Source organism: Trachemys scripta, chromosome 5, assembly GCF_013100865.1.
Source record: "Trachemys scripta elegans isolate TJP31775 chromosome 5, CAS_Tse_1.0, whole genome shotgun sequence".
NCBI lineage: Eukaryota > Metazoa > Chordata > Testudines > Emydidae > Trachemys > Trachemys scripta.
In genome coordinates this window covers 135,384,596-135,456,250 of record NC_048302.1, presented here as the reverse complement: position 1 = coordinate 135,456,250, position 71,655 = coordinate 135,384,596, and the positions used below count along the sequence as shown (strand labels likewise).

The 71,655-nt window shown below is 48.9% G+C and overlaps 1 protein-coding gene across 1 annotated transcript; it reads left to right on the top strand.

Moving 5' to 3' along the window:
• Nucleotides 1–46,115: 46,115 nt before the first annotated feature.
• On the top strand, nucleotides 46,116–68,671 carry LOC117878099 (homeobox protein EMX1). Its single transcript, XM_034772049.1, has 3 exons — nucleotides 46,116–46,524; nucleotides 52,835–53,019; nucleotides 67,995–68,671. Exons 1-3 carry the CDS (start codon nucleotides 46,170–46,172, stop codon nucleotides 68,160–68,162), a joined length of 708 nt encoding a protein of 235 aa, XP_034627940.1. The 5' UTR covers nucleotides 46,116–46,169; the 3' UTR covers nucleotides 68,163–68,671.
• The last annotated feature ends 2,984 nt before the right edge of the window (nucleotides 68,672–71,655 follow it).

The window sequence follows — 71,655 nt, the reverse complement described above, 5'->3', positions numbered from 1 at the left end:
AGTTGGCACCTCTCTTGGGCACAGACCCATGTCTCTTAACCTCCTGCCCAGAGATTTGAAAGCGGCACATCCCCATCAAGACAGACTGCCTATAATAGGCTGGTAGCTGCGCTTCGCTTTCTCACCGAGGGCTATGACCAGTGTATTGCAAGCAATACAAGTTACCACCCAGCTCCTTCTAACGCTCTCCAAGGCACGCATTCCTGAGGCACACTGACAGACACTGCTCCCAACTGGTTCCAGCCAACTCTGTCCCTCAGGTTCCATGAGGAAAACAGAGTTTTGGCAGGAAAATGCCATGAAGAAAGGGTACCAAGATGGAGGTCAAACCCTTCCTATCATATGCACCATCTTGAATTTCTAAACTCTATTTTGAATTGCAACAACATTCATAACAGAATATGACCATGTACCAAAATCCCCTTACAAAAGAATGCAGTGGATGTAGAAATGTGGGGAGGGAGGTGGGGGGAGAAGCAAGGTGGTTATCAGTGTTCATGGTGAGACAAATACTAGAATTCTGGCACCCAAATTTTGAAGAGGATTTTGCAATATTGGAGAGGAGGAAGAAGAAAAAGACGAGAGATAAAAAAAAAGAAGAAAACTGAGGGGCAGAAAAATGCCGTACAGTGAGAGACTGAAAGAGCTCTCTCTGTTTAAGCTTAGAAAAAATAAGAACAAAACGTGTACTAAAGGGCTCATTAATCTAGCAGATAAAGGCAGAACAAGAGCCAGTGGCTGGGAGTTCTAGTCAGGCCAAGTGAAATTAGAAATGAGCACAAACGTTTAACCATGAGGCTGATTGAGCATTAGAACAAACTACCAAAATGGTAGTTGTGATGGGTTCTCTTGAGGACTTCAAATCCGGACTGGAAGGGATCTGAAAATGTTGGATCTATCAAAAAGAAAGGCATCCATTCCCAGACTTCACTACCAGAGAAAAATTGGATGAGAGGGGAACACAAATCTTTTCAATAAACTATTGAAACCATTCATTTCAATTGCCTCATTTTGATGTTACCCTTTCAAATTGTATATGAATTAGACTATAGCTGATAATATAATGTATCAGTCTTATAAAATATATATTCAAAGTATATATAAGTTAATACAATAAAATTCTATTACATTAATATATGTACATTAAAAATATTGTTATAAATTATAATATAATATCAAAGTCAACATGAAAAGTTGAAACAAAGCACTTCAATTTTATCAAAATAAAATGTTGTTTGGATATTTCCATAATGAAATTTCAGAAATTCTTTTTAACGGAAAAAAGACTTTTCATTCAGATTCTGGGCAGAATCTCTATTTTATAGCAGGGGTCTCAAACTTCCTAGGAGCTGCTTCCTGGAGCATCTGGAGTGGGGCATGACCCCGACCCCGCTCCCCAGCTGGAGCACCGGAGTGGGCGAGCCCCAGACCCCGCTTCCCGGAGAGAGCCTGAGGGCCAGATTAAAATGTCTGGAGGGCCGGATGTGGCCCCTGGGCCGTAGTTTGCCCACCTCTGCTCTAAAGCCTGGGGCTTCTGCTCTATTCATTCTCCTGCATGCTTTGCCATGTGAGTGCTGGGAAGGGCTCTCCTATCGACCTTTACCAAGGGAATGTCTTCTGTGCAGTAGTGCTGCCACCTTGTGGTGATTTCAATAGCACACCCCCATAACATTTCCAGGGCTACATAGGGACCACGGTTATCATCCAGTCTGACTTCCTGAATAACACAGGCCAAAATAGGCTAATTTATTCCCCCAAAATAATTCCTAGAGTAGATCGTTTAGAAACCATCCAATCTTGATGGAAAAATTGTCAATGATGGAGAATCCACCACATCCCTTAGTAGATTGTATCACTTGTTACCCTCATCAAAATGTACCATTTATTTCCAGTCTGAATTTATCTAGCTTCAACTTCAAGCCATTGGATCATGTTAGATCTTTGTCTGCCAGAGTGAAGAGCCCATGGTTAAGTATTTGTTCCTCAGGTAGGTACTGTGATCAAGTTACACTTCAACTGTCTCTTTGTTGAGCTGACTAGATTGAGCTCCTTGAGTCTATTACTATCTATAGGACATGTTTTCTAATCCTTTAATCAGTCTCGTGGCTCTTCTCTGACCCCTCTCCAATTTATCAACCTCCTCCTTGAATTGTGGGCACCAGAACTAGACACAGGATTCCAGCAGCATTCACACCAGTGCCAAATACAGAGGTAAAATAACCTCTCTGCTCCTACTTGAGATCCCCTGTTTATGCATCCAAGGACCTCATTAGCCCTTTTGGCACCAGGTTACACTGGGATCTCATGTTTAGCTGATTCTCCACCACCACCTTCTAATCTTTTTTAGAGTCACTGCTTCCCAGGGTAGAGTCCACAACCCTGCAAGTATGGCCTGCATACTTACACATTTACATTTAGCCATATTTTAAAAGCTTAGGGTTTGCTTACCAAGCAATCCAGTGTCCTGTCAGTATCCCGTCCTCTTCATTATTTACCACTCCCTCAATCTTTCCCCCATTGCCATCCTGTTCAAAAGCTACACAGATGAGCCCCAGTGGGCCATGCTAGTCTACATTGTTGTTTAATAGGTGGAGTTGGTAGTGACACCTACAGTTAACATTGTCAGATACACTTCCCATTATAAGACCCTGTTTTCCGTTGCTTATAACTTTGCCAAACTTTAATCATTCAGGTTGAAAATTTCTAAGCCAAGTGTCTGCTTCAGGCTGACTTTTGGGGGGAAAGTTGCAGCAAAAATGGATCCTCTCTCTCAGAAGAAGATGGGGGGGGAGATAAACATAGGCAAATAGTGTAAAAAAATTATCACAATTGTTACTTTGAGACACTCTAAGGCCCCCATTCTGTGCAGCAGGGACTGGAAATATGGTATTTGAGTGGGGCAGGGGGGTCACCCTTGTGTCAGGGATGTGCCTTTTGCTGTTCACAGGGGGGGAAACCCAAATGTAACCAAGTTATAAGCATTTGGCGGGGGAGGGAAATCTCAATTTGCACATGCTCAGCTGAGAATGGTTAGAGTTTGGCTGCTAAATTCTCTGAAGATGCTATCTGAGGCTGGAGCATGCTCAGTGAACACAGCCCTAACATGTGACCAGACAGCGCATGCTCCATCTCAGATATGTAGAAGCCAAGCAGGACTTTCCCTGAAACTGCTCCTCCCCAGCTGCTGGTGTAAAACACAGGAACGGAGCAAAGAGATGCTCTGTCTTGTGCTCTGAATGATCTCCCAATCCCAGCTAATGCCCAGGCAGCATGGAGGAGAGGGAGGTGGGAGAGGGGGCACAAGCAGAACCTGCTGGTGGTGATGGGGAGCTAGAGTGGAACTGAGTGGGATAAGGAGCCTGGGAAGGTGGGAGCCTGGGATTAGGAGCTGGGGTGGAGAAAGAGGAAGGGATCTGAGAGCCAGTGGGGTGGTGGCGGCGATAGGACAAGGTGTTGGGAGGTATAGGGGAGACTGGGACTTTCTGAGCAAGGCATCAGGGAGGGACTCTGGGATGTAGCCCAGGGAGGGAGACATAAGAAATGCTCTGCCCTCAACTCCAGAGAGTTTCGCCCTGGGCTGTGTTGGAATAACTTCCTTGTCTATCATTATACCCTTGGTGTGGTACCCAGAGCAAGCATGTCGTCAGTGTGACATATTCTCAGGGAAGAAAAGTGGCCATGGGAGTCAGGGCACCTGGGTTCAATTCCCAATTCCGCTACAGACTTCCCGTGTGACCTTGGGCCAGTCACTTCATCTCTCTCTGCCTGTTTCCCACACCTGAGAAATGAGGCTGTAACGGGGCACCTGGCTTCGGAGGGTTTGTATATGCCCCAGTGAGACTGGGAGCTGTAATTGCGGGTCACATGCTTTCTCCTAGCCATGTGCCCTACAGGCAATTGCCTGTAAGGTTTCCTGCATCCTATGCAGATTGGAAGGGCTTGGTGCTCTGCACTAGATAGGTGGAAGATCTTGGGGGAGTGTGGCAATCCACACCCCCAAGGGTACGGCGTGAACTATCCACCACCGTCTGTAAAATACCCTTTCATTCAGGGCAGTGTGGCCTAACGGCCAGAGTCTATGGTGTCCCCTTTAATGCAGGGTGGCGTGGCCTCACGGGCAGAGTCTCTAATACGGCCCTTGGCTACAGGGCAGTGGGGCCTACCGGCCAGAGTCCAGGACATGACCCTTGGTGGAGGGTAGCATGGCCTAGCAGCCAGAGTCTTTATCGTTGGGGTGTGACAGCCCCAGTAGGGGGGTCCTGACCCAGAGCCCTTACAGTGTCATAGTGGCTTGCCACCAACTCAGCAGGGGGTTCCAACCAAAACACGCTGAGTTTCCCCAGGGGAGGTCAGGGGTGAAAGGTACCACTCAGTCACCCTCACAGGGTCACTTCCTACCAGGCTCTCCATTGGGATCTCCCAGGAGTCATCAGGTCCTCAGTACTCTGCGGATCCAGTCGTCTCCCAGGTCTCCTCCACTCACCGAGGTGCAGGTGGGCCATGGACGGTGTCACTTCCCAGTGCAGTCAGTGGCTATAGCTGGCCCTCCACAGGCACTCCCCCAGCAGATCCTTCTCCTACAGACTCCAGCCCAGAATGAGCTGGTCTCCCTCCCTTTATACTCCTGTAGCACTTGGAGCATGCCCAGTCTGCCCAGGGAGGCGGGACTTCCACTGCCAGTCCCTGGGGCTTAACTCCTTCCGGGTTAAGGCGGGATGGTCTGACCCCGCCACACGGAGACATTCATAAGGCGCAGACCAAGAGGGAGCTGTCCCTGGAGAGGGCTCTGAACCAGTGCTGTAACAAGGGCGAGGCGAATGAAACACTTGCCTCAGGCACGCAACGCTGAGGGGTGCAGAAAAAGACAAATTACGTTTTTTAATTCTTATTATTTTATGAAAAATTATAATCACATAATATGCACATTGAGTCATGACAAATGAACAATGTAAATGGAAAATAAATAGAATACACTCTACAGTAATTATAAAGCATTGGTTCTGGGTCACGACCCGGTTATGTGAGGGGTAGCGAGCCCTGACCCCGGCACGTGGCTGCAAGTTGCGAGCCCCGACCCTTGCGCCAGGCTGTGAGCCCCGACCGCGACGCATGGCTGCGAGCCCCGACCCCTGTGTGGAGCTGCGGGGCTACGAGCCCCAACCCAGGTGCGCGGCTGTGAGCTGCGAACCCCGACCCCTGTGTGGAGCTGCAGGGCTACGAGCCCCAACCCAGGAGCGCTGCTGTGAGCTGCGAACCCCGACCCCTGTGTGGAGCTGCGGGGCTACAAGCCCCGACCGCTGTGCCGGGCTGTGAGCTCCAACTCCGACAGGGACGTGTGGCTGTGAGCCCCGACCCCGATCCCTGTACCGGGCTGTGAGCCTCGACCCTAGTGCGTGACTGCGAGCCCCGACCCCGGGCTGTGGGCCCTGACCCCGACCCCCACAGTTCATGATGCACTATGATGCACACCTTATATGTATTAGTTGATTTTGTATGTGGATCTTATGATTAAAATAAATGTTCTATTATCATTATTATTCTTGTTATTTATGTATTTTTTTTTTTTTTTTTTTTACAAAGTAACTACAGTACTATGAAATTATGTGGAGGGGGGAGGGCGCAATTTTATATTCTTGCTTCGAGCGCAAAAATAGCTAGTTACGGCTCTGCTGTGAACTCCCTGAAGACAAGGGCTCAACCAGACCCAAGGGGCAGTGAGACTGTGGAGCTGGGTTGTTTTGTTTTGAATCTTTGTCAGTGAAGTCCTGAGAAGACAGGCAGAGCCCGTGCTGCCGTTTGGAGATTGCACTCAGCTGTTGGAAGTAATACTTCTCTGCTTCACAGAGATGTGGCCGGACTAGATCCAATTAATGTGGTTGCTCAGATACTGTAGTGATAGCGGTGGAACAGAGACCTGCACTCAACAGAATTCTCGCTGACCTGGCCCAGTTAGGCAGTGGATGGGTTGGCTGGGCCTCTTGTCTGGCCTTCATCTTCAGTCCTCAGTAGAGGCCAGTAGATAATCATGGAGGTGATCATAGTCTAGTCTGGAAGTGACCAAGGCAAAGTAGATCACTGTGCTAAGATTGTGTCAGAGAGAAGGGGAGAAACAGCTTTGTTGGCCATGGGCGGGAAAGGGTGTTTCTGGCCACTGATGGGACATAGGTGTCCCCGCTTTGGAAATGAGTCTCATGGTATTCGGCTGCTCTGAAATACATCAAGCAAAATCAGCAAGGGAGCGGGCAGAAGCTGCCAGCATCTCCTCAGTGCAGGTTCTGAATGCGTAAGCCCAACGTTCATTTGCTTCTCTTCAGATACAGATTTCTTGTGGACATGGATTTCAGGATGTTACATGGAAATGGGTTGAGCAAAGCCTCAGCATCTATGTAGCCAGTTGAGAATCACAAAGAACATGCACTGCCTCCCTGCAGCTATGCACTGACTCCACTCTGGATGAAAAGGTCTAGAGGAGAGAATTCTGGATCACTCCCCTACATTAACACTCATCTGCACCAACATTTCAGATGGTCCAGGTTGGGATCAATATCTTTGGTGCCAAGCCTCTATTTGTCTGGGATAAAGGAGTGGTTATCATAGCCAATAGCTCATGCATCTGCTTCTTATGTTTGTGAAGCACTTTGAGTTGAAAGGTGCATTAGAAAAGGCAAAACACAGTATTATTGCATTTTCATCCCTTGTTCAGCAATTCAACGTCGTGCCAGTAGAGGGCACCTCAAGACCAGGTAACAACACCAGCCGCCCTGTGGTTTGAAGCGGCGGCCCTGTGGAAAGTGTGACAGCTGTTCTGAGTGACTCAAAAAGTAGCCCGACATCAATGAAAGCGAACCCCAGAATAATGACCAGCGAGACTGGGAAACATCAGCTGTCAAGTCTCAATGGAAATTTCACAGTCTGCTCCCACGAGTGGCTGACAAATGTGATACACTGGACAGAACAGGAGGAAATGTACCTCAGGGACCCCTAGGGCGCTAAAGTCCTTCTTTGTTGTATGGCAAGAGGGGGGTGCGCCTGGCAGACAAATAGAAATATCAGCTTCAGGCAGCCTCCTGTCCCGGCACGCTGGCCCACGAACAGCTCTGTGGTAAGGGCCTTACCCATCTGTCACTGAGTGAGAGCACAGAGGTCGTAGGTAAACCATATCTGTCCTTCAATGTGTTTACACGGCAGCCAGCACAAAACGGCCCTGACCTTGTCCAGGGCCCTGGGTGCTACTGAAATAGAAATGTTATTAGGGGTTATATTGATTCTCACCGAGTTCCCCCACACCTGCACTCCCACCTGCAATCTGTGCAAGCAGCAGGTGCCAATACACGGCTGTTGCTGGCCGTTCCTTGATTCAGCTTCAGTAAATATGGAGCTTTCTAAGAGTGGACGGCTGTTTCTCAGACAGACTGTAAATAGATAAACACACTGTCAGCATTCATAGAGCCCAGCTAAGCTCAGCCCAGGCCTTTCCAACTTGCTGTCTCACTGAAGAACTGCTGTCTAGTGGTTAGCGCACAGGACTGGGAATCAGGAGATCTGGGTTTTCTTCTGGCTTCTATCACAGACTTACCTTGGGCAAATCACATCCCATTATTATTGGCATTACTGCAGTACCTAGAATTCTCTCCTGAGATTGGAGCCCCCTCATGCATCTTAGCTGGAAAACTGAGCAAGTAAAATGCTCCTGTTTTTTATGACCACCTGTAAACAGGGTCGCCAACTCTTGCCTTGCAGTTTCATCATAAGTCTCACAGTATTTTTTTCTTAAAGCGCCAGCTCCTGGAGTCAGGTGATTATGTGAGAATCTCAGCTTGTATTTTTTTTAAGAGTTTTTAGGCCTCCTGGTTGCATAGTAAGCTGGAAAATGTAACAACCCCCTACCCTTAAAGGCTCAAAACCCAGAAGGCAAATAAAATGATTTTAAAATTGTGATTTTTTTTTGAATGCTTGGGGTTGGCAAGAGAAAGGATGCAGACTGCACTGAAAGGCAGTACCTGGTCCAGGGATCATGCAGGCTGCCTACTGGTCAATTTCCTTCCCTGCTCTCCACCACTGACACGGTCTGCGTGCTGGTGTGGTCTGGCTCCACTTCACTGTCTCTTGTGGAGTGTCGCCTTATGGGTCTGCCGTGGAATTTGCTCTTTGTGCAAACAGGAGGGAGATATGGGAGGAAGGTGGCCAGTGGGGTGGGAGCTAGAAGGAAATGTGCAGTGCAGGCATCGGAAGAAAGCACAAGTAACTAACGGTCTAGCGTAACCACAGTGCGCATGTCACGGCTTGAGGGTGTTACAAAGGCTTCCACGGTACCTGGAGAGGCTTCTGTGCCCCAGGACTCCTGGCAGACTTATTCCTCTCTCTAAATCTTCCCTTGGCAGCTGTGGATTCTGCAGGTTATTGGCAAGGCATGCGGCTGGGGCATATTAAAGCAGGATAGCGGGCAGCTGGGCTTTGCAGTCAGCTGCAGCAGTGGATCAGAGCCGCAGGTGGCGCTATAGAGCACAGCTGGATGCAGGTGGCTGAGTGTGGCTAGCCTGTCTCAAGGAATCAAGAATGAAGATACTTGGGGGAGCTGGGAGGATGCAGGCACAAGGCCTGACCAAGAGCCTTTCCCAGGCCTTAATTGGTCATGAAAGAGGTGCTGGGGCTCAAGCAATTTTTTACATTCATAACGGAGGCAGCAAGCCCAGCGGTGCCGGGGCTATGAACTGCTAAGCCCAGAGGTGCTAAGGCTTAGCCCTGGCAAAATGAAGCCTTGGTCTTTCCAAGCATTGCTGGCTGCATTTAGCTGGGGTAAATCCTATGCCTGGGTGAATAATGGAGGTGGGCCAGAAGGTTCCCCTCCTGATCCACACTTTCTCAAAGCTTGGATCCTGGGCTAGGTTCAGGCCCATCTCTAGTCGATGGTGATGTGCATGCTACGCCGGGAGGATTTTGGGATGGATGTTAAATAAAGTCTAAAGCAGAGCCAGTAGATAGTAAAAGCAGGGAGGACTTTGTGACAAAGGGTCCCTCTGTCTGTCTGTCCCCACCCAGTTATGATAGCTAGCCAGCATCTGATCTTAGGGATGTCCTGGGAGGGGCTAGTGCCTTGCTGTATTTTCTAGGAATTGAGGCGTATCCCTTTAAATCGTTTGTGAGCTCTCTAGTGGTCCTCACCATTTCCTATGTTTCCGAAGCCACCAGAGCCCCAACAGAGCAACCGTTTGTACAGGTAGCCAGGCCTGGCATGTTCTATATGTTTAGTGAGCATGGTTATTTGGGCCTCACTGTTCATGTGTCCTATAAAGAGCAAAAGACCCAACTTCCTGTTCCATCTACCACCCTGACTCCCGCTCTTCCAAACCCGGCTTTCAGAGGTTGTTTGTCCAGCCTCGCTCTGAACTCTCTGCTCAGCTGCCTAGGCGAGTGTGTCAGGTTTCCTGCGAGGAACACAGACCTCGCCCGTTATCGTAGGAGACCCGCTAGGGACACAGCAGCGCCTGGGCCCAACTGGAGATCAGCTGTCCATTGTAGAGAGCTGCGCAGGCCTGCCTCTCATTCCATCGGAGTGAGGCGATCTTATCTGCCAGGGGCTCTAATTCTTGTCCAAGCCCTGCTCTTGTTTGTGTTTCGGAGGCCCCCATGTTGGCTCTCGGGCTTTGCTTCTTTGCACGGCTATGAGATTCGGTTTCTCCTCTCCCCTATGAGAGCTCTGCAGGGAGGGGCCTGTGCGCCCCCCCGCTTAACCCAGAAAGTTGGGTCATGCCGCTCACGGGTCAGATGGGATTACTGCCACGCTAATCGTGCTATTATCAAATGTAAATGATGCTAAATAGTCTGACACTGTCAATCAAATTAAACAGCAGCCTCTTGTTCAGGGGTGGGTTTTTTTTTTAGAACTGTCATGTCAACCGGCCAAAGGAGGAGGCGAGGTCTGTGCTGTGGGCAGGCACACAGGGAGAACTCACTGCAGCTCGCGGGGCTAGCCCAGCATGGCACGCAACACGCAGCTTGTGCATTCGCTGCAAGCCACAGGCCCCCCTGCTCTGGGCAGTGGCCCTGACTCCTCTCTGGCATCCCCCTGCCCTATATTCTCAGCTCTGTCTTCCTCCTGCTTCTTCCGTACCAGAGCAAAACCAGGAAGAGGGAATACAGGCCCTTTGGGTTTTCTCTCTGTCTCCCTTTTCTGATTTTCCCTTCTTTCTTTTCCTCTTCTCCCCACTGTGATAGAGCGGGAGCTGCCTAAGAGGTGCACACTTGTATAAAATATTGCTAAAGAAAGCACCCGGGGCTGAACCTATGCAGGAGCATGTGTGAGGGATCCCTGCCCTAGGACCCCCCCACCCCTGCATTGTTTTACTTGAACTGAGTGATGACTCAGTGCCTAACCTGACCCTCAGCAGCAGCCAATCCCCCCTTCAATTCCACCCAGTGCAGCCAGGATAAAGAGGAATGGTTTGTGTTTCTCTCTTTCCCCTGGGCCTGCAGTAGCAGGGTAAAAGCTGCTCCGACCTGTTCTCTGTGCCTAAGGCAGTTCACCTCCATTGGTTCTACCCGACTGTCCACTGGGGATCCGTAGGCCCCTTGGGACTCCATCATGCCCATATAATTTAGCCCATCCAGACAAGATCATTTAAAAGGATCTAAACCAAATGAATATAATATCTGAGGCAATGCAGCAGAACTGACATCCTGCCCATGCCCTCCCCCGTTCCTCTCTCCTCTCCCTTCTGATCACTGATAGACTGGATTGGAGAAGATGGACAGCGCCAGGCCCTTGAGATTGCCAATTACAGAGCAATCTCCTCCCTTTGTGCTGCAGCTTTGGATTCCCTTCTCAAAGGCGTGGGTTTCCAAGAGACCCGACTGGGAGAGGGAAGGGAGCCAGCTCACAGCCTGCGTTGAAATGGTGCCTGAAGTTTGACTGAAGTGAAGCCAGGAGAATTCCCCTTGGACCGTGACCATCCAAACCTTTATCTCTTTCCATACGTTCCCCACATTTTCCCCCTCCTCCTATCTGGACAGCTGCTATGAAGAACTGTTCCTTCTAAGGCAGGGGGAAGAGTTGAGTGGGGAGGAGAAGTGGTGCTTGTTTACTTGCAGTGTATTATTCAGCCTGTAGATGTTGCTGTGTACCATATAGAGGACCAGCTGGGGTGTGGTCACTGGTGAACAGTGAAGACAAAACTGGAACTCAAACTGGGTGGATGCCTGTTGTTTGTTTCTAGTTTGTAGTTGCTTTCTTGTTTAAGGCTGACTGATTCCCTGTAGCATGAAAGTGCTAACTAGGCCTTTCACATGAACATAGGAATTGCCAATCTGGTCCATCTAGTGCAGTATCTCATCTCTGACAAGAGCCAGCAGGGAGGATGTTGTAAGAAGTCCTGCAGCAGGCAGTTATGCGTTAAACTGCTGCTAGGGGATGTTAGAACTTGGCTCTGGGGTCTCCTTCCCTTGTTGGTCTCCATGTTCTCTTTGCTCCAGCTCCCGGGTGAATCTCACTGTGACGCAGACTGGCGTTCAAAGGAGGTGGTCTGTCACAACGGAAGATGGGACGTCAGAACTGAAGGGTGGGAAGTTTGAAATCTGACCCCGTCTCTGATCCCAGGGGGGAACTCTCCTCATGTACGTTAGTCACCCACCTTTTCCCAGGAGTACCTCCCCGTTATTTCTCTCACACTCTCTCTCTTTGGGCCCCAGGATGGGGAGTCTGTCTCAGACTTTTCCAACCTGCATCTCTTTGACTTTAGCTTGAGGACTCCGGTCAGTTGCCTCTCGTGGCAATGGAGCCTGACTGCAGCATTGCTCATGACAATGGGCAGAGTTCCGAATAAGAACACAAGATGGAGCCATTCACGACAGGCACTGCAGAATGCATTTTAATTGGCAGTGCTGATGCAAACGTAAGGGCTTGATTCTGCCTCTTAGTCACGTCAGAAATCCCATTGAGGTCAGTGAGGACTCAGCACTTCTGAAAACCGTTTGGCCTACACACCTTGCCCAGGTGCCCTGACCTCCTACCCCCCTGCTCTAACCAGTAGAAAACACAGCCTCTTCTATGCTTCCTATGCAGTGATGTGTCCCACACTGACAACACAGCCCTCTAAGAGCTTTAGACTGAAGCATGCAGAGGGTTTGTTTTTTAAAGGCATTGAATTCACTTCTGGGATCTCTGAACCTGAGTCCCTGCTAGAGGCTGGGCTGGTGCCTCTGCCAGAAATCCCCGCCAAATCCTTGTGACCACAATGCAAAACCTTCCAAATTAAAAAGGGAGCATATGCGGCGACCTTCCCAAGCTTGGACGCTGACCCCATGCTGCTCTGGGGTCAGTCCGTCACCAGGGCCTCAACTGCTCAGTATATTAAATGTTTCTTAGAAAGGCGCTGAAGCGCCATCTCACCACACCAAAAACAAACCAGAAGAATTTTCTCTGCCCTTCACACTAAGTACGCAGGTATTTCACCTGGGTCCTGGGAGCATCTTTGTGGGGTGAGTGAATCTCATTTGAAGACCTGATTTTTCACAGGTGCAGGTCCCATTCCATTCAGTGTGACTTCTGGGTGATCAGGCCAACGGCAAAGGAGGTATTGCCCAATTCATGGGACATTGACAAGTGAAAAGTCCCAGGCCATGTTCTCAGCTGCTGTAGACGGCTGTCCTTCCCTTGACGTTGAGAGTTGATAGAGCTCCAGGGGATTGACACCAGCTGAGAAACTTCTCTCTTATGCTCATGAGAGCCCTTTACAAGTGGGACTGATAATGCCTCAGGTTCCTGGTGGAGAAGATGGATGGCCCACTGGCTACATTGCTGGGCTGGGATTCAGTAGGTTCAAGGCACTGGTTTGCCATGGGCTTCCTGCGTGATATTAGGTGAGTCACTTAGGCCTAGATCTACAGTGGTATGTGGGCTCCTAGCTTCTGTGGATTTCAAATTGAACCTTTGGGCCTTAGTTTCTCTGAGTGGGAACCACAAAGGTACATAGGCACCTGAGTCCTGCTTTTAGGCACCACTGCAATCCATAAAATCCCCCTCAGCTGCTGACTAACCGTGTAGGCACCTAAATACACGTGGCACCTGAAATGTAGTCCCTTCCCCACTGGGCTATGGGATATGATGAAGGAGTCTCCTCCAATCTCTCCTGCTGAAACCGTTTCACTTTAATAGACTCTGTAGCCCGGTGGGCAGGGTGCTCACCTGAGAGGTGACAGATCCCTGTGCAGATCCCTTCTCAGCAGGCCGAGAGGACTTGAACGGGGGCTCTCCCACATGCTGAGTACCCTAACCGCTGGGCTAAAGGTTATAAGGGGCCGCCACATGGGGTTAGGTGATCTCTGAGTGCACTTACGGGATTGGGCCCCACATGTGACTCAGGCAGAGGGGCACCTGTCTTCCCTGGGGTTGTGGATTGCTGATGGAGAAATGCGCCTCCCAGCAGCCTGGACTTCAGTGCCAAACTCTGAGAGCGGGCCAGGACTTAGCCCACACCCCTCTCACCAGCATCTCCCCCGGGCTGGCTTAGACGGCTCCCTGCCTTGCCCACTGGCTTCTGTGGATCACAACCTAAGGTACCCAGTTCTCCCCACTCACTGTGTAGGGAGCCCAGGTGCCTAGCTCACGCTATGTGGATTGCAGTGTTGTTCCTGTGTTTTTTCTAGCTTTTAGGCACCACCACCAAGGGTGGGGGAAGCTTCCTAACAGTGGGACCCACCCCCACCCCACCCCTTACCCTGAGGCTCCACCCCTCACCTCTGAGCTTCTGCCCTTTCCCCCCAAGACCCCACCCCTCCTCCCGTTGCTTGTCCTTATGGATGGTAAAAAGTGGGAGGGCATAGCCCTCCTACTTTTAAAACTGGACCCCCTGACCACCATGTTGAGTGTCACCACGCCTAAGTCTGTTTTGTGGCTCTAGGCTGCTGTCTCATTTCCCCCACTGTAAAATGGGATAACAATACTGCCTGACCTCGCAGGGAAAGTGAAGATAAATATATTGAAGACTGTGGAAGACACAGGCAACATGGCCCATATAAAGTATATAGATTACATATTTTATTTAAATCTGTTACTTACATAATCCATAACTTTTCATCATTTGTGGTTTTGCTTTCTACATTCTATTGGACTCCGACAGTGAATCTAGACTGATCAGTTTCACTTGTGGTCGCTTGTCAGTTTCACTCTCTGGTTCTCATTAAAGGCTGTTGTGTTGGAGATCTCGTCTTACAGGGACTGTGTAAATCTCAAACACTTCTCTCACACAGCTCCTCCCCTGGGGTGCCTGAATGGACGCCGGACACCTGGCACATTCTTTTCTGCACTACTCAAGGATCCCAACCAACAATTTCCAGCCATTAGATCCTGATAGTCCTGCAAAGTGTGTGTTTAATACCAGGCCCCTTCTCCCAATACCAATGTCCCACTGTTGACATCAACATCGGCCCTCTGCCGAGCAGTGGCAGGTATCCAAGGCTGGCTTCCCAGTGGAAGAGGAATCGATGACGGGGAGTCTGGGTATATTTTAAGTGTAACTTGTTTTATTTGCATGGACGCACCAGTCCTGGACCAGAGGTGGTCACACTGCGTGCAGGGCAATCCCTTCTTGCAGGAATCACACCCAACACCAACACCTAGTTCCCAAACCCCTGCTGCGCCTGCAGCTCCTTCACTAGAAGCTGTCTCTACACAGAACCTTGCATAGCCCCAAACTAACGACTAACTGTGTCTTTCCAAGACTGAACACTAGTTTGCACCCTAAGAACTTGGAAGACTCTCTGTAAACAGCGCCAGCTGGTGACACCTGCCATAAAAATATGACCCTTCTGAGTCAGTAGCATTTTGTTGTCTGCCCTGGTGTAAGTAACTGCACGAGGGGCTGGGAAGCAGAGAATCAGACCCCCTAATGTAGACACATTGCCTCAGTATAAGAAAGGGTTTCAAAATGGGGTAAGTCACATGGGTGCAAGTAATTTTTTACACCCGGCAATGCATCTGCACAAGGGGTTTGCACGGATGCAGCAACCAGCCCAGCAAAAAGAGAGACCAGAAAGAAAGGCCTCCCTGGGTCTGAGCTTGGGTGGCTAGTCTGGTGCTGCGACATCCACACAGCTATTGGTAGTGCACTAGTGCAAGCCAGCTCACACGGGTCTGTCTACTCAGGCGGGAAGCGTGCTCCCCGCTGCGGTGTAAACATACCCTCTGAGTTTTTCTCGGCCCGGATCCTGAACTCTCTTTTTCCTCCCCACATTCCCTTGATCCATTTGTCAGTGTCTCAGCATTAAATAAAACGCTACCCAACAGCTGCACATCAGCTTTGCCCCCAGGAGATTCTGCCCTCTAACACGTACCATTTGGTTGGTCAGTAAAGCGGAGACAGATAACAGATTAACCCAGTTTAGAGCGATGGAGCAATCAGTTAGCTGGTAAACTGTGCTGTTCCCCAGGGCTTCAAGTGCCTTTAATGAGTTATTATTTAGTAGGCTATATTGTGGTTAATGGAGGGACATTTCAGAAATGATCTGTTATTAATTAAACCATCCCAGGGCAAAGCTACCAAGTTCTTCTTCCAGGCTGAATTGGGTTGATTCACATCACTTAGTATGGAAAGATACTGGAGGGTGGACTTCAGACAGGAAGGAAAGATGAGGTTGCCATTGTACAAACTGTATTTGTTTTGATTCTCCCTTTTGTTTGTATTTTTGATCCTTCTTTCCAGCTTGACTAGCTCTAGCTCCACTAGGAGTTCTGGGGTTCGGTGCAGGAATCACTGGGAGAGGTTCTCTGGCCCGTGCCATGCAGGAGGTCAGACTAGATGATCACAGTGGTCCCTTCTGGCCTTAAAAATCTATGAATACAGCCTGAGTCCATTTTATTTATTTATTCTGCATTGCCACAGCACGTCCAGAGCTCCAGGCGTCCGCAAACCTCTGACAGCCAGAGGCTGGGAGTGGGCAACAGGGGATGGATTGCTCGATAGTTGCCCTGTTCTGTTCATTTCCTATGAAGCATCTGGCATTGGCCACTGTCAGAGACAGGATATGAACCGTTGATCGGACCCAGTCTGGGTCCCCTCCCTGTTGTGCTAGGCAGTGCACAAACATATAACAAAGAGATGGTCCCAAAGACTCCAAGTGATGAGTGAAAGCTATTACCAGTCTTGCATCTGAAGAAGTGAGGTTCTTACCCACGAAAGCTTATGCTCCCAATACTTCTGTTAGTCTTAAAGGTGCCACAGGACCCGCTGTTGCTTATTACCAGCCGGTGGCTGCTTGGTCACCCATGTGAAGCTTTTCAGTCTAGTTCCCAGTCTCCACCCATCCACTGATCACCTCATAGAACATGCCGCAGCTAACTGGCCCCCACTGCTGGCAGACTCAGCACAGAGACAGAGGGCAGGGTTGGATGGATGAGGCCTGGTTCCTTCCAGCTGGGGGCTGTGCAGATGAAGATTGTCCTGCTATTGTCTGTGCTATGGATGGACAGATGCCATCAGTTTCCAGGGCAGTCAAGCCAACACCTTTTGTAAGAACCCCTCACCTTGGGTCATCAGCAGTGCTTGAACCCAGGGCATTAAGCACCAAAACGTGGACTGTTACCACTTATGAAAAAGGAGTAAATCCACTCGCTGCTAGCAGTAGTAGGCTCTCGTCTTCTGCATGCTACTGGAGGAGGATGTGACACACATTTTATGCCTTTGGCCATCACTACACTCACACAAAGAGCCAGTTAAAAGCAACCAAAGCATTGCCCAGAACCTGAACCGCATCACATCACCGAAACTTGGGCCAGATCCCAGCATGAAGTCATTGGAGCTATGTTGATTTATACCAGCTGAGGATCTGGCACCTTGTATGTGGCTCAAATATGTGCGGTTAACTTATTCCATATCACGCCCCTCTGAATGGCGTGGGCTTCGGCAGGCCTTGGGGGGACAGGTTGCCGCTAAAAGAATCTGTTCTCCTGTTCCTCCTCCCAGCCCCGTCTTTCAGAGCCAAAGGATCAAGTAAGGATCTGAACTTTCCGCACCAGGTCTCTGACATTTGCCCGTCACTGTGTAACCAGCCAAACAATAAATAAAGGAGAAGGGTAGCTGCAAAAACGGAGCCAAGCGGAAAAAGCACATTATGGGGGCGGTGGGAAGAAATCACTAACGAGCCAGCCTGTGCATGTGGATCATGCATTTGGTCTTCACTGCTCTGGACTTTCCACTCTCACCTGCTTCCTGTTAATCAGAACCCACATTACAAAACATTGCAGTTAATAGCTGGCAGCCAGATCTATGCCTCTCCCTCTTGGTTCCCTGCCCCCCCTCAGTGATAACAGGCAGCCTGGCCCCTGGTAGATGAGCTTGCTGAAGGGAAGAACTCCACGGGGGTTGTTCAGACAGGAAATGGGCTAAGCTGGGCAGGTCGTTGTTGGTGAAGGGGGGAAATGGGCCAAACTCACCTAGCTGGGTGACCAACTCAGAACTTGGGTGCTGTCCCCCTAGATGTCCCTTACTAATATACAGCATCTTCAGGTAACACCCTAGTGAATTGTGCGTCACATTCCCTCTTCCCCTCTCCCTCCAGGGGCTAGTCCATATAGCAGATAACAACCTACTCCTGCTGCCTGCCAACAGAGTTCCTCCGTTAGCTCAGATTGCCTGAGCTTTGGTGCAGAATGTCTTGGTTTGATCCCCAGCTGGTGACCGATGCTGGGGGGTCTTATACTGGCTCAGCATGTTTGGTGGGGGGGGGCTGGAGGAAAGAGAGTGTGCAGGAATCGACTGCTCTGTGCAGTGATACATTATTGTTATGAGTCCTTAGAGTCACAGAAACTTCCCGTGTCCCTCGTTGGCCGAAGTTCAGCAGTGCATTAGACAATGGCTTTTTGGGGGCATCTGTGTACCTCAAGCCACCCATGAGCATGGCGTTGGTTGTGCCTCTCTGTGGTCCCCCACCACCTCACACAAACAAACCTCCCCATAGGCCTGCAGTGATCAGGCCAAAAGGGAAGGGAAATATTCTGCCTCCTTCAAAGGGCTGATGCAAGTGAGTGTGTCAGTGGGAGCTGTAAATAACATCGGCAACAGAGCCACATTGGTCATTTCTGCCGCGAGTAAACCCAGCGTCATCTGCGAAAACAGGAACCAAGCGCCGACAGCGAGTTCTGAGCACCGAGCGAGCAAGAGAGCAGCGCCAACACCCTCCTCCTCCTCCCCCACTCCCAGTTCACAGCAACAATATTTTAAACACCGACGACAGTGCCTGTGACAAGGACAATTTACAGCTGCTCTGCTCTCCGGTTACTTTCCAGGGTCTGCTGGTTGGCGGGGGGAGGGACACGGGTGTTGCACAATATGCTTTGGTAATTGCAGGCAATACACCTCTACCCCGATATAACGCTGTCCTCAGGAGCCAAAAAATCTTACCGCGTTATAGGTGAAACCGCGTTATATCAAACTTGCTTTGATCCGCCGGAGCGCGCAGCCCCGCCCCCCTGGAGCGCTGCTTTACCACGTGATATCCGAATTCGTGTTCTATCGGGTCACGTTATATCGGGGTAGAGATGTAAATGTGGTTTTCAAGATCTGCATTGGCCATAGTGACATCCCTGCAAAAATGATACTTTGCATCCTCTGGGTGAACCCAGACAAACGAACCCAATTGGTTCTGCCGGTGCGGCTTTATATTCCAGATTGTAATGATTTTACTAGCGCCTAGCACAGTGGTTCTTAACCTGCAGCCCACATGTGGTTCAATTAGTGCACAACTATGTCCCAGCTCAGCTGTGTGCTAAAGGCTGCGGGCTTTGAGCTCCCACTTGCCCTCCCATGTGGTGGGATCCTGGATACCAGCTGCTGCCCTGCTGCGCAGTGGGCTCCGGGGTTACGGCGGGGTCCAGGGTCAAGGTCCTTGCTGCCTCCCAACCTCAGCAGCGGGTTCTGGGCAGTTGGCTGCTGCCTGCCCCGCACCGCAGGGTCCCAGCGGGGTCCGGGGTCGGGATCCCTGCCCCACGCCCAGCTCTCCGCTCCTGGCCCCATTCTGTGGGGGGGTGGAGGACGCTGGGTTTGTGGGCGGAAGGTTAGGTGGGGGCCCTGTGGTTCTCAACCTGCAGCCCAGGTAACACTTTGGGGGCCACATATGCGGCCCACAATGATAAATAGGTTGAGAACCACTGGCCTATAAGCACCAGCTGAGATCAGGGGCCCATTCTGCTGGGTGTGTTCAAAACAGTAAAAGACAGTCTCTGTCCCCAAAGAGCTAACAGTCTAGCCAGATGGGACAAAGAGTGGGAGGGGAAGCAGGCGCAGAGAGGGGAAGTCACTTGCCTAAATTCACATAGCAGATCAGTGGCAGAACTGGGAATAGACCAGAGGCCTCCTGACTCCCACCCCGGTGTTCTCTCCATTACATCACACTGCCTCTTATAGGTGGAATTGGTAGCACCCTTTAGCGTTAAGGTTGCCCAACACTTCCCATTCTAAGCCCCTGCTTTCAGATACTTATAACTTAGCCAAACTTTAATCGTTTTCCACCTCATGTGTCTGCCTCAGGCTGAATTTTTCTAGAAAATGTTGAGCCTAAATTGCTCAGCTATTTCCAAGAAAGAGGCTATGGATAAATACATTGTTTTGCCCATGTAAAAAGATTCTGACAACCTTTTCCTTGAGAAGCTCTAGCATCCCCATGCTTTGGAGCTGGAGCTTGAAATCTGGCAGTGGGGGAGTGGCCTTTGAGTCAGGGACGTGCCCTTTACTCTCCCCCTGGAAATCGGCCCAAATTTGGCCAATTTATAAGCCTTTTCAAAATTGCACTTTGCACATGCTCAGTAGAGCTTTGCTAGAGCGTCACAGATAAATGCCCCACAGATTCCATCCGTGCTGGACATTCTCCAGCCCAGGGCTGAGCAGGACTTCCTCTGCATTTGCAGCATGGGTGATGGAGCCTGTCTCTCCTGCACTCTCCATGACCCGCTGCTGGGCCCAGGCACTGTGGAGGAGGAATTTGAATGCCAAGGGGGAAAGAGCCAGATCTGGGCATGATGGGGGGAGTTGACTGGGAGGGACACGGAGCCTGTGGGGTAGCGAGACTGGGACTAGAGGCTGGTGGGGTAGGGAGGAGACAGACTGGGAGTCTGGGGCTGCCTAATACGTCCCATTAAAAATATGTATCTAGGTTGCCCATAGGGGCTGGCGTGGTAAGAGGCCTGTGCTTATGGAGATGGCGATTCTTTCCCTGTTGCTGCCATGGAGATACAAGCAAGGACCGAGCGCAGCACAGTGGCTGCTGGGAGATCTGAGGTAGCCACAGATTTGTCACGGCATTTGGCCTTAATGTTGTGCCTTTCATCCCAAAGTGCTTTACGGACTAGGGGGCTCCGGTCCAGCATGGAGACGAGCCACTCCTGAGAGGTGCTGAGTCCCCACATCCCCCACTGAAGTCAATGGAGGTTTACACGTGCTCAGCTGAAGGGCTGAACACTGACGATAGGCAGGACCACCTGTGGGATAAGAGGGGAGCTCCATTTCTTTGGCCTACTCAGCCCTTGGCCATGCTGCGGAGGCTGCCAGCAATGGGGCACTGACCAACACTAGTTGTGATAGTTGCCTGGGCTGAGGCCACCAACGCGCTTGACACAGGCCACCAGACAGCCTTGAGACCACAGCAGCTTTGGGCCACCTGGATCTCTCTTATGAAGTGTGGCTTGTGGATTCTTTCTGGCAAACGAACACTGCTTAGACAGGATAGCTGGGGGCCACCCTGCAGAGCTAAAAATGGGTGGGGAAAGTCTTCCTCCTCTGAGACAACTCCTTGGGTTGGGGATATTTAAGGACTATAGTTCTCATCCACAGATCTCAGAGCTCCTCTGAAAGGTGGGCAAGTCAAACTATAATAGAATCATAGAAAGGTAGGGCTAGAAGGGAGCGCAAAAGGGCACATACTCCAGTCCCGTAGCACTGAGGCAGGACCACAGAAACCTGGGTTGTCCCTGACAGGTGATTATTGAACCAGGGATCAGACAATGAAATTAATAGGCAGCAGGTTTAAAACCGTCAAAAGGAAGTACTTCTTCACACAGAGCACGGCCAACCTGTGGAACTCATTGCCAGGGGATGTTGGGAGAAGGCCAAAAGCATAACGGGGTTAAAAAAGAGTTAGATAAGTTCCTAGAGGATGGATCACTCAATACTTGTCCTGTTTTGTTCATTCCCTCAGCAGCACTGGCCAGTGTTAGAAGACAGGATACTGGGCTAGACGGACCATTGGTCTGACCCAGTATGGCTGTTCTTACCTGTCCTTAAAAGCTCCAAGGACAAGGATTATCCCATCTCCCCCTTATAAAAGGGGTTCAGAGAGATTAAGCAACTTGCAGGCCTCACACAGCAAGTCAGCAGCAGAACCAAGTGTAGAAGTGAGTCTACTGGTTCCCAGGCCATTGTGTTAGACACTGCACCATGGCTTATTAGCGTTACTCGGGGGGAGGGAGGGAGAGAAAGAGAGAGATCATGCAAATATCTGTCCCTGGTGTCCTCTCGGTCTTATTGCTGGAGATACGTAGGGGACAAATTTATTTTTCTCTCTTTCTTTCTATCTAAAGACAGATCTCTGCTCATCACCATGGTATCTGCCCTCAGTATTGTACTCAGTGTGGCTGCACGGGTGGGCAGAATTTGGCATGTAGAGTGTTGTATGAAATGTCACACTCATTTGGCTAATAGATATTGTGCCCATTTGAAATTCCTCTCCTTCCCCTCCCCCACTTCACATATGTTTGGGCGTTCAGAGAAACTTCAAGAGATGATCCAAAGTTACGGAGACTGAGGATATTAATAACCCCAGCTGGGACATAGTATCTCCATTTCAGGGATGGGGGTACCAGTAATAATCACCTATTTTCCAGGGGTGTTTTATAAAAGTTTGTTTCCAGAGAATGTATCTTCTGAGCCACATTGAAGTTGTTAGTGGCCCCTTAGTTTATACGGAATTTTGTGCTGTTAAAGGGAAGGGAAGGATTTTCAGTATTATATTTGCTTCAGTTAATTACCAAGTTAGTTTTGTAAACTATCACTGTGTGAACAGGGGCCTTTCCCAACCTACTCCAAATCAAAGTCCACAGGCTGTGGCCCCTACCTGAGGTTTGTCTTTGTTAATAAAGAAATTAACAATCAGACATCTTAAAATTCACCTTCAGATGTGTCCCCAAGTCCTCGCTGCTCCCGAGGCTCCTCCCTCAGAACAGCTCTGCCCATACCCTAGGTCTTCTTTCCCCACATAGCCACTCCCACTTCTTTTAACTCCAGATGGAGTAATGAGTCACCTGCCTTGTGAGACACTGATTCACATGTGGTTTCAGGGGTCCTCACGAGACGAGCCTCTAGTAGGATCTGTCCCTAAATCCAGCAGATCCCACTTAACCCTTTCCCAACAGGATCAGCGCCTATCAGGCAGGAGATGTTCAGGCAAACATTGCTGGCCTGTTACATGCTACTAAGAAAAAAACCCTCTGTCTGGGACTTCACTGCAACTTTAAGTACTGCAGCTCTCAAGATAAAACGGATACAGATAAGTTAGAATAAATGCCTTCTTATTAGTATTATTATTACTATGACTTAGAACTCTTAAAAGCCCGAGCCCCACATATAGCAAAGAGACAGTCCCTCCCCCAAAGAGGTTACCATCTAAGTATAAGACAAGCAGTAACAAGTGGCTACCAATAGCACAGGAAAACAGCGAGTTGATCGTGATCAACCTGATAAGCAGCAGGCACCAGAGGTTTCTTATTAAAACTGCAATAATGTTACAAATGTGATTTACTTGTTTCAATTCATGCTTCAGGGCATAAATCGGTCTCTAGCTTTGGGGATCAGGAAGCAACTTAAAATAATTCTGGACCCAATAGCCCGTAACTGTCCACTATGGGGTTCCTTGCACTTTCCTCTGAAGCAGCCGTTGCTAGCCAGGGTCAGAAGCAGGATACTGAATTAGATGGACCTCAAGTCTGGTCCAGTCTGGCAATTCCTATGTTTGTATTTTGCACTTTATAAAGTGGGCGTCTTTCCATCATTGTCAATGGGTTTTAGATCAGGTCCTAAATGAGATGGGTGATATTAGACTGGTTATTTCTACTTTGACATGTTAGTCAGTTTCACTCTCTGGGTCTTAAACCCAATCCTGTTGCTTTCGGATTCTCAGTACCTCAGGAGATTGTTCAAATCCAACTCCTGTGTCCCACCCCACCCCCCATCCCATTCTCACTGAGCTTTTCAGGGAATGATCATGAAACATTTTCTCTCCCTTTCTGAGGTTTTTGTGGTGATGTCTATTCTTTTTTTTTTTTTTAATCAAAACAAAAACTGAAATGTTAGGGCCTAAAGTAAATTTTGCCTCCTTTGAAATCTCTGGTGGGTTTTACTTCCATTAATCAAATCCTCCCATATTGGCTCACAGTGGAGAAGTTTCTTTCTTTCCCTTTTATTTTTTTTTTTTTAAATAAAGCATCTCAGATCTCTAAGTTGCAACTCATCTCACACCTAAGCGAAATTGTGTTTTGCACAAGCCTTTCAGCTGTTTTCTCAATCTCTCCTCTGTCTCATTCTCAATTCAGTCAGTTGCTATAGGTATGTTTTAATCCCCAGCATGGTAGATTTTAATTAGTCTTTGTACAGATGGCCAATTAACATTCATTACTTTTGCCTTGAGCGATTAATTATGAGTTTGGATAGAAAGGGAGACAGAGACAGAGGAAAGATGGGCAGGTGAATTTAAAAAAAAAGGTTTTTAATCAGAGTTTGGGTTTTCGTTTTTGTACCATAAAAGAGAAGCGAAGGAAAGCATTTACCCTCCTGATTGAATCACTTACAGTCCTGGAGTGAAGGCAATGTGCTTGAACAGAAGACCCGAACCCGCTTACTCTCACTGTTGCTATCATTGGACCCTAAAGCCAATCGCTGGTGCCCCAATTAAATGCTAATTGAGCCTCTTAATCTGGAGCTGGTGAGACCTTAGCTGAAGCTTGGGAGGAGCAAAGGAAGAGTAAAACCGGATGGACAACTGATTCCTGAGGGATTTGGGAACATCCGTTACATCTCCGGAGGTCTAGTTTGAAAGGCACATAACGGAAGGGCTGGCTGTTCCTGGCTGGTACCTACTGAACTAGTGGTATTAAACCACATCCAGAACAGACTGTGAAACTATGTAACCTTTCAGTTCAAATAATAATGATGTTTTGCACCTCCATAGTACTTTCCATCTGAGGATCTCAAAGCACTTTATATATATTAATTGAACTCAACCTAACAAATTTCCTGTGATCTAGGTAGGTATGTTATAGATGGGGGCTGTGAGGGCAGAGAGAGATAAAATAACCTGCCCCTGGTCACCCAGGGAGTCAGTGACAGCTCCAAAAACTGAACCCAGATTTCCTGACTCTTGTGCCTTAATTACAAGATCATGTTCCCTCTGTATGAGGTGTGTTAGGGGGCAAGACTTAGTTTACACCGTTGTGTAGCATCATACTATTTTGCTGCCTCAGGGAATTGTAGAAAATTGATAAGGGAAGCAAAGGGACACAAGGCAAAATATATGGCCAGAAGAATGAAGGATAATAGGGAGGAGTTTTTAAAAGTGTATCAGGAACAAAAACAATCCTGACAAGTATGTTGGTTCATTGCTAAATGGAAATGATAGAATTATCAATAATAAGGCAGAAAAAGCAAAAGTGTTCAATAAATATTTCCTTCTGTATTTGGGGAAGAAAACAGATAATGCAGTCATATCATATGATAACATTATTTCTGTTCCACTAGTATTTCATAAGGATGTTAAACAACAGCTACTAAAATTAGACATTTTTAAATCAGCAGGTTCAGATAACTTGCATCCAAGAGTTTTACAAGAGCTGGCTGAGGACCTCAATGGAATGTTATTGTTGATTTTCAATAAATCTTGGCACACCAGAGAAGTTCCAGAAGACTGGAAGAAAGTTAATGTTGTGGCAATATTTAAAAAGGGAAAACAGGATGACCTGGGTAATTACAGGCCTGTCAGTCTGACATTGATTCCAGGCAAAATAATGGAGTGGCTGATATGGGATTCAATTAATAAAGAATTAAAGGGTGGCAATATAATTTATGCCAATCAACATGGGTTTATGGAAAATAGATCCTGTAAATGTAATGTGATATTTTTTATTGGTTAATAAAGGTAATAGTGTTGATGTACTATACTTAGACTTTGGCAAGGCATTTGACTTCGTACCGCAGGACAATTTGATTAAAAAACTAGAAAGATATAGAATTAATATAATGACCCACATTAAATGGATTAATAGCTGCCTAACCGATAAGTCTCAAAATGTAATCATAAACAGGGAATCGTCATTGAGTGGGTGTATTTCTAGCAGAGTCCTATAAGGATTGGTTCTTGGCCCTAAGCTTTTCAACATTTTTATTAATGACCTGGAAGAAAACATAAAATCGTGACTGATAAAGTTTTCAGGTGGCAAAAAATTGTACAAATGGGAAATGAGAGCAGCTCACTGATACAGAGCGATCGGGATCGCTTGGTAAGTTGGGCACAAGCAAACAATATACTTCTTAATATGGCTACATGTAAATGTATGCACCTAGGACAGGAGTGGGCAAACTTTTTGGCCTGAGGGATGCATCGGGTTTTGTAAATTGTATGGAGGGCCGGTTAGGGGAGGGGATTGTGGCCCGGTCCCCACCCCCTATCTGCCCCGCCACGGGACTCCTGCCCCATCCAACCCCCCCGTTCCCTGACAGCCCTGCTGGGACGCCTGCCCCATCCATACACCCCCGATCCCTGTCCCCTGACCCAGTGGCGTAGCCAGCTTTTAAGAGGAGGGGGAGCAAACCTAAAAAAGGCGCCCCCCCCCTTGCCGCCTCCTCTGGCCACGCCCCCCTTGGCTCCTCCTCTGGCTGCACCGCTGACCGCCCCTCCCCCCCGCTCCTCCGGCCACGCGCCCGCCGCACCCCCATGGCTGCCAGCCACGCTGTGGGCAGCCAGCCTGCACCCCCCCCGCTCCTCCAGCCGTGCTGCAGGGGGCCAGCCTGTGCCCCCCTCACTCCTCCGGCCGCGGCTGCGGGGCCGGGCCACATGCTGTGCCCCCCCTGCGCTCCTCCGGCCAGCGGACGCTTTTGGGAAAAGGGGTGAGGGGAAGCGGCTGCTTCCCCTGCACCCCGCTAGCTACGCTACTGCCCTGACCGTCCCCGGACTCCCGCCGCCTGATCCAACCCCTCCTCTCATTCCTGATGGCCCCCCCGGGACCCCTGTCCCATCCAACCACCCCTTCTCCCTGTCCCCTGACTGTCCCCAGAACCTCTGCCCCTGACTGCCCCCTGCAACCCCATCCAACCCCCCTCCTTCCTGACTGCCCCCCGGGACCCCTGCCTCCATTCAATCCCCTGTCATCGTCCCCCGACCACCCCGACCCCTACCCACCCCCCGGCCCCTGATCACCACCCTGAACTCCCCTGCCCGCTATCCAACCCCCCGTGCTCCCTGCCCCCTTACCGCTCTGCCTAGAGCATCGGTGGCTGGCGGCGCTCCAGCCGCTCCACCCAGCTGGAGCTGGGCCATGCCGCCGCCGTCGCCACCAGCACACAGCACAGAGCACCAGGTCAGGCCGGGATCTGCAGCTGCGCTGCCCCAGGAGCTCACAGCCCCACCACCCAGAGCATTGCGCTGGCGGCGGAGCGAGCGAGCTTAGTCCACGGGGGAGGGGCCGGGGCTAGCCTCCCGGGCCAGGAGCGTGGGGGCCAGGCAGGATGGTCCTGTGGGCCGGATGTGGCCCGCGGGCTGTAGTTTGCCCACCTCTGGCCTAGGAACTAAGAATGGAGGCCATACTTACAGGGTGGGAGCGACTCCATCCTGGGAAGCAGTAACTCTGAAAAAGACTTGGTGGTCGTGGTGTATAATCAGAATATGATCTCCCAGTATGATTCTGTGTCCAAAAAAGCTAATGTGATCCTGGGATGCATAAACAGGGGAATCTCGAGTAGGAGTAGAGAGGTTATTTTACCTCTGTATTTGGCACTGGTGTGACCACTGCTGGAATCCTGCGTCCAGTTCTGGTGCCCACAGTTCAAGAAGGATGATGATAAATTGGAGAGGGGTCAGAGAAGAACTATGAAAATGAGGAAAGGATTAGAAAACCTGCCTTATAGTGATAGACTCAAATAGTTCAATCTATTTAGCTTAACTAAGAGATGTCTGCGGGGTGACTTGATTACAGTCTATAAGTAGCTATGTGGGGAACAAATATTTAATAATGGACTCTTCAATCGAGCAGAGGAAGGTCTAACATAATCCAATGACTGGAAGTTGAAGCTAGACAAATTCTGACTGGAAATAAGGTGTGAGTAATGGACAGTGAGAGTAATGAACCATTGGAACAATGTGCCAAGGGTCGGGATGGATTCTCCATCACTGGCAAGTTTTAAATCAAGACTGGTTGGTTTTCTAAAAGCTCTGCTGTAGGAATTATTGTGGGGCAGGTCTCAGGCCAGTGTTATACAGAGGGTCAGACTAGATGATCACAATGGTCCCTTCTGGCCTTGGAATCTGTGATCTGGTGAGTCTTTCCAAAAGAGCTGATAAACCCACCTGGATTTACCTGGAGACAGATCATTTTTGTCATCTTCTAATTTCCTTGGTTCTACTGTAGGCTGGTTGGAGATGTTGCATATCTTAGGTCAGCCAGCGCACCCCACAGCACCGCTGGTATGGTACCTGTGTTACAACAACCCAGGGCTTTGGTTTCCTGTAGATTCGCATCTGCAAACACACACACAGACGACATGCAAATACACACAACATATATCATACACAATGCACATAAATGTGTGCACTGGCTGGAAGAATCCTAGAAATAAAGGGCTCGATCCCACCGTCTTAAGTGGAAGCTGGCTAAGACCTGAAGTGACAAAATTCTGTTAGAACATATGCTAGCCCATAGTTCTTGGGTATTGTTCCCTACAGTATATTCTCCAACCCCCCTAGTTCCACTGAAGTTTAAGGGACTTAACAACATACTTAAGTGCTGTCCTGAATAGGAATTGACTTAAGAATTCAATCTATTTAGCTGTGGGCTTAAGTGCTTTCCTGAATCAGGGCCTGTTTGCTTTGTCCACTCTGCCTTTAAATGTTTTAAGCTTCCACCGGGTCCCTTGGGAAAGGATTTTGCAATCTAATAGGATGTTTCCCCTAAATTCTCCTTTTTCTCAGTGCATTCTCAACACAACTCCCCTACCACACAGATGCACGCCAACACACCGACACACAATAACACGCCTGACGACCAGGCGCCCTATCATTTCTACATGGGAGAGAAACGTAGCCCTGTCAGCAAGTGGAGGAGGTCGGTAATCTCTCATCGCCTAGTTTTTGTACAAAACCAGGGCTTTATGTGTAGCGTAGTCCACTGCTCGAAAAGCACTTTGGGAAGCTGAAGGCACTAGGCAGCCACAGCTGTCAGGAGCAGCTCTCAAAGGGAGTTGGACGACTAAATCCCTTTTAAGATGTGGCCCTTAGTTAGGGTGATCAGGTGTTCTGATTTTATAGGGACAGTCCCGATATTTGGGGCTTTGCTTTCTATAGGCACCTATTACCCCCCACCCCCTGTTCCGATTTTTCACACTTGCTATCTGGTCACCCTAGCCTTAGTTATCATGAAGAAACAAAACTGAGGTAAAACCGTTAATAAGCAATAATTTGTCTTCTATACCAGCCCAATGATTTACTAATTGATCCTGGAACTTGTACTGAGCCGCAAATAATTGTGTGCTAGTGTTGTGGCTCGTCGGTTTCTTCTGGTTAAGTTCTATTGGTGTAAATCAGGAGGAACACCACTGAGGTCTGTGTAGGTAGATGGGTGTGGAATGGGCCCAAGGAGAAGCACATTTGGACCCCGTCCACAGCTAAGGACATGAAAGGGGTACATTCCTAGCTGTCTAAAGTGCATTTGAAGCTGAGTTACAAATTCATCTGGCTAGCAGTGCCAGCTAAAGGGCCCCATCCTGAGAGCGACCCACGCCAGGGCAGGCGCTGCATTGTGGGCAGTGGGATTACTCACCTGAGTCAGGATGACTTACGTGAGTCAGACTCTGCAGGACGGGGCCCATAATTCCCCCTGCACAATACCCACTTCCAGCTTCGGCACATCACTAATTCGTTCTAATTGATTTTTCACACTCTCGGGAGGGGGATTATGACATCCAATAACAGAGCCCTGATGTTCTGGCTTTCTCCGTCCCTGAAAAGAGCCTGAAATGCTAGACTCCACCCCCCAAGAGCTGGCATACTTTTCTCAGCCCTGGGTAGCCATGGTGAGACAGTTCCCAAACCCTTCCCCTCTGCAGTTTGGATCAGAGACTGGCTCAGCCTAAAACTCCCTTTCACTCAATATATGAATGTTACTAACGGGCCCGCTGCAGCTGTTTTGCTGCCTTTCCCTATCTTTGGAACACTCTCTTTCTGGCTGTCTATTTAGGCAGGCAGACAGAAAATGAAAAGAATAACTCACTGAGGGCCTGATTCTGCTGCCCTCACCCATGCTGCGTCGCATGTCCTCACTCATGGTGATTTCATCCTTTGCAGAATCGGATCCTCAGTTCATGACAAATTATAATTGATGGCCCACTTTTGTCTCCAAAGAGGCATTTAGTCCTTTAGCAGAGAAGATCGAAATTTTTCCGAACGGCCAACAGGGGCCTGTTTCTACTTGGGGAAGTAGGCCCATTGATTTCAAATAGCATAAGGATGGCAGGCTCGGACCCCTGGCAATCTCAGGGCTTGAATCTTGCCTCAACTGTACCAGTTCTATCCTGGTGTAACTGCACTGATCACTGTTACGTTGAAATTTTGAGATGGGGGGAATTAACAAGCTTAAATTTGGGGTCTAAATTTCCTAAAATTGTCACTTTTGTGCAATTTTGCGCCAGATCAACTTGTCTTGAAAACTCTGAGCCAGGCATAAATCTTCATCGTTCCATTGGCTTCAGTGGAGCTGTGCTGACTTAGACGAGTTGGGGATCTGGCCCATCAATTGAAACACTGATCTGTGTGTTGTAAATGAGGGCCAGATTCTGCTCTCAGTTACGCCAGTCTCAACTCAGACAGTTACAGATTTCTGGCAAGCAGACTCTGATGTGGAATATAGATATATCTTCTTACTATATGTTCCATTCTATGCATCCGATGAAGTGGGCTGTAGCCCACGAAAGCTTATGCTCAAATAAATTTGTTAGTCTCTAAGGTGTCACAAGTACTTTTTGCGGATACAGACTAACAAAGCTGCTACTCTGAAACCTGATGTGGAACTGATACATACCAGCAATGGACAGCTAGAAACATTACAGGAAAAGAAAGGACACCCTCAGCCTGAAATCAAGGCCCAGCTCCTCAGCTGGTGTGATCCAGCATACCCACACTGAATACGTGGTATTTCACCGATGTAACCATGTGAGGATCTGAAAGTACAGAAACTCTATAGAAAATATCACCCAATGAATTCCAGGTTCTCTAAGTCTCCTTGCCAAATTTTATGGTTGTACAATCACATTTTCCCATTACCCTTTTTTATTTTCCCCAGTTGCTGTGTGAAGGACCCACACTAACAAAGGAAACTGACAGCCTACCTAAGGCCCGAATCTGGCAATTCCCTCTGTTCAGATAAACCCCTGCAGAGCCACAGTGAAATCAATGAGACTCTACATAGATACAGGAGTGCATCCCTAAAGGACTGATTGCAGGGGCCTGACTGATGATGGTGGGGAAAGCGGCGAAACTGACAACGTGCAAAGTGCTGTCAAAGGCTCAGAGTAAACAAACTCAGATATATTTCCTCTTAAAACACTTCCGGTTCTACTAATCGTAGGGGTAACTTGTAGCAGGAGTCGGCAAGAAAATAGCAGGTGCAACAGTGGGGTTTTTTAATTGATGGTGTCCCTTTAAATTCCATTGAGTTACATTGGACTAGGAGCACTTTGAAACGGGGGACAGGATAGCGATATAGTATTATTCTGCTGAAATCAGCAAGTCCCTTCTGGGGGGAGGGCAAGTGAGGCAATTTGCCCCAGGCCCCGGGCCCCTCAGGGCCCCCCCGAGAATATAGTATTCTATAGTATTGCAACTTTTTTTTTTATGGAAGGGGCCCCCAAAATTGCTTTGCCCCAGGCCCCCTGAATCCTCTGAGCGGCCCTGTTTCTACCAGGGACTGCCAGCTAGGGTTGCTAACAGTCCCTTATTACAAGGGACATCCCTTCTGTTCTCATCCCTGTACAACAAGATTGGGAGTTGCTGAGTGCTGCAAAAAGCAGCAAGAAATTCCCCTGGAGAATGTAGGTGAGTCCTGCTTAGTGTTGTTATTAATAAATAATAATGATAATAATAGCGGGAGCGGGGCGGGGCAACCCGACTGCCAGCAAATATCACTGACAAAACCGGGACAAAAAAGGAAACATACAAGAAAAGAAATTAATGGTTGGACCGAATCCTTCTGCAGGTAAACTTTGGCTTCACACCAGTGGGACATTCCTTTGCATAAGGCCTCTGGTGTCCAGCCCCCTAGGGACTGGCCAAACAGCAAATCTGTTTTGAATAATAGTGTCAATTCTTAATATAAAATGCTGGCACACACCCACCCCAACACACATTCTGGATAAGCGAACTGCAATCCGCTGACATACCCTCCTTTGTAGTTTTGTAAAATATTTATAACAGCAATTGTACCTGTTTGGCTCAGTCCAGAGACCGAAATCTTAGAAGTTCACACCAAATGGTTTGTGTATTGCACATGTACATATCTCTCTGAACTTATTCATGCTGAAAAGCACTTCTTCTTTTTAAGTATTTCCAGATCAGATCTGAGGAGAACACATGCAGTTTCTTTCCGTGTGACATCTCTAAGCTATGGCCTTTCCTCTCCATCCCCACAACTGAAACACTCTCCCAGGCTCTCATCATCTTGCATCTCCATCACTGCAACTCTGTGCATCATCTTGCATCTCCATCACTGCACCATCCATCTCTCTGGCCTTGCCAAATGCTTTCTTGCCCGGCTCAGATCCATTCCGAATGCAGCTGCAAAGCGGGTTTTTCTCGCTTGTTGCACTGACAATCTCACCCCTTTCTTTGCATCCCTTTCCTTAATTCCCCTTTCTCTGTCACCTCAAACATTAGCTACTTGTCTTCACTTTCAAGGCACTTCATGGCCTATTCCCACCCTACCTATCAACTCTCATTCGCTACCGAGCTGTCGATGCTCACGTCTGATCAGCCCACGATACCAGCTCCCATCACTCACTTGTTATATTTTCATATACGCACCTTCATGCTTCCTCAAACACTGCCCCTCACTCTTGGGAGGAGCTCTCCGTAAACATCTGCACCCACTTTCAAAACCCTCCTTAAAACTCTCCTGGGCAGCGATGCCTACAAAAAAATGTGACCGGGGTTAGGCCGCTGCTGTGCAGAGACCAATATTGTCTCATTGTTCCCTTGTACTCCCCCATTAATCGGACTCCATTGGGTCTCGCTTGTCTCATACCTGGACTGTAAGTTCTGTGGGGCAGGGACCATGTTTTTGTTCTGTGTTTGTACAGCGCCTAGCACCTGGGACTCCTTGGTGTCAATACTAATACTCAATAAAAATGATGCTGAATAATACTATAGTTTCCCTTTGAACAGCATGAAATGTCGGTTACATCTCAGAAGGTGCCAAGACATTTACATTTACGGGATGAAATGAGGATGGTTTATTTTCCATCTGATTCTATGTGACTTGTCCAAGGAATAGAACCCATCTCTCCTGACACCCACTCCCCTCCCCTAACATACTGCAGGGCTTGTCCCATAGCTATAAGATGCAAGGCACAGGCGGCCAATCTAGATGATCCCCGGTGGTCCCTTCTGGCCTTAAACTTGATGATTCTCTGACTGAGGCCAGGTCTACACTAGGCCTTGTCTCCACCACAAAATTAAGTCGACCTAAGTTAGGTCGATGTACAATCACTGCAGTAATTACTGAGGTAGTTTGTGTCCATGCTATGCCCCCCTCTGTCAGTGGTGCACGTCCTCACCAGGGACATTTCCACCGACTTAACTGTGTGGGATATTGTGGGACGCTGACACCTAGAGTCCCCACGAACGGGGGCCGATAGGGAGCCAAGCTGTCAGGCAATGTAAGTAATGAGGTGGCTACACAGACACATCATCACCTAACTATGTCAACCTAAGCGCTACACCTCTCGCAGGGGTGGAGTTATTAGGTGGGTGACATGGGCCACTTACATCGGCGAGAGCAATGCTGTATTGTAGATCACGTCCTAGAAAACTAGGTCGGCATAACTACCTGATAACTAATCCACACCCTTGAGCGGCGTAGTTAAGCCAACCTAAGTCCCCATGTAGACAGCACTAGGTTGACAGAAGAGTTCTTCCACCCGTTTAGCTACCACCTGGATTACCTGCGCCAACGTCAACATAGGTAGTGTCTCCACTGCAGCGTTACAGCGGCACAGCTTGACCACTGAATGCACCTTGCAGCCCTTTCAATAATAGCCGGTGTACATGTAAAAATCCAAGTACCTGCCCTATCCCTAGAGGCTGCTAAGAGCAAGGCCTTGTGCATGGAGTGGGGTAGGGTTGCATGGATGTGGTTTCACTAGTGCAAACCCCACCAGTGTAAAAGTGGCTTGTATTGTTGCAGATCAAGTTGCACGGAGACAAGGCATGTTTTATACCAGCGCAGTGCATCTGCACTAGAGGTTTGCACTGGTACAATTCCACCAGTGTAACTGCACCAGTGCACCATCCTGCTGCATGGACAAGGACGGAGTTACTCCACTTCTGCTTGGAACTGACCTCAGTGAAGTGATTTCCACATGGCAGAATATGTCACCCATGATGCTTCTAAAAGTCCCTGCTATATCGTCAACTATAACAGGGTTCAAAAAAGATCTAGATAAATTCATGGAGGACAGGTCCATCAATGGCTGTTAGCCAGGATGGGCAGGGATGGTGTCCCTAGCCTCTGTTTGGCAGAAACTGGGAATGGGCGACGGGATGGTCACTTGATGATTGCCTGTTCTGTTCATTCCCTCTGGGGGGAATGAACCACTGTCGGAAGACAGGAGACTGGGCTAGATGGACCTTTTGGTCTGACCCAGTGTGGCCGTTCTCATGTTCTTATGCTTTAAACCTCCAGCATCGGGCACCCAGGAGACATGAGAAGCTGGAGTTGCTGATTTACTGGCCTATACGCTAAGAAAGAAATGACAACAACGAAGCCAACTTTGGTTGTTGGCTCAGAAGAGAGGAATCAGGAGACCCCGACTCTATATCCACTAACTCACTCCTTGGGCAATTCTAGTCACTCCCTTTACCTAATTTGCCCCATTCGTAAAAGGAGGCGAGTGATATTCACACATCCTTGCAAAGCGCTGTGAGATCTGCGGGTGAATAAATGGGAAGTATTATTATCTGACTGATGCCTGCTTCGAAAGAAGGTGACAACCAAGTCTAATCCCTCGGACTCTCCGCAAAAGGCTTCCTTCATGATCCCAAAATTGTCTTGGAGCCAGAGCATGCCCCCCAGTGTTTGTTTTATGCACAATTCCCATTTGGCACCTTCCTACAGAGCAATGGCAGGGTATGGCCCTCTGTAAGTATATGCCATTAAAATATGCACACTTCCTGAAAGCAATATGGAATGGCTAAATATACTGTGCACAAATCTGTTTACACTAATAATGGCTGGGAGTTTGCCATCCATATGACTGCAAGAAACCATCAATTCAACATAAATTAACTGAAAATTACAAGAGACGGAAACTAACTATTTTTTTCCTTCTCTTCCTCCCGCCCCCTAGCCTGAGAAGGGGGAAGCACAGAGACATTGGCATCTATGCTACTGACAAGGATGGCTCTACTTGGCAAGCTTGCAGAGTTTTCGCCAAACGTTCTATGCCATCTCTTTTGTGCATTTGCAACCAAGATTAGCGTCTTGAGCCTCTGCAGAGGGAAGCTGAGAAACGATCACAGCTGAAGGCCATCAGAGCTTTCTGTTGCCCCTCTTCCCTTGCTCTTTTTCAGAGGTTTGCTGAAAACCAGTCTGCAGATTAATCCCTGACACGGAAACACTGCAAGATTTGAGCCTCCCCCTCCTGAAATCAGTAGCCAAACTTCAGGGACAACAGGACTGGCTCAGAAAATACACCAAGGATGAAGATGCTTTGTTTGCAACTTAGGACCTGATTCAGATCCTCTTACTCCCAGCTGAGTAAGTACCTTGCTCTGAGGGTGGAGGAATGTATCCCTAAGTGATTGATTTGTACCAAAAGGAGTGGTGGAGAAAACAATCAGTTGAGAAGCCTCCTCTGGTTCCTCTCAGAGATTTCACTTTGGGCACTTGAGCTGAAAAGAGGAATAAACACACACAATATTTATCCACGCTCCCAGGAAATCTCAATGGAGACGCGAGGGCCCAAGTCATTGTTTTGGCATGGGCAGATTGCTAACTTGTTTAAATTTAAAAAAAAAATCCCAACTTAAAAAAATTGGCAGCTCCCGACATATTAGTCAAAAAGCTGCAGACTTGGCTCCCAGTCACCTCAGCAACATAATGTTAAATGGCATCAAGACAGTATATCAGCCATTTACATATGTTGCTTATAGACGCCAAACTTATTAACACAATAAAACTGCTGCTAAGATGCCTCCCTGCCTATTTTTCTCATTGAGAATGTCAGTGTTGTAAGCACCTTGCAGTCTCGGATGGAAACACACTTGGTTTGCCTTTCATACGGCAACGGGGAAAATAAATATATGAATCATCGAAGGTCCCACAGACCATTTCCAAATAAATCTTTCCAGGAGGAAGATTCATAGATTCAAAGACCTGAAGGGACCATTATGATCATCTAGTCTGACTTCCAGAGAATTTCACCCAATTTCATCAAGCCCATAACTACAGCATCTCTTATAGAAAACCAGCCAATCTTAAAGACTTCAAGTGACTGAGAACTCAACATGTCTCTACGAGATGGGTTCCGATGGCGAACCACCCTCCCTGTTCAAAATGTGCGTCTTGTTTCTAGAAGAAAACACTTTCCCGAAGACAGGATGTTAAGCAAAGGTGCCACTGAGTAATGATCCTCTGCAACTTACTGTGCCCATTGCTATTAACTAATGAATCCTGGGAAGGAAGTAGCCAGTCACTATTTAGCGTGCCTGTTATACAGAAGAGTTGCTGAGGCATAAAGGGAAGTCAAGTGACGGGCAACAGGTCTCCTCAGGCAGAAGTAAGACTAGAGCAGTTCAGTGCTTTACCCACTGGCCCATCCTTCCTGGAGATAAGACTGACCCATCAGTTCAGTATGAGAAGTCTAAGGGTTGACAATAATAACCACACGCTATTGGTCTCCAAGCAGGACTTTCCATTGATCTCCATCAGGTGGGAAGTTGCATAAAAAACAGTGGTGTGATGTAGCCCATTAACTGCATTTATCACCCCACGGGCGCCACCAGGCTGCGTGGGACACTTTGCCGTTCAGACACACAATCAACGTTTCCAGGGATTAGAAGAAAAGCTCTCTGTGCTTCCCGGCTGTCCTGATAGTCTCCCCTTTGGGGAGGGATAGCTCAGTGGTTTGAGCATTGGCCTGCTAAACCCAGGGTTGTGAGTTCAATCCTGGAGGGGGCCATTTAGGGATCTGGGACAAAAATCTGTCTGGGGATTGGTCCTGCTTTGAGCAGGGGGTTGGACTAGATGACCTCCTGAGGTCCCTTCCAACCCTGGGATTCTACGAGTGGGGAGTCAGACCTCCTCTCCGCACCTTCACCAATGCTTTGCAGGCCCCTTTGGACGGTTCAGGATCTGGGCTCCCCATGCTGACCCGAATCCAGTTAAAGGGAATGTGATTGGTTAGGGTTAAACTCCCACAGGATCCTTCAGCGCTCCTGGCTCAAAGGAACCGCTGGCAGGTTGGTGGAAGATTTTCCTACATTCAGGAAGCATGGAACTGGGCGTTTCTAAGGGCCCGTGCTCACTCAGAGCTCCCACAGGCTGCTGCTGGAGCGAGAGACAGCCCCAGCTTGTAGCCAGGGGGTGACTTGACTGCACAAATTAAGGGTCTGACTTTGCACTGTGCTGATTTATTTGCCAACACCCCATCTAGGGACCCTCTGTACGTATAGGGTGACCAGATGTCTCGATTTTATAGGGACAGTCCCGATTTTGGGGTCTTTTTCTTATATAAGCTCCTATTATCCCCCCACCCCATCCTGATTTTTCACACTTGCTGTCTGGTCACCCTATGTGCGTACTTCCTGTGAAACAAATAAACGCCCGGCCTTGAGGAGCACCCTGAAAGCTCAGTAAAGAAACAGACGTTTCTTCCCTTCTACAAGGTTCTCTCAGCTCAGGGTGGTTGAGGAGGGCCCCTATGGGATGGGGCTATTGAAAAGCCAGGGGCGGGAAATGGAGAAATATCCAGGGGTTCTCATCTTACCTCTGCTTCTGCCCTTAACTTCAATTCAGACCAGGATCCAGTGGGCGCTGACACCTGCTGGGCATAGCATGTCTGATCAGGTACCAAACCCAGGAGATGCTCCTTTTCCACTCGGGCTTCTTAAGAGCTCCGTGGGGAAAGAGTGCGCGAGGGGCATCCCAGACCTGGACAGTCAGCAGAGCCGTTGATGAGCTGACACCATGTGCACGCACTGGTGAGTGGCTGCTACTTGTTGTGACTGTGAGAGGTGCAAGAGCTAGTGTTATTAGTGCATCTTCTTTAAAGGAGCAGCCCCGTGTAGTTTGTCATTAGGTCCGGAATATATTCGACTACCACTGGCCCCGGTCCTGTGTTCTTCTTGCACCCCATCCATGTGCTTAGAAAGAGATTTGATTGCACATCAGTTGCAGAATTAGTTGGGGGGAGGGGACAAGCCAACTTGGGCAGTCTGGGCCCAGAGGTTAAGGTAAGGGGGAGCTAAAAGCAGTGGGGATTTCCCCTTTTTCTGCCTGGCTTGAGGGAGCGGCACCCCACCCCCTTGTCAGGTGCAGTGAGACCTCCCCCTCCTGTTTCACTTTTGAACCACTGCCTGGGTGGGCCCCTACAGACTGCACCCCCCTATAGTCTTGTGAGATGGTCTGGCCCTTCTCGCCAGCCCCCCTCCCTCCAGCAGCAGTCGCTGCGTTTCCGGGTTGTAAGTGAATGTCCTGGCTGTGGGGCTGGAATGATCAGTGCTCCTGACAGGCCTCATTTGAATAGTTGTGTTTCTCCAGCAGCTCGCACCTGAAGCTCTCCAAGCACGCTACAACCACAAGGGACTGAGCCCCCCAGGGCTGCGGGAAATCAGGTCAGTCCTGCCATGCTCATTTTACAGATGGGGAAACTGAGGCAGTGCCGGTGAAAGTGACTTGGCCAAGGTTGCACAACAGGTTAGTGACTGAGCTGGGACTAGACCACCAGCCCTAAGTCCTATTAGATTCCCCCATTAGGGGACACTGCCCATCACTTCCATGGGCACGACATCATGGGGCAATGTAAGAGTCTTGAATTTTATCCCAGGTGTCACACTCCAATGCATGATGTCGCCGCACCCTCATGCACTGACATCACATCAGGACACCAACCCGTAAACGTTCCGGGATTAGGTTTATGGGGAGCCCAAGTCTAACTTCAGGGGAGTCCAGTCCTGCTCCTCCATTCCAACGCTGGGTGTCTAAGAGATCTGCTCTAGCTCAAACAAGAGTTCTGGGCTTCATGCAGGAATCACTAGGTGAGGTTCTCTGGCCGGTGTGATGCAGAAGGTCCGAGTAGATGATCACACTGGTCCCATCAGGCCTTAAAGTCTAGGAATAACTTTACTGGGAGTGGAGGGTGCTCAGAGCTTCAGGCTGTCCCACCATCCTAATGCCTGAGCTGAAGAGAGAAAAATGCCATCCAAACCTTTCCTGTTACTCCCCAGGTAACTTTAGAGGTTTCCGGTTCCTGGGTTGCTATTGAGTCTGAGACCGGGATGAATTTCAGAAGATGGGATGCAGGGAGAGTATTTAGGGGTTATGGGAACTAGATGAGAACCCCAGGATGCCACAGCTGACCAAGCTTTCCCTTTATCGGGGATGGGGATTGTCTCTCTTCTCCCTCACATCTGGATTCTGGGCCTAGAGTCCCCTGGAAGCAGCTTTAACTACCTAACAAATACAAGCTAATCAGGGAACATGGTTTTCCCCTAACTCAGTTGCACACATGGATAAATCTTGTAGCAGAGAGCCTGTGTCAGAACCAGGCTAAAACCTTGGTCAGAGCAGGGCCTGTCTGCCCTACCATCATTAAACACACCTGGGTAACAAGGCTGTAGCCAAAGTACGTCATTGCATGATTTGTTCTTTCCTGTGTGGACAGAAACTGCCATGTAATAGATAAGGCCTTTTGGGGGAACCGCCCACCATTGCAGCTCCGTCAAGAGTAGGAGCCCTAAAGCAGACAGGGTTCTAGACCACACTCTGTCACTGACCCTTGCTGTGCCTCAGTTTCCCCTCCCGCTCCTTGTCTGTTTAAATTGTAAGCACTCAGATAAGGACTGTCTCTTATACCAGCCCAATGGGCCTCTGATTTCAGCTGGGGTCTCCAGGTTCTAATGAAACTCATAAAGTAATGCTCTTTCCCAGAAAAGTCCAGTATAGAGCCAGTCCAAACTGGAGAACCACCAATAAATTATGAGCTAAGGTGGGGGTCACGTGCCATCCGTTTTTAAGCGGAGCTCAGTGATAAGCCCTGTTTTAACACACAGGGGCTGGTTGGCCCTGGGTTCCGTTTCAATGGGGTTATTTGTGTAGTGTAGACAGGGCCTAAAGAATCAGTCAGTTGAAGTGACTTGCCCCAGGAGAAGGGGTCAAATGCTTTTTGCTTCTGTAGCTCCTTTCATGTCAAGTTCCCTTGGTGCGTTATAGGTTCTGTCCTCCACAGCCCCCAGTAGGCAAATCAACTCAGGATTATTATCCCTTCAAACAGATGGGGAAACTGGGGATCAAGGTGTTAGGATTCCTTCCGGGACCTTTTCTACTTGGCTAGAGAACACCTTGTTCTGTTCTGGGAGAACACTTCAGCCAGTTCTCTGGAATCCAAAACCACAGTTCGAATCCAGACTTGTCACTGAGTTTTCTCTACTGGCAGTTCATAAAGCTACATCTGAGCTGATCAACCTACATAATTATAAATCAGATTATATACATATTTGAAAACAGATGCAGATTACAGCCTACATTATATTACACGCTTTATGGTAGGTTTACTAATTACGGGAACCAATCCCTGAATAGAAGATAAGCTGTCCACCCACTACCCGGTGTACTGGTGAGCAAAGCTGCAAACTTACCCCATATTACTCTTCTCCTTGCTACTTCTTTATTTACTAGCCACATATTATTCACAGGGAATTAATGCTTTGTCCACTGTTAACCTTTGTTTCCCTTACTTCTGTTTTCTTTCATTGTTCATGCAAGGCCTATGCTGGGAAGCAAAGTGACTTGTCCAAAGCAGCAATAGGAGAGACAGTAACAGACCGCAGGTTCCCTGACTCTTATTCTGGTGCCTTAAGGACAATGCCATCCCGCTCCGCCTAGTTGCCTGCCTATCTCCGTTCTCGAGCTGGGGAGATATTTGTCTATCCTTAACCCTTTACAAAGGAGAAAGCCAGGGAGATCAGAGAAATAACCTAGCAATTGGCGTTGAGGGTTGGGTGTAGAATGCCTTGTTTTAAATATTTCTGAACTGAGCTGACCAAAATCTAGAAGGATGAGTGAAAAGAGGCACAGAATAGACTGAGTCTATGGGTAACTCCTCACTGGCATTAGGGGGAGGCGTTTTATTGGGTCTGGGTACAGGATTCTGCAATCAGTAACCCAAAGGTGTGCTCAAGTAATAACCTGCGGTTAAATCATGCCCTCCAGCTGACTTTTGAGAGTTCCCAAACTTCATGTAGCCAGGATCAAATCAGCCCTGGTGGGAGAGAGATAAATGATGGAGATAAAATTCCAGCAAAAGCAAGTTAATAACCGCACCAAAATAATAATTAGGCGAGTTTAAAAGGAAATGATGCAGCACTTTGAAGTCTGATCAACTTTTAATGTCCCATCAGGCTCCTAACCCATGGTTGCCCTTTAGTGTCTGAGTCTTGATTTTCCACATTTTGCCCTTTGATGATGGAGGCTGATGTGTTACAGATTAACAGGAGGGCGGGGAGGGGGAGCGCCTCCAGTCCTCGGAAACAGCTACAGGTCTGATCCCAGGAACCACTTTCCTTTCTCGGGGCTTGTCTACACGGGGAACTGCAGAGAGAGGGCAAGGGAGATGGGGAATCACTTTCCTGTAGAGTTAGAAGAGAGATGATAGAGCTAAGGAAGAAAGACGTAGGGAGCGGGTGGGGAAAGACAGAAAAACACCTGCAGTGCACATTGAATGTACTCCCAATCCCAGACCCGGCATTTCTCTCCTGTGCCCATCTCTGCTCCTTCCATTTCGCTTTTGTTGCCTGGCTGGAAAACACAATAATTATTTACCCAAGGCGCACCAAATTCCCGCTGGCGTTCTAACCCCTTCCGCCTTCAGGATATGCCCCCTCCAACCTCTCCGTTACCAATCCGGAGCCCGCCTCATTTCACACCGTCTCCAGAGTTTTGCCGTTGCTGTTAAAATCGAATCAATCCCGAATTGTTTTCACTGGTAACTTTCATTAGTTTTGAAGCCGATCGGTCCTTTTTTTTATTTATTTTTATTTTTATTTTCTCGTCTAACTAGCAGGTTCCCCCAAAGAAACACTCATTTCGCTCAGTCAAGACAGATCAAAACTAGTTCCGACTTCACCCTGGAGAAATGCAACCGGGGAGGAGAAAAGGGGCCCCTTTCTTTCTTTAATAAAAATGGGTCCCGTAGACTTTCTAGCCTGTCTCTGATTTTCTAAAGAGCGGCTCTCTCTGGCAGTAGAAATTCCGCGTGAAATAATGGTCCTTTCATTGGTTACGCCAGAAAAGGTGGCAGATCTGATTCCGAGGCAGGTGACTTGAATAAGAATCCATCGGGAAATCCCAGGCAGAGCAGAGATGATGTTGATGGTTTATTTTATTTGCAGTTGTTTTCCCTCCTCGGTAGCCGGGGAAACTTCCACCACACAGGCAAGCCGCCCTGCGAGGGGTTTATGGATTGATTGGTTTTTAATCGCGCCGGGTAATAACCCCCTGTTTGCAAAAGGAAAGTGAAGTGATTTAGTACTGGGTTTAAACAGCAGCGCCGCTTAAACGGTGTCAAGTCGGCTGCATCAGGGCATTGAGCGAACTGAAGTTGACATAGCCGTGACAGCTCAGGGGTTTTCCCCCCTCCGGAGAAGGTGGCTATCTCGGAATGACAGAAATAATAAACACGATCTGAGCGACTCGCTGTTAGCTTTCGGCGACCCGAATCGTCTCGGGGCACATTGGAGCCAGAACCCACTTCGGATCTTCTGTGCGAAGAAACACTCTGTTAAACAGCGATGTATCCTGCAGAAATGACGCCTTTCCCTCGGTTTTAATGGATAGGGAACAAAATGCAGCCGCTCCTGTTAGCCTGGTTCTTTAATGGTTTTACTAGCCTTTAAAAAAAAATTACCTCCCGGTTTCTGCCATCCGCAAATTGGGATTTCTCTTAAAAAGCCTAAACTTTACCCTGTGTGCAAAGGATCCCGCCTCCCCCCCGGCTCCCACGCGAGATGGTGGCTATGAACTGCTGCAGCGGCAGGAAATTTGTTCCAACTGAAAAGGAGCGGTGTGAACGCTGCAGGAGTGGAACGGCGTCGCCAGGCCGAACTTGATCCTGGTGAAGTCGATTTCAAAATAGAAATTAATCCGAATTATTATGTTAAAAGAGAAAAGCCGGCTGGGCCTGTCTGGCTGGCAGAAACGGAAGATCGATGGTTTAGGAATAAGGACCAAATTATTTGCTCAACAACAAAACGGGTGTTGGGAAGCCCCGTTCAAAAGGCTCTGGAAAACCAGGCAGCTATTAAGAATGACAGGTTTTGACACGTAGGCTGAACCTTCTGGGGGTTACCTCTGTGCACATCAAATACAGACAATCTTTTATTTTTAGATTTTCTTTTTTTACTCACCGAGTGTGTTTGCAAAAACAAAACAAAACAAAACCACCCCGAAATCCCCAAATCCAACACACAGAGCCCTGCCTTCAAAAATGATTTTTAAAGAACTGATTTTTTTTTTACACCGGGAAGAAGAATTCTTTGTTTTTACCTTCCCAGTGGATCACTGTGGATCTGAAACCGCAATTCCCTGATTTCTAAAGTGTCTAATTTTACTCTGCCAAAGTAGAAAAGAATTGTGTTTCCCCATGGAGATTTGTCCCAGTGCTCGGGAGGCTTTGAGCTTGAATAAAATAATCTCCGTTCTTATTTCGATAGCCTGCTCACATCCATCTATCGGTCCCGATGAGTCGTTTCAAATCAATATTGGAAAGATCTGTGGGTTTCTGAGTGTGCGCAGGGCCTGGTCCTACACAGAGGTTTGATTCGAACCAAATCTCGGGCAGAGCAATTTTCACTCCCCTTCGCATTCAGCTCGAAGCCCTTTCTCGGGTCTTAAAATCCAATCGACCCTAGTCTCCCCCACACCTCCAGCCCCCCAAAGGCAGCGGAACAAAAGGCTCCGGTGCTCCCTTCTAGCAATCTAGGGGCCCGATCCCTTTGGTAGCCAGCGGACTCCAGCGTAAAACGCTCTGTGATTTCTTGGGCAGGCGGACAGCGCGTCCATAAATAACCCCCCCCTCGGAATAAAGGAGACAGGTGTTTGCTGGCCGCCCGTGCGCGATTAAACCCGCTCGCACCATGCGGGGACAGTTGCTGGTGTCTCCCCATTACAGCGTCTCGGTCTTTATTTATTTTTCACTCTGTGTTTATTTCTCTTTCTTTGAACCTTCTTCCTGTCCCCAAAGCCAATTCGACCGGCCCGGCCCTACCCCAGCCGCCGCTATTGCGTGTCATCCTTCGCCTCACCTGCAGCCGCATGGATGGGTTTGCCAGGGCAGCGGTTTTGCGCTATTAGTTTGGAGCGGTGTTTTTAGGTGTGTGTTCCCCTCCCAGCCCCACTTCGGCCGAAGATGCCCAGAGCAAAAAGAGGGGGGAAAAACCCTAGGTGACTGGGCAGAGATCTTGTTGGGGAAGGATCTGTGTTCGCGGCTGTGTGGTGCCTCGATCGTCCTTCCTGAGGGCCATAGGGATCTCAGGACAGGAAAGCAAGGAGAATAGAAAGGGAGAGGGGTCTCCTCTCCCCACACTTAGTTCCCCCCTCCTTAAATAGTCTTAATTTCCAGCAGAAGGAAGAGATCGTAGGTTGCCTGCCTGGCGCATTTCAGCTCACTGGAGTGGAAAATAGACTTTACACCCTCATTGTAGCGGACGCTCCGAAGCAGCCCCCTCCTTCACAGGGTTAACAAAACTAAATCAATGTGCGGACACTGGACTTCTCCAACAGGGAGCCAGACCCAAAACCTGGGGTGAACTCTGCGAGAGAAGGGGTGGAGATCTTACAGCACAGGGGGAGCGGGGTAACCACGGCTCGGGGAGTTTGCACCAGCGGCTGGGAATTCACATTGATTTTTTTTTCCACACGCCCCTTTCCCAGTTTTCTCCCTAATTAAAAACATCAGGTGCAAGGGGAGGGGGGCTTGAGTTGGCCGGTGGGGAGATGTCACAAAGCCAGAGCGACCTCATCTTTGAGTTAACGGGGTCAGCAGCTAGCTCAGAAAGTCAAGAATAATCAGCCCGACCACAAAGCATGAGTGTACCCCGAGATCTTACTGTCCCGAGTGTCCTTGGGGGGTGAGAGATTCACATTTTCATCTGAAAAGAACCCGTCAAAAATTGTCCACCTCTGTAAGAAAGTCAGGCATATCTACCCATCTATCTGCACAGCGTGGATCTTCTTCCTAAATGAGCACATTGCAGGACCTCTGTGTGTGTAACACACACACACACATAATGCATGTGTGGAGTGATATGTCAGGGGTTGCTTTTAAACATGGAGCTCAACCCAATCAACAATAATCAATACTACACGTATTTGGAACAGAAGCTCTGAAATAGTCTATTTAAAAGCAAATCAATCAAACAAACAAACAAAAAAGACCCACAAAAAGACACATCACCGCTTCTGAAACCAACATCCTTTCCACACCAGGTCCTTTCTTGCCGGAGAAGAAATAAATCAAATTTACACGGGGAGAAAGCGCCTGGGTTTGCTGTCTGCCGGCTGGGAAGGTGAATCTGAAATCTCTGAAGGAAATCAGGGAGCCCAGAGCTGGCAGGCTGTCGGTGGGTAACATTAGGGCTCCTGCGTGTTGTTTTTAAGGAATTAACTCTGTGCGAAATAATGTGGACGCGGATTGTGACGGCGCAGCCTTAAAATCCTCCTGTTGCTCTCCCGGGGGCTGCGCTGCCCTGTGATTTTGATCCACTGCGCGTTGGGTTCAAAGTGGATCGAGCGATTTCTCTCCGAGGAGTTAAACAACCAACACACCTGATTGAAAAGAGGAGGGGGGGTTAAAATCGACCCCCCCCCTCCCTTTAAGCAGCTGAGTGGATTTCGAACCCAAAGAACCCACGTGTGTGTGTGTGTGTGTGTGTGTGTTGGGGAAGGTGGCTTAGCCAATGGAGGAGTCGGGAGCCCCTGTGGCCGCAGCCCTGCCAAGTTTGCGTGGCTTCTTCTGCAAAGGCTCCAGTCCAGTTTTTTCAGGAGATCTCTCTCCCCATCTGCCCTCCCCAACCTTAGGGCAGGTGAGTTGTCCAATCAGATGGTCCTTGCCAGGTACCAGTCTTATTTGTACTGCTCTCCGGCGAGCCAGCCTGGATTTGTGTACCGGGGTGTGAGTGTGCGTCTTGCGGGAGCCCCCCCGCCTCCAAAGCAACCCAGCCTGCCTGCAGGACTCTGCTCTCCTCTCTGCAAGGGACAAGCCTGGATCGCAGCTCCCTGACTGCTTTCACCTCGCTGGGAAAGACGCGCTTACCTGCTTGCACTTCTTCTGGGCTGGGAGGTGGGGGGGTGGGGGGCAGAGTTGTGTCTGTGTTTCGGGGGGGATCTTTTGCACACACACACACGAGGCACAACCGCCTCCAAAGAGCTCACTCCAGACCAAACCATGTTCCAGCCAGCAGCTAAGCGGTGCTTCACCATCGAGTCGCTGGTGGCGAAGGACAATCACTTGGCTTCAGAGGATCCCATCCGACCTACAGCCCTCAACTACCCCAACCCTTCCGCGGCCGAGGCGTTTGTTAATGGCTTTCACAGCGCGGCAGCCGGCAGGTCCCTGTACAGCAGCCCGGAGCTGGTCTTCCCAGAGGCCGTGAGCCACCCCTCCTTGAGCGTTCACCCGCACCAGCTGGGCGCGTCCCAGCTCCAGCACCCGCACTCCTTCTTCGCCCCCCAGCACAGAGACCCCCTCAACTTCTACCCCTGGGTGCTGAGGAACAGGTTCTTCGGGCACCGCTTTCAAGGTAAATCAGGAATCGCCAGCCTCGGGAAGGGAGGGGATTTCCCTGGCTTGTCGCTGCCCCTGTCCTTTGCCTTGTCCCTTCCCCTTCAAAACGCATCGACAGCTCTACCGGGCAAACCAGCCAGCCACTTCCCTTAGCTGGGGTCCAAGAAATAGTGGGGCTATGCAGGTGTGTGCTGGATATGTGTAGACCCAGGCGTATTCCCACACATACGAAATGCAAGGGAAGAGTTTTAGTGCATTGAACAATTTCTGCTGTTGATTTCTTCTTGCATTCAGCATGCTATATCTATCTATCTATCTATCTATCTATCTATCTATCTATCTATCTATCTATCTATCCCCATACACCCCCTCTATCTATCTATCTATCTATCTATCTATCTATCTATCTATCTATCCTCTTTGCAGTGTTGTAGCCCTCTTGGTCCCAAGATATAAGAGAACCACCGTGGGTGAGGTAATGTCTTTTAAAGAAACAAGGAGGAGTCCGGCTGACTAACAGATTTATTTGGGAATAAGCTTTTGTGGGTGAAACCCCCACTTCTTCAGATGCATGGAGTAAAAACCAATTGCTACAAAAGCAATTTTCCCTCTCTTGGTATTGACATCTCCTCATCAGTTATTGGGAGTGGACCATCTCCACCCTGACTGAATTGGCCTTGTCAACACTGGTTCTCCACTTGTGAGGTAACTCCCTTCTCTTCATGTGTCAGTATAATAATGCCTCTATCTGTAACTTTCACTCTATGCGTCTGAAGAAGTGGGGTTTTTACCCACAAAAGCTTATGCCCAAATAAATCTGTTCGTCTTTAAGATGCCACCAGACTCCTCCTTGTTTTTGTGGATACAGAATAACCCGGCTACCCCCTGATACTTGTCTTTTAAAAGACCAACTTCTGTTGGGGGCAGAGACAAGCTTTCAAGCTACAGAGCTCTTCTGAAACAGCTTGCACACATATGCACGTCTACACAAATGCATACATATATATATATGTGTGTGTGTATATATATAATTGTATTGCATGCATATACTGCTTGTGTATTGTCGTGTATATTGTGAAGAAGAGCTCCCTGTAGCTGGAAAGCTTGTCTCATCCATCAACAATAGTTAGTCCATTAAAATATATATTACCTCACCCACCTTCTATCTAATCTATCTATCTATCCATCTCTCTATCTATCTTCTTGTGAGCTTGCGTTTCTATTGCATGCTCAGATATAGGTGAGTATAGCTATATGTATTCCTTCTCTCTCCATAGGACTCTCTGACACTTTAATACACGACTATATTTCCAGTGCATCAATCTACACAAGCAGTATATGCATGCAATACAATTACAAACATGAATGTGTGTAGCCCTGTATCTGTATATGTGCCGATTTGTGTGCGTATAGAAAAAGAACCATGAGACTTGAAAACAATGCATCGCTGTTTCAAGGGAAAAACAAACATTGGATTACTAAGATCTCGTTGATAGCGATATTTATAATATATGAACGCGGTAGTTGAGATGTTGAAAAGTATACGAGCGTATTTATATTTTAAGGAACAAATATGAACGAATTAAGGAGCGTGTGTAGATAGAAAACACGGGTCTGTCGTAAATCGAATGTTTCCTTTTAAAAGAATTATTGGCTGTTGTTTTCAAGCTCTCTGGATTTTGATTTATTATTATTATTTTAATTTCTTTTCTTTCCTTTCTTTCTTGTTTTGCGTGCTCGTTTTTGTTTTCACGTCAACTAAACTCGTCCTCCCTGTCCATGCGCTGTTCATGGCCCAATCTCACGTCAGGGAGGCAGGTTACGAAATAAATCCACGGGAAAGGTCTGCGGCGTTAAAACTGTTGCTTCCCCAGCCTTGTTCGTAAACTCAGCTCAAGTTTTCTTGTCCTCTCCCGGGACATCGGCTCTCAGCGTTCGGCGCTGCTGGCTGGGCGCTGGTGGACACAACCCCTGGGTAACTGGGAATCTAGTTTCCCAGAAGCAATAGAAAAACCTGGAGCAAGAAATGCGCTCGCATTTCCCAGGGCGCGTTGGGAGTGGGAGAAACCTCGCCCCCTGCGCTGGGGTATTTTTAATAATAGATCTGAGCGGGTCTGGGGGCAGAGAAGTACAATGATCGAATAAGGGATCCGACCCCGGGTGCCTTTGAACTCAATAAGTCAGGGGGAGTTTGGCCATTGATTGTAAAAGCAAGGATCAGCCCCAGTGTCTAGAGGCCAGGCACGTGGGAAAATTACCTATAATTATATTTGTTTAGATATATATAATTAGTTATATATATCTGCGCCTTCATGGTATGTGACAGCTATAACGTAGCCTAGAAAGTTCATATTATACACTCAGTATATACACACAGTATCGAGAGATTGGATTCTGTTTTACAAATATACTCATCTCTTTATATATAATTTTACATACTTTTATGTGGCCGGGGTGGCGATCTCTCTGTGTGTATATACACACACGCACGCATTTACTTTGTCACAGCTGGGATATAATTGAACCCTGGATGTGATGTGTATTCACGTGGCTGGCTGTTACTTCTTTCGATTTATAACAAAACATTTAACCTACATACGTCATTTTGATTTCTGATGTACAACTGGAAGTCTATGAAAAATAGAAATAGATCGAGGAATTGACACGCGTAAATAAGCGCATGCCTGTGGCTAGGTGTGTGTTTGTGGATCAGATCCAATTTGAATCCGATGCAAAAAAATAATTCCCTATGCCCACGTGGGTGTATGTCTCAGAGAATTATTTCTTTGAAATGCATAATATATTGGGAATGTTTCGTCCTTCCATACCCACAAACTCCTGCAGATTTCTACCTAGCAATTATTATATGATATCTCCTGCACTTGTGTGTGCGTATATAGATATGTTCAATTTCTCTTCTAGTCTCTAAAACCAAGGGAAAGGTTTCGCTTGCACCTAATCTCCAAAAGGAGACTTTTTTCTTTTCTTTCTTTTTTTTTTTTTTTTGGTAAAGAAAACAGCCTGTGTGAGGAGTTTGACCCAGGCTGGGATTGCAAAGCTGCTGAGATACTCGGGTGTTTCTCCCCACCCACCCCCTCTCCCCAGTCCTCATTACCGAGTTATAAATGCAAATCCACATTAGGCTTTTCACTCCATACACTAAACCGAGTAAAAAGAGAGCAGGGGATCATCAAAGGCTGGCTTTGTTCTGGGCGGGAAGGGAAAGATTAGGTTATCTCCTCAGCAGCAAATTCTCTCGCCTGGCTCCTGGCTATGCCTGCTTAAGCAATAAATTGCCGCTCGCGAGATTGCTGAAATTGTTATGTGTCAGCAGCACTGATTAGCCTGACAGATAAAAAAAAATCCAGGGGGTCAGAGCAAGTTCCCTCTTTGGGCAAAATCCCTTTTTCCTGCTCGCGGGAGGGGATCGGCCGGACATCCCCGCCGCTGCCCGCCCTGCTTCTGGGCCGGGAACCGCAGGGGCAAAAAGATCCCCGGATCCCATTTGGCACCCGCCACCCCCCGCCCAATATACAAACCAAACACCCCCAAAACAAATCGTTTCTGTCCATCCTAGGCTTGGCGATGCTGCTGTTTCGCGGGGAGGCGGAGCAGGGGAGTGGGCTACAAGGGGAAGTGTAAAAGTCACCGTAGGGCCGCTTTGCGCTTGGAGATCCCTTCTGAATGGCTAGCACCGGGGGGCCTCCTGCCTCCTCCTGCTCTAGGGCATTTCAGCGGAGAGCGGCTGCGGGGAGGGAGTGTCCCGCCATCCCCCAGTTTGGGTGGGATCCCCCCACCTGACATGTATTCGCTGCTTTATTGACGATTGATTTGTGTCAGCGCCCAGAGCCTCCCCAAGTCAAGGATCCGGCGCTCGGCGCTGTACAAACCTGCCCGAGGGAAAGGTCCCTGGCCCTAAAGGATCGCAGCCCGGCCTGTCGCTCCCTCCGCACCGCGTGGGCTGCAGCCGAGTGGGGATGCGGCCGGGTTCGCGGGTAGCCCGTTCCCGGATCGCTGCTGGGGCCAGGCCAGCCCGGTTCTCAGCCATTCCCCAGCGGAGCCGCTTCGCTGGGACGTTGGTCACCAGCTTCGCACTGCTCCCGGAGGGCGCGGCTGAGATTTCTTGCCCGGTTCCTTGGCTGGAGGCGCAGCGGGGAGCAGATAGGAGGTGGAAACCCCCGGGGGTCTGGGGATGGGGGAGAAACGGGCCCCCAGCTGTAGAGTCAGGGCGCGCTGGGCTCCAGTGTAGACCTGGCTGGGTTTGGCTGGGTCGGGCTCAGCCTCAGTGGGCAATGGCCAAAGGCTGCCCGCCGGCCCGTGCCCTAACCCAGCCTCCTGTTTTCCCTGGCCGCCTGGCCAGCCCCAGCGCGAGGAGCCGCTTCTCCAGACGGCCCGGTTTGCCCAGAGCGGGGTTTCTCCTCCGGAAAGGGGCGAGGGGTCTCCCCGATTCCCACCCCACTTTCCTCTGGGTCACTCAGACAAAGGGAGATGTGTGTAAGAAGTGCTCGGTCTTTCCCATCCCGAGCTAATGTACCTAGCTCCACTTCTGTCGTTTTACCATAGATCTCTGATCCACTTCTTCGCCTCTAGCCAATAACTAACTAACTTTCTTTCTACACTTAACTTACCTATTTCCACTTCTTCTACTTTCTTTCTACCTACCATATGTATCTATTTCTACTTCTTCTACTCTCTTTTTTCTTTCTGTTTTATCTAGCTATCTATCCCCATCCACCGCCTCTATCTATCTATCTATCTATCTATCCCCATACACCCCCCTCTATCTACTTATCTATCTGTCCCCACACACCCCATACACCCCCTCTATCTATCCCCCCACCTCTATCCATCTATCTGTTGCTTTCCCGGCTGTCGCCCCCGTGTCCCGACCCCGCTGGAGCCGGGAGTCACTCCCATGACTTTGGATGCAATGACGCTGGGTTTTGCGGCTCCTTTCCCCAGCCAGGGCCGCGCGGGACAAGGGCGGGCGGTGACTGCAGCCCCTGGGACTCTCGCTAGGCCGGGCCCTTTCCGAGGCGCTGCAGGGCCCCTGGCCGGGGCTCCCCGGCTTCCCTGTCCCGGGCGGAGCAGTTCATTAAAAGCCCCGCGCGCTTTGCAATGGCTTCAGTGCAGGGTCCTGACAGCCGCCGCCAGGTCGTTTGTCAGGGGGCTCTCGGCGGTCCCCGCAGCACCGCGCGGGATGGGGGCAGAGATACGGCCCGTTTCAAAGGGGGCCTCCCGGGGATTTATGGGCCCCAATAAGCGCGGCCTCGTGACTCCGCCAGGCCTTTAATTACAGGGCAGGTCCCTGCGCGGCGCGGCGCGGCGCTCACCTTGCGGCCGGGGCCGCTCGCGGGGGCTGGGGTGTCTCCCTGCTTGGGGCGGTCCCGCTCTGGAAGTGGGGACGCAGGAGGCCGGATCGAGCCACCGCAAACTCATAGAAATCCCCCACCGCCACGTCTTCCTCCAGGTCCCTCCTGTGTGCGCTTTTCGCTTCCCTGCGTTTGATTCGTTCTTCACTTGCTGTCTTGTCCTTTCTCGTTATTCTTCCTTCCTTCCTTCCTGTCCTCCTTTTTCTTTCTTTCTTCCTTCACTTTCTTTCTCTGGCTTTCCTCCTTTCTCTTGATTCATTCTTCACTTGCTTTCTTGTCCTTTCTCGTTATTCTTCCTTCCTTCCTTCCTGTCCTCCTTTTTCTTTCTTTCTTGATACTTTTTCTTTTCAGTCCTCCTTTCTCTTTATTCTTCCTTCCTTCCTGTCCTCCTTTTTCTTTCTTTCTTTCTTTCTTCACTTGTTTTCTTGTCCTTTTTCTTGATTCTTTCTTCACTTTCTTTCTTTTCAGTCCTCCTTTTTCTTTATCCTTTCTTTCTTCCTTCCTTCCTGTCCTCCTTTTTCTTGATTCTTTCTTTCTTCACTTTCTTTCTCTGGCTTTCCTCCTTTCTCTTGATTTATTCTTCACTTGCTTTCTTGATTCTTTCTTCACTTTCGTTTTCTTTTCTTGTTTTTCTTTATTCACTTTCGTTTTCTTTCTGTTCCCTAGAGCTCCCCAATCCTGAGGCTGCTCAAGGGACTTTCATTCCCAGGCATGAAGATCAGGGTGGGGGGAAGGGCAACCCTTTGGGATGGGTGGGGGAGAGGAAAAGGAGCAGCCTGCAAATACCCACCCTTGAGAAAGGGGCGAGTCACCCCCAGGACACACTCACCCCTTTCCCGAGCGGGACAGGCCGCTAGTGAGGCAGGGAGGGGGCTGGGCAGACTAAGAAGCGGGGAGCGCCCTGGGGAGTGAGTCCTGGCCTGGCATGTCTCTGACTCGGTGCTTTGTCTGCAGGGAGCGAGGTGTCCCAGGAGGGTTTGCTACTGCACGGGCCCTTTGCCAGGAAGCCCAAGCGGATCCGCACGGCCTTCTCCCCGTCCCAGCTCCTGCGGCTCGAGAGGGCCTTCGAGAAGAACCACTACGTGGTGGGGGCTGAGCGCAAACAGCTGGCCAGCAGTCTCAGCCTCTCGGAGACCCAGGTAAGTACAGGGGGAGGGATCCATCCATCCTCCCTCTATCCCTCCCTCCCTCCCTCCTTCCAGAGCCTCTCTTCCTCCTTTCATTGTGGTGCTATGTGCCAGGCAGAAATGGATAGGTCACCCTTCGCTTGGCTGCGGGGGTGCAGTAGCTGCCACGTGTTTCATGGGGGGGGGGGGGCACAGAGGGGAACAATCAGGGCCTGAACTCAAAGGGGACCCGAAAACATCTGTAACTGGGGTGAAGTGGGAGGGCATCAGGCCCCAGGCAGTGCAGCAGGCCCCAGATTCGTCATCCCGGGTCTCAGCACCAGTTCCCTGAAGCGGCTCCCATTCTGCTGTGCAAACAGCTTTCCTCTGGCTGCCCAAGCTGGGCGGACGCAGGCGGGGGGGGGGGGGGGGGGGGGGGGGGGTACTCAGACAAGATACTGCAAGGACTAGCGCCTCTTAGCGCAAATTGTATTTGCAGGCCAAGGGACTGATAGTCATGGAGCACAGAATCCTTTTCCTTTAGCAAAAGAGGTTACTATTATTATGGTCTGGCTGTCCCTCGTATCTGTCGAATAAAAAATCTGTCAACTATCTACAAGAAATCAGTAAGGAGTAAGGATATCTGGGAAGGGGAGGAAATTCCTCAGGACTTCAAAGATGCAATCTTATTACACTATACAACCACAAAGGCAACAAATCTGACTAGCTTAACTCCCAGGCTGACTCCCTGCTCTCTGTAGGTGATAAAAGACTTTCCCCTACTTTGCTCAATCAACTTACTATGATTATTATTATTCAGTATATCAAGGCCTTGAGACCCAGCAGTACAAATGTTTGTAAGATCATTTCCCCCGAAGTCCTGGGCTAATGGAACGATACTCTGTGGATTAATTTTTAACTTATACATAATTATGGGATAACTATTCCTGCTAATAACAATCATTACAAAATGCGTTGCTATAAAACCCACGACCTGTAGCATTATTCCATTGCATGTAACACTGCAAAAAAGGAACCTTATTGCACTTGTTTGTTAATATAGACAAACGTTACAATTTGTAGAAGTCGAGCCAGATAAGAAATAGAAGTCAGGAGTTGCTGTAAATTAAAGAGGAATGGAGATTCATTTTAATCAAAACTTTCCCCCATCTTGGACAAGATTTTACAAGGGCATTTTTCCTTACAGTGTTAAGAAAAACTGAAATCCAGAAATTGTATAGATAGGAATGTGGATGTAAAAATATACCATAGAGAGAAAAGATGCAGAGGTGAAGGAACCAAGGAATATACCCAGACTGGATCAGACCAGAGGTCTGTCTAGTTCAGTATGCTGTGTCCAACAACGTCAGCTTCTTCAGAGGAAGGTGCTAAATTCCCCACAGTGGACAAGTATGGAATAAGCTGCCCATCAGCAAAGTTTCTTCTTACTCCCCTCAGTCAGTGGTTGTCTTATTCCCTGAATTAGGAGGGTTTATATTCCTTCGATGTTGTTATCCAATCTAATGTAGCTGTGGATGTTCTCATTATCCACCTCAGTGGCCAATCTGTTTTTGAATCTTGCTAAATTCTGTGTTAGTATATATTATACGGTATAAATATATAACTAAATTTACACGTATGTATACACACACACATGCATGCACGCGCACACAGGTTCTTGGAAGAAATCAGCAGCAAAAAGTTGCCCCAGGATTAAAAAAGTTTCTAAGTTTGGGTTATCGGGCATAATTTCAGGAACCGCTTTCAACCTTTGGAAAAACTGGTTTCATAGATAGATGAGGCTGAGCCACAGAATTCAGACTTGGATCCAGATCCAGTCTCCCCAGTGCTTTGGTTCTGCTTATCCCCGTTTGGAAATTTTTGAACCCCGGGGGATCATTTTAAGTGTGTTCACCCCAAATCCAATGAGACAGGTCAATCGCTGGGATGCCTTTTGCCATCCACCATCATCACCCATGCTCTGCAGTCCTGTGTTCTTCTTTGCTTCTTCTGTCATGCCTCACGTATGAAGCCAGCTCTCAGAAACCCCCCCAAAGGGTAATGAAACAAATGCCAATTAGTTTTGAAGGCAACAGCCGTCAAATATTGCCCCAGGGGGTCAAGGAGTCCTTGGGATTGTGCTATTTTGCCCCAAGCCTAATTGCAATTTGTTCAGAGAATTGAAAGACGTGTATCTCTAAATCTGGGCGGACGTGCATGTGTATAGACAGAAAGAGGGTGGAATCTCACGTTTTAGTCTCTGTTCAGTAATATTGTATATTTATAGTTCTAGAAATCCTGTGGATGCATTTTTGTAGCTTTCTAGTACAGGGTTATTTATCATCTGCATTCACTCAGTGAACACAGGTCGGCGGCTTGCACGGAGAGACTTCTCTTTGGAATCGCCACTAACCTACGGCCAGATTCTGAGCCTTTAATAGCAGTTCAGTATGACCTCACTCCACAAAGCGTCCCACAGAAATCATTCGGAGTAAGATGCTAAACAGGAGGAGGAGGATCAGACCTGGCCCTGAAATATCACCAAAGTAATTTAGCTCATAAATGCAGCAGCAGAACTATTTCCAAAGGGAACTTTTCGATTTCAGCCCAGATGTGTAGTGTTCTTAATTGATTTTTTCATTTAGCTTGGTGGCTTTTTAAAATTTATATTTGATCATGTAAAGTGTGTGTGGGGGAAGAACCAATTTTCCATGAGAAATACACAAATGCTGTACCTGAAACATATGTATTACTGTACGAATGGGCATCAAAGTACTGACAGAGACCCCGACTCGTCGCTGGACTCAATCTATCCCAGCTACTCTTCTGAAAAGAGGAATTAAAAAGTGTAGCTCAGATTGTAACACACATTTATAGCCACCACGTATATTACTACAGTGTGGGTATATGATGTGTAAAATATACATGCACACACCTCACACACTCACACACTGCCAGTATATGGCATACACTTCATCATATATAAGACACACATGGTGTGTCATGCATGACACACGCACCATCGCATAGGTAAGATTCTCACACAAACACCCTTCTTACGTAACATAGGCACCGTCTGTCCTATCGCACCCACACAGAGCCTCACATATAAACATGCCTCACATATAAACATATTTTTGATTTTAGATGAGATATGCAAATTACCTAAATGTCCCCCAAATCAGTAGCTTGACTCCCGGGCCTACTCTCGCCTGCAGAGGTGTGGTGCTCAAGGCGGGACCTTGCCCCATCTCTGAGCAGTTCTTCTTCTGGCACTTGATTTCTGAACTTCGTCCCAGTCTCAGCTCAGACTTTCTGGGATGCTTGGAAGCACCTGCCTCCGCTCCTGAGAAGAGGCAGCTGCAGTGTCACAGCTGGAGTGAGGCACAACTGGGACCAGAGAGCAACATCTGGAGCAGCCCGGAAAGAAGGTAGAGAGGGGTCTGAAGAGACCCACCCACACCTGTCCATCCTTTTGGGTCCCAGCCCAGGAAAGAGCTGGGTATTGCCCAGACATTGCCTTTGGATATAGGGTATGAGGTGTATAGAAGGGAGACTAATCTCCTGTTCTATGGAGTTAACAGAGACTGAGGCTGGGGTGTGGGAACCAGAGAGGGGGGCTGAAATAGATTCAACAGGGCTGTAACACACCTACTAATGGGGGTCAGTCTGGGGTGTGTCCACAGGGGATCCAGCCCAGACCATACCCCTAACAGGAGGGGTGGTGGGTTTCTGGATGCTGTGCTGCCATTGGGGTGGGGTGTGCATATTTTGTGTGCTGTGTGTTGATTTGGTTAGGAGGGGTGGTGAATTTGTGTGTGCTGTGCAGCTGTTGGGGTATGGTGTGTGTAGTTTGTGTGCTGTGTGTTGATTTGTTTGGGGAGTGGGGGTTTGTGGGTGCTGTGCTGATAATGCTGGCATGTATGTGTAGTTTGTGATCTCTTTATATGTGGATTTGAGAAGGAGGGGTTTAGGATTTGGTGTGATGTGCTGATGCTGTGATGTGTGCGTAGTCTGTGTCCAGCCTGTGGAGAACAGATCTATAGTACGTGGGGCAGACAGGACAATACATTGGTCCTAAGTCTAGCATCCGTGATAGCATCCTTCTTGTATAATACATGCACCTTCTCTCATCCCATTCATGCACAATCACACACACAGATATTTTTAATTTCAGATGAGAGAAGTGCAAATTGCCTAACCAGCCCCCAAAGACACACACACGCACAACTCCAGTGCTGATGCTGGGGGGCAGGGGGCGTTGTCTGTGTACTGTGATCTATACTTGGTCCAACCTTAGCCCTACGTATCTATGATTCTATGGGTCAATTTGTGTCAGAAGGCTTGTGGGCTTGATGTGACATGCTGATGTGGGATGCAGGTGTAATTTGTGTGTGTCAATTTGTGTCAGAGGGGTTGTGGGTTTGTTGTGACGCACTGATGTTGGGATGCATGTGTAGTTTGTGTGCTGTGTGCATGTTGATTTGTGTTGGAGGAGTTGATGTGAAGTGCTGATGCGGGGAAGTGTCCATAGCTTGTGTGCTACATATGTGTCGATTGGTGTCAGAGGGTTTGGTGCGACATGCTGAACTGGAATGCGCGTGTCGTTTGTGCACGATGTGAGTGTGTTGATTTGTGTTGGAGGGTTATGGGTTCATTGTGACGTGCTGATGCCAGGATGCATATGTAATCCATGTGCTGTGTGTGTTGGTTTGTTTAGGAGGAGCTGTGGCTCTGTGTTAGAGGTGCAGATGGAGGGGTTGTGTTGGCTATCGAGTGTGTGTTTGTGTGTGTGTGGTTTTGGAATAATTTTGCCAGATGAAATTGACAAAATGCTGCTTGACTTTTTGTGAAGCTTTTTGGCCAGTGAAAACCACCCTGTTCTGCTATAGGCAGGTCTCGGAGGTGACTCCTCTAAACTCCAGCTGCAAAGCAGGAGGAAGACCATGGCTGTGTGGTTCTGTTCCAAAACACTCCATCACCAGGCGAGGGCTTGGTGGTGCTCCTGGCAAAGTCAGGGGTAGCTTTGCCATTGACCTGAGAGCAAGGCTGGGCCTAGCATTTATTATCCCATCGTTCAAAACCCTCATTCAAAGGCCCCAGTTACCCCCAGGAAAAACTTGGGCTCAGTTGGGATGCTTTGTTGGGTTCCTTCTGTCATCCACCCCCAATGGGAAAAGCCAGCCCACCCCAGTTGGCAGTCCAGGAAAGCATAGATGGAGGTGCACCTGCATGACCAAGCTGTGAAACCGGGCGGGGGAAGAGGGTGAATGTATACTGCTAAAGTCCTACAGGTGCAGTGAGGGTAGAATGGCTGCTCGCTACGCGGGAGCCGGGCTGGCAGTGAGAATGGCAGGGGTCTCCGAGTGGATGCCCCTTGCCCTGCTGATCTGGTTTCGGAGGCAGAACCGCTCGTTGTTCCATGGGGGAAATTCCTCCCCCTCCAAACAGGTGAAATTCCGTCAGTCGAGACCCCCATAGGGAAGTGTGGGGCCCTACCCTGGAGGACTAGACACCCCCATAGAAGGGAGAGGTGCTAGTGGCCTCTGGGAGCCATGCCGTCTTGAGCTTGAATCAGCGACCACAGGCAAGTCACAGTACCTCTGCCTCAGTTTCCCTGTCTATGATGTGGGGGGGGCGGGGAATAACCTTCCCCGCCCCCTGAAAAGAGAGCTGCGTGGATTCCTGATGAACATTTGGGCTTGGAAGACGAACTGTGCTGTGCAATCTCAAGGGGAAAGGCCTCCTATGTTATTTCTTCTTGCCACTGTTTTTGGCTGTGCCTGGGGGGTTGCGGGGTGGGGAACGAACGGCGTCGTATCTGACCTAGCTCCCACTTTCACAGGTGGCAGCTCCAGAGCGGCTACTGATTTGATGTGACACCTAGGACAGAGAGGTGGGGCCAGGCCAGCAGGTGCGGATTATGTTAGGAGCTGCAGGGTCCCATTGACAGTGGTCGCGGGACGCATGGACAATAGATCCAATGGCGTGCAGGGCGGAGAGGAAAATCAATCTGTCCTGTGTCTAGCACCCAGGAGAGGTGTGCCTCGTATTAACATACAAAGCATTCTGTTAATAACAATAACAGCACTAACAATCAAGGCCTAGCTTTATTGTAGCAAAGCTATTTGGGTTCCAATGTGACTATATTGCCTCTTAAACAAGCCACGGGCTGCTGTTCAGTGATGGTTAAGGTAACAGAAATCATAGAAACATGGGGTTAGAAGGGACCGCAAGGGTCATCTCCTCTAGTCTAGGTATGAAAATAAATGCACAAAAGTTAAGGAAGGAAAGAGTTCAGCGCCTCAAATGAATGTTAGTTTGCTAATCCTGTATCTACTACACTTACCATTACTGTATTAAAGTGCACATTTAAACAGAATAACAGGGATATAAACGTATTCACTGGGACTGAGGCAACATTCCGAGGCTAAAGGTGGGACTAGATTCTGCTCTCAGTTACAGCAGTATAAATCTGGAATATCTCCACTGGTTCTGGTGGATTTACACAGGTGTAACTGAGATCAGAATTTCCCCCTTAAAGCGCCATTAGACTCTGGAAAGTGACAGGTATCAGAGGGGCAGCCGTGTTAGTCTGTATCAGTAAAAACAACGAGGCGTCCTTGTGGCATCTTAGAGACTAACACATTGATTTGGGCATTTCGTGGGCTATAAAGTGACTGTAGAACAGACACCGTGGGGTTTTATTTATTTAGTGGCTCCAGATCCAGTTTGCTCCGACGACAATCCCAAAGATGTTTTCTTCTAACTGCCAGCCCAGCAAACTCAGCCTGGGCATCAGAAAGACAAGCTGGGTTCTTTCCGAATTCTGCCTTGACACAAACAATAAAGATCTGTGACTGGAATCTGGTTAACAACTTGGTTAACTATGCATGAGCCGGAACAGAATCTGCGCCCTCTCTTGTAGCTGTGTTGGCCCCTGCAAGGCAAAAAGGAGTGAAAACTTCCTTTGTCGGGCAGCTTTGACTCAGACTCGGATGGGGGCATGTCTGTTGAGTAAGAAGGTGTCATGGTTACACAGTCACTTTTCTGACCATAATCACTGCTTAACTCTTTCATTCCCTGGCTTTTGCACATTTATGTGTGTATCCTTCATGTTCCGTTGAACGTAAATTCTTGTAATTGAATTTCGCTGGGGTTTTGAAAAGACAAACTCCAGAGCTGTTAGGGGTGAGGAGTTTACAAAATGGAGACGCTGCTTCGGCCAATGGCGACCTGTGCCTTGGTCGTGTATTCAGAAAGCAGTTGGACTCTGGTCACTCCAGGACAGTTTAGTCCCAGTCAGGACTAAAGAGCGACCCTATGTGGTGTCAATACAGCACAAGCTGGGTTATCCAGCCTGGGGCAGCTAGCGAGCCCGAGAGAACCCCTGTGTCCAGCAGTCTCCATAATGAATCTCCTTCATACTGATTATACCTCGGTCCTATCTCATTTCTGCCGTGATGGACACGGCAGGCTCTGAACTCTAAGGGAACGGTGCGTGTTTGCAATGCAGGGCACTTCCGAGATTCTAAGGCCACAGGGGACCACTGTGATCAAGCTCCTGGAAAGAACCCAGACAGAATCAAGTGCTGTGCTGAGTAACAGGGTAGAAATGCTGTTAAACCAGTGTTTCCATGTGCTATTTATTCCTTGCTCAGCTACTCCTGCATGCTTCACACAGGCCCCCTCCAAATACAAAGGCACCACTCACCCACCCCCTGCCATAACAACACAGAGAGGAATGAACCAGGTTGAGAATGGCTGACAAGGTATCTTATTCCTATGCTTGCAGTGGAGAGAAACAAGGGTTAATTAATACACTTCTATGGAGAATGTTTCATCGTAGAAAGAAAGCACTGAATAGCTCGGATGGCTGGCTCATGTACGGTCAATATGAAGACTAAAATGCGTACATAGCTATGCTGATAGTCGATTAATGTCCATTCACTACAGGACTTTGTTCCGCAACCCTAGTGTCCTCCATGGCAGTTGATTATCATTGTATAACAAATCTCCTGGGTCATCAGCAGGGTTTGAAGCCAGGAGGTTCAGCATTAGAAGTATGGGTCTCGTCCACTTGAGCAAAAGAAGTAACTTTGTTAACAGCTCCCTGCATGAGGCTTTTATTCTGTATATGAACTGGCCACTAGAGGGAGACAGAGTAACTAGTTCCCTATTTGGTTCAGGTTTAAGCATCCAGGAGTTTGGATTTGCCTATTCTTTCTTTGGCATTTTAATTTCAGGCAACCTGGTTGCATTAGCATAAAATTTCAAGCGGAGTTACTTTCCCGTGCATTGCTGGCCCTGCATTAACACAGCTGGGAGGAAAACCCAAGGAAGAGTTTTTCCCAAGAGGAGGATAATGTCCAAAACTTTGCGTGTGTATATAGGGCAGCAGATAAAAAGTTTATAATACAATGAAAGGGATAGGGAAGGTAGCTTGGGAGTATCTGTTCTCCCTGCTTCAGAACACAACAAGAGGGATGGTCAATGAAACTGAAAGGCAGCAAATTGCAAACTGGTAAAAAGAAATACCTTTTCCATTCAGGGTGTGATTAGACTGTGGAACTCACTGCCACAGCATGTCACTGAGGCCAAGAATTTAGTACGATTCAGAGGGACTGGATGGACATTTATATGGATGAGAATATCCCGCATTATCATAGCTAATGCTAAAAGAGTTTTGGAAGGGATAATAACTTCATTTAAGCCAATTTCTATTAGGGATCGGGGAGCAGATTCTCCTACCTCTGCCTATTGTGGGGTTAGGGTGACCAGATGTCCCATTTTTAAAGGGACATTCCCATTTTTGGGGACTTTTTCTCATATAGGCGCCTATTACCCCTCACCCCCTGTCCCATTTTTTCACAGTTGCTCCCTGGTCACCCTATGTGGGGTTCTTGCACTTTTTCAGCAGCATCTGGCTTGTGACCACTGTCAGACAGGGCTAGATGGATCACAGGACTGATCCAGCCTGGGAATTCCTATGGTGTGAGGGAGGGGTGGTTTACCTTTGCAACGTGGCTTTCAGGTCTTAGGCCCCTGCAATATTGGAATGGATTCCTCCAAGCGGTGTGCAGTTCAGAAAGAAGTGCTCTGTAGTGCTTAGAGCACTTTGGCTGTCAGGATGGGCTCTGATTTGTGCATGCCCGTAGCTATTGATTTAATAGCTCTGTGCCTCAGTTTCCCCGTCTATACATTGGGGTTAATGATACTTCCCAAGATCCTCTGTGTCTGTGAGGTTGGACTGAAGTTTGTAAAGTGCTTTGGAGCTGTTGAATGAAAGGCAGCTATAAGTATTGTTTTAAAAATACCCTAAAGCTAAGAAAGCAAATGAGCTGATTCCACGGGCTTTGATTTCCCTGGGATCCACCAGTATCGCATAGCAGCTGTATTAATAAAATAACCAGTTCTTATAATTCAAGGTGAAGGATTCTAAACCGCTGCATAAACTATGGACAGGGATTATTTTGCCCACAACTGAAATGCAGCCAGCTGTGATGTGGACAATGGCCGTTGTCCAACCATGGTGCATAGTACTTCAAGACAGAAAGTAAATAATATTGTGTCCAATCGATGCGGCAGTAGAGAAGCAGAATGTAACTACCCGAATGGGAATCCAGCCAGGCCCATCCACTGCTCCTGTGGAAATGTGCCATAGGCATCGTAACGGCCGGGAGCGGTTAGGACAGTGAAGCAGCACAGTGCCCCCTAGTGTCTTGCTGGGGCCTAGACTCAGTAATACTGGGAGGGAATAAGGCCATCGACTGAATCACCCTCAAAGCAGAACGCTGGGTGTTGTTTATTTCCCAGAGGCCCCTCAGCCAGGTGTTGACTCAGTCTAGGCCTATGCGCTCTGATGAGATCACACGAGGAACTCAGGTTGGGTACATGCTTTGCGCTGCCAGCAGTTCTGTTCTGAAGCTGGTTACTCACCCGTTTGCTTTGCAGCTTCTCAGACCTCTCCCCGTAACATAGGTTAACGCTGGAAAATCCCGACACTCGAAATTTTGTTCCTTGATCATTTTTTCCATCTCTTCGTACTCTTTATGCAGAAGGTAAAGGCAGTTATGCATGACTGTCCAGAGAGCAGGGGGTGGCATGCAGACATACACCTTGGTGAAAAGGAGGAGTGGTCTTGTGGATAAAGTGTTAGCAGAGCGGCATTCACTGCCACTGCCTTCCTGTGTGACCTTGGGCAAGTCACTTAGCATCTCCGTGTCTTGGTTCCCCATGTGTAAAATGACACTTCCCTACCTCTTGTAAGGATAAATATATTAAAAATTGGGAAGTGCTCAGATACTCCAGCAATGGGGGACATAAATAGGATGAAAATTAAATAGTGCCTAATGAGGAAGCAAACAGCTCGGTCAATATCCAAAAATGACAAGGTTTTATGTGGCTAATCGGGAGTTTGGATAATCGAGAAGGCAGGAGCCGTTCTGCCATTCTGCAGTGAGGCAGCCTAGGGGCTCCGTCTCCCCGTCCTCCTCACAGTCCTGGCCGGGGAGGGGCGGGGGGGGTCTCCGCTCTGGTGTCTGAACCACCACGTTATCCGAATCCCTTCCCTGTCCCCCAGCTTGGGATATGGGGGACAAAGAAGGGATTTGGATAACGGGGGTTTGGAAAAAAGGCGACACACTGTACTCCTGCGATAACTGATGGTGAAGTGTGTGAGCCAGAAGGACCCTGATTGATTCCCAGGGCAAGTGTACGGCCCGGCTATTAAAAAAGCTCATCTTTGTGCTTATAGACGGAGCAAATTAGATCTAGACACAATTTGCCAGAGTCACATTCCGGCGTGGAAGTGCGCTCTAAGCACCGTTGTTAAATGTGGTCGCTTTCCCTGAGTTAACCAGCCTCCCTCTTCTTATCTGTCTTTGTGTGCCACTCTGCCTGCCTGGCCTGCCCAGTTTTTGCCCTCTGTCTTTCTCAACTTCTGATAAGCAGCACTGCTAAATGTCTCTCTCCCACCCCCTGCCCAAGAAAAGCAGAAAAGTCCCCCACAAAAACCTTTAACTGTCAATGACAGTTGCTAAATTATTTCACTAAAAATCCAGGAAGTCACCAGTTAAGGCAATGTTCCCACCAACTTAAACTCACACCTCATCCCCCCCGGACATCAGGCCGCCCAAATGCATTCCCACACATCTCAGCGCCACAGGCATCTCATCTCCTCAGCACCCTCCCGGTCCAGGCCCCGTGTAGAGCCACCCACTCACCTTCTTCCAGTCACATCCACCCACAGAACCTCCTCAGACAGCTTCAGATAAACTCTGCATCGACGTAGAAGATGTAGGTACTCACGTGGCCTCGTCACCATAGTATCTGAGCACCTCAATCTTTGATACGTTTATCTTCCCAACACCCCGGTGATGTAGAGCGTTGCTATTACCCCCATTGCACGGATCGGGAAACTGAGGCACACATGGTTAGCTTGACAAAGGGACTTAGGTGCTGCAGTGCCTAGCAGTGTAGTAATAGTACGGCCGGGACACAGATTTTATAGCTATATCTTAATCAGCCCTTGAAACGTGACAGCAAATGGGAGGGAATTGGCTCTGTCTAGCATGGAGCTGGGTCACGAGCTTATTTATCCTCACAACATGCATGTGAGACCGAGATGATCCCCATTTTAGGGAGGCCCAGGCCCACAAAGGTATTTAGGCTCCTAACTTCATTTATTCAATGGGCGTTAGGTGCCTAAATGCCTTCGAGAGTCTGGGCCAGAGAGACCAAGTGTTCCAGCCATGCAGGAAGTCTGTGGCGGAGCAGGAAACGAGTCAGGTCTCCCATCTCCCAGGGGATCATCCCTCCTCTCCGCCTATACGGGCCACGCTCAGGTCCAATGGAAATCGATGGAGTTTTGCCATTGACTTCACTGGGACCAGGGCTTAGTCTTAAACCTTTGACTGTTAATTGAATGGGTGTTGGAGGATGGCTTGTAATGTGCGGTGAATGTTTATTCCAAGCCACTGTACACCCCGCGCTCTTTGTACCAGCTGCTCTGCTGGGTTCTAGGCCAAGGGTTCTCAACCCTTTTTCTTTCTGAGGCCCACGCAACAGGCTATAAAAACTCCATGGCCCACCTGTGCCACCACAACAGCCAGGGCCAGCGTTAGGGGGCAGCAAGCGGGACAGTTGCCCAAGGCCCCAGGCGCCCCCGTGAAACTACATTGCTCAGGCTTCGGCTTCAGCCCCAGGTGGCTGGGCTCAGGGGCAGTGGGGCTTCAGCTTTCTACCCGGGGCCCCAGCGAGTGTAATGCTCCCCCCGAAACCTGCTCGCAGGCCCCCAGACCCTTGATTGAGAGCCACTGTTCTAGGCAAAACCCTTTGCGCCTACATGACACAACGGAACTTTATTCTCTCTAGCAGCTGCTGTGCAAAGCGTGTCCCCAGAACGCTTGGTGGGGTTCCCTGGCACCGCTGCAGAGTCACACTAGAGATCAATATAGATCTAGAGCCAAAGGAGCCACAGGAAGGCGAAGACAAGGGAGAAATTGAGCAGTGTCATTGCAGGAGCTCTGAGCCATTCCTAGCACAGCCATATGTCTAGCACCCTCCTGGTAACTCTGTCACGCAGCTGCAGGGGCCCTTTCACCTTGCAGTCACTGGTTTGAATCCTGCCCTAGGTGGCTGCTGGCATTTGTCTTTTTATCTGGTCGACATTACAAGTGGTGGTATCGCTAGCGAGGCTCATCCTGGAGGATCTGAGCGCCTCACCAAGACTAGCTGGTCTGGGAGCTGCTGGGTGCTCAGCTCCTGTGAAAATCAGGACAGCGGATAAACGCCTGCCCCACCCCTCACCTGGTAGGGAAGTAGCATCATCCCCATTGTGCACATGGGGAAGCTAAGGCACGGAGCGACTGACATGACTTGCCTATGGCAGAATTGAGAGTAGAATCCAGATCTGGTGAGCCACAATTGAAGGGTTTTAGCTAGAGGGACATTCTTCCTCAGCAGAGAATAAATAAATGGAGATATCCCATCTCCTAGAACTGGAAGGGACCTTGAAAGATCATTGCGTCCAGCCCCCTGCCTTCACTAGCAGGACCAAGTACTGATTTTGCCCCAGGTCCCGAAGTGGCCCCCTCAAGGATTGAACTCACAACCCTGGATTTAGCAGGCCAATGCTCAAACCACTGAGCTATCCCTCCCCCCAGGTTATGAAGGGACATTTGGCCGGCACTTTCCTCTTGCCTCCTACAGATGGTTCCTCCAGCAGGGAGCAGGGTGGAGATACTTATCCCACCAGCGTATATATGTTTGAAGGTGATACACGGAGGGCTTTGCTGTCCCTGGCTTTCAATTTCACACCTTTCACAGACGCTGCTCTCACGTCAAAAACAATTTTTTTTTTTTAACATTTTGTTCGCAAGCAACACAATTTGCAGTTTACAGCTGCTGAGCAATGCTTGTCCCTTTGTCACCTCTTGGGCTGCTCTGTGCTGAGCAAAACTGGGGCACCTTTCTCCGGGTTGCCATCCCAGTTCCTCTTAGCTCTTTCCTTGCTGTCCCTATTTGAAACTGTGGAAGCTGAAACTAGCAACAGGAGAGCTGCCGAAGGCTCACATAAGCACCTACAAAGTGTAGCTGCTTCTAAACTCACCCGCCAGCTTGGGTCTGAAGAGCAGGGATGGAGATCTGGTAGGCTTCGGGTATGGCCAGAAATAAGCCAAGACCAATCTCTCCCTTCTGGTATTTCATCCCTTCTTATTCTACTCCGGGTGCCAACTGGGCACTGCATAAATAAAATGAAAATGAAAACAGCCAGCGACTCTCAGTCCGTGACCCAGCAGAAGCCCGCACAGCCCTTCCTGGCGGCCCACAAACAGAGGGTATGTCTACACGTGAAACGCTACAGCAGCATTGCTGTAGTGCTTCAGTGTAGACATGACCAACTCTGACAGGAGGGGTTCTCCCGTTGACGTAGGTAACCCCTATACCCGAGGTGGAAGCTAGGTTGATGGAAAAATTCTTCTGGCGACCTAGTGCTGTCTACACTGGGGGTTAGGTTGGCTTAACTACATCACTTAGGGGGGTGGATTTTTCACACCCCATGGGATTTTACACCCCCCCCCCATGCAGCTATACCGATGGAAGATCCTAGTGTAGCCCAGCCCCTTGCGTTTTTAACCTCCTGTAATTCATTGCCAGTTATCTCAAGGTAGTTCACATGTTTGAAAAGGCCAGTGTGGAGATTCTCCAGATGTTTGTCAGGCTACAAATGTTTGTAGTTTCACCTAGGGATCAGCATTGGATAAGCTGTAGGCTACAGCTTCACTGCACCAAAGGTGTGTTTTTTGCATCCCAATGGCTATCTCCATGTCAAATCCTAGTGGAGACAAGGCGTTGTAGTTTTTATATAGCTGTAGCTAGTCAAGGTAAACTCCTGGTGTGGGATAGAGGGTTGACCTTGATTAACTTGCTACATCAACGTAAAAATACATTACAGTTATTACATGACACTACATCTACATTACAATCAATCACTTCACTACACATACATGACAGTCACTACATTACAACACTTATAGATTACAATCACCGTGCTACACTACACTATCCTATAATACATCTACATTACAATCAATCACTGCACCACACAAACAAAATCACTGCACTATACTACACATTCATTACGCTACACAGCAATGCAATACACAACCATACCTGTATGTTACAATCACTACACTACACTGCACTACAGTACATATCATAGAATCATAGAAAATTAGGGTTGGAAGACACCTCAGGAGGTCGTCTAGTCCCACCCCCTGCTAAAAGCATATACATATATCATACATATATATTACAGTCAATACACTTGATGTACAATGTGCCAGGGAAGACCAAGTCCTGGACTGTCTGGCAAGTCAGGCTGCGGTGGGTTGGGGAGTTGGGGAAGGAGCGGAGTTCTTTCTTACAAAGTGGTCCCCCGCATAGGAAAAGCTAGAGGGCCCCTCTCGATGCGTGACTCCCCCTCCTCTTTCTGTCTCGCCCAGGTGAAAGTGTGGTTCCAAAACAGAAGGACGAAATACAAGAGGCAGAAGCTGGAAGAGGAAGGCCCCGAATCAGACCAGAAGAAGAAAGGTTCCCATCACATCAATAGATGGCGGATTGCCACCAAACAGTCCAACGGGGAAGACATTGATGTCACGTCTAATGACTAGAAAGGGGGCAGGCTGCTGGCAAATAAACCAATGAGAGGAACGAGGGGGAGGAGGGGAAAATACGGGGCAAACAACACAAAACAAAAACCGGAGAGATTTCACAAAGACAAAGCAACCGCCACCAACAGCTGAGTTTCCTCCGCGGTACGTGGGCCAAACGAGAGGCCTACGGACCAGTTCCTCCCTCGGCACTCAGTTCTGCCTCTGGGTGGCCTTCAGCGGTGCTTTGGAAATGAAAGCTCCCAGACAACAGAGGAAACACCCCCGCAGCCACCCTGCGCTCCTGAGAACTGAACCGAGCTGCCCGTCCTCGCAGCCTGAAGCTGTCGGTCAGCCACAAGATCAAATAAAAATGTCAACCGAGAAACTCAATGTACACAATCCTTTTCTTTTTTTACACAATTTTTATTTTAATTTATTATTTTATTTTGTGCGTGTGTTCCCTGTCGTAGGTAGTTAACAGCTGTAGTGTGCGTTACTGTATGGTAATAAAAGCAAAATGGGCTTAACGCATATCTGATTACCTTGGCAGGAGGAAGTGGGACAGGGGGCGTTGGGGGGGACAGGACACTGCTGCTCAAAGGACACGGGGGTTCGTGGGCACTGGTCAAATCAAGAGCTCCACTTTTCCCATCCAACCCCAGACCCTTCACCAGCATAGTTTAAAACCAAGTTTCATTTGAATGGGAATGAAATCATTCATGGGAGAGCAGGGAAATGCCTGATTCACTGTTATTTGTGACCAGGTTGATAAACTGTAATGCTATTTGTGGGTCCTTGTTATTCATGCTTGGATGCTGGCTGGATATAAGGAATTGTCAGACAGGATCAGACCCAAGGGCCGTCTAGTCAAGTGGCCTGTCTCTAACAATGCCGGAACCAGATGCTTCAGAGAAAGGTGTAAGTACCTCACAGTTGTGGAATACTATGCCTGTGGGGATATTTTTAATTAGCCCTGGATAGTGGTTCTATCATGCCCTGAAGCATGGGGGGTTTATATCTCTTCTAAAATGCTTGGTTATTTTTTAGTAATTTTCATTATGACGCTGGATAGTCTAGGTGTGAGGTAAATTAAAGCTGATTGAAAAATCCAATTTTATGTTTTCCTTGAAAGAGTCCAGACGAAATGATTTCATTCCAAAATGTCTGGGGCAGATTTAGATTTCTGGGGGTGAAATGGAAAGTTTTAGCTCATTTCAAATGGCTGTTTTCTTTTCATTTTAGTTTTCAACTACCAGCCAAAACGATTGTTTCCTTTCATTCCAATTATTATTGTTAAAACATCGAAAATTTGGTCAAAACCAAGTTGTCTTGACAGTCTCAATTTGGCTGACCCCGCACTTTTCGAGAAACAATTTTTTTTAATGAAAAATGTTGGCCAGCTTTGCTATCGAGGTCTTTTAAAAAGTAAATCCTGCTAAACTCTTGGTCTCGGTCAGTTGTGAAAATATCTGTGGAGCTGGAGGCTTTTACCAGCGAATGATCCGCCTAAGGAGCGCTAGCAGATACGCCTAATTTGCTATTTGTTATTCTCCCAGTCTCAAAAAGTTGTAATTGTCCCATCAGAGAGCAGAACCAATACGAAGTGACCTAGCGCAGCAAATCGTTGATGCGAACAGCCCAGAGTCTGACAAGAATGGGGGAATCCTTGCAGACAACAACCACGCGGGAGGAATTGGGGTTGGTTTGCAGGCAGAAAAAGGGGTGATTCCCTTCTGCTGTTAGGAAGCTAACTCTTAAAGGGACATTCCAGGTTTGCTACCTCACAAGGATTGTAGAGGTTCTTGCCCATGCTTCTGCACCTGCCCTCAGGCCTCTAGTCCTCTGGTTTGCTGACAGCTGCTCCGACTGGCTGCCTTTCTGACCCGCATGCAGGGAGGTTGTAGACCAGTTGACGTGGCCTTCGTTTGACAGGAATCTCTGCACCCGGGCCTTGCTGGTACTGGGAACAGTGAGGTTCCCTATGAAGAGTGACCGCCTGCCATTGCCGGTGACACCTGCTCAGCGAAAGGAGTTGGCGGTTTCAGTCACATTCGTAGTGGGCAGGAGTCTGGGTCACAGCGCCCCATCGTTCTGTCACCAGAGGACGAGGGCTGAATGAGCAATGGAGGCTGAGATACCCTAGGGTTGAAACAGGCCCGAGACACCGCGTAGGGCCCACTGTATGGGGAAGTCTTGTTGAGTGTAACAGGGATGAGCCCGCACTGGTGCGGGCGCTCAGGATTAAAACGTAAAGTGACTCTTCTTGGGGTAGCGGTGCTGAGAGGCGAAGGGCCCTCGCATCTGCTGGTTCGGAGCCGGGGTTTCGGTCCTGTCCCTGGAGTCACAGCCATGCAGCGATGTTTGCGATGCCATGGAAGAGCAGCAAAACTGTAGCTGACCGCGCTGCAGCTCAGAGCTGAATGCTGTTTATCCTGGCAATGCCAGCGTGAGTGACAGCACGGTGGTTAGCAGCTACTGTGTGAGACAGGGCAGCTAACAGCTCCTCTGTGTGACAGTGAGTGGGGCGGGGTGTGTATGTGTGCAGAATTCTCACCAGGCAGCCCGGCTGGTTGGAACAAGCCCTGGTAGCTCCAGGGTACACAGGATCATCAGCCCTGGATTCCCCCATCCTTTCTCCTTTCCCCATCCCTCCACTGCACTGAATAACTTGGAAAACTGCTCTGTGGCATCAGGGATGGATGAGACCCCCCCACCTCAGTAAACTCCACGGAGATGATGGTATCTCTAGCTAGCTAGCTCTCCTGAGCTGAGTTTCACGAAACTGGCTTGAGAGTTGAGTGCCCCGGGGCCTGTTTCACCCCCTCGCTGAAGCCGGGTTTACATTACTGCCTCTTCCGGCCCAATGATCCCAACCTCCCAGATCTTCCGCTGGTGCCAACCAGCGGCGTTCCGTGGCACTCCGCTGAGTGACACCAGCTCAGGAACTGGCCCCATAAGTTATGCTGCCATCACTTTCGCATGGCATACACCTGGAGGGCCAAGGGAGGGAAAAGAACCACTGGAAAATGGCACATTTGCTGGGAAGGTGCATATAATGTATAAGTAACGTCAGTGATCCCTGTGAAGAATGCGGTACGTACACAGTGGGCCGGCTTGCCCCATGTTTGTAACTTAAACTGGCATTTGCACCTGTGCAGAGTGTGTGTGTGTGTGGGGGGGGGGACACACAACAGCCTGGGCCGTGAGTGCAACCTGCTGGTGGTGGAGCATTTCACACTCACTTTCCACAGCTGCAGATGCCAGCATTAAATTCAAGGCCGGGCGAGGCCAGGCTGCCCTTTCCGTTCTGCCCGACTCAGTGGGGTGGGCCCCAATTTAGCTGGGCCCTCCACGCGCTGCCTGATCCTGTTCTACTGGGTGAGGTGACTGGGCCAGCATTGGCAAGGACAGGGAACACGCTTCTTAGGCGCCATTGCGAAGGCAAGTTCCAAGGCTAAAGGGTCATGGGCCATGACTAGTCAGTCCCTCTCCCCATCGCCTCTGAATAGTC

Coding starts and splice junctions, on each gene's coding strand:
- LOC117878099 (XM_034772049.1), top strand. CDS start 46,170: ATGTTCCAGCCAGCAGCTAAGCGGTGCTTCACCATCGAGTCGCTGGTG. Junction 46,525..52,834: donor CTTCGGGCACCGCTTTCAAG/GTAAATCAGGAA, acceptor CTTTGTCTGCAG/GGAGCGAGGTGTCCCAGGAG. Junction 53,020..67,994: donor TCAGCCTCTCGGAGACCCAG/GTAAGTACAGGG, acceptor TGTCTCGCCCAG/GTGAAAGTGTGGTTCCAAAA.